Source organism: Nerophis ophidion, linkage group LG14 (assembly GCF_033978795.1).
Source record: "Nerophis ophidion isolate RoL-2023_Sa linkage group LG14, RoL_Noph_v1.0, whole genome shotgun sequence".
NCBI lineage: Eukaryota > Metazoa > Chordata > Actinopteri > Syngnathiformes > Syngnathidae > Nerophis > Nerophis ophidion.
The window spans coordinates 27,620,817-27,692,905 of NC_084624.1; the positions used below are offsets into that span (position 1 = coordinate 27,620,817).

The 72,089-nt window shown below is 39.6% G+C and overlaps 1 long non-coding RNA gene across 1 annotated transcript; it reads right to left on the reverse strand.

Moving 5' to 3' along the window:
- Positions 1-3,364: 3,364 nt before the first annotated feature.
- Positions 3,365-32,133, reverse strand: LOC133568398 (uncharacterized). The gene is made up of 3 exons (XR_009809596.1): positions 32,030-32,133; positions 29,879-29,993; positions 3,365-3,529 (listed from the first exon to the last, which is right to left on the reverse strand). It is a non-coding gene; the product is annotated as an uncharacterized LOC133568398 (long non-coding RNA).
- Positions 32,134-72,089: the final 39,956 nt, after the last annotated feature.

A 72,089-nucleotide genomic window follows, 5' to 3' on the forward strand; every position in this document is an offset into this window, starting at 1 on the left:
TATGCTACAAAGACAACATATTTGATGTTCAAACTGATAAACATTTTTCTTGTTGCAAATAATCATTAACTTTAGAACTTGATGCAAGCAACACGTGACAAAGAAGTTGGGAAAGATGGCAATAAATACTGATAAAGTTGAGGAATGCTCATCAAACACTTATTTGCAACATCCCACAGGTGTGCAGGCTAATTGGAAACAGGTGGGTGCCATGATTGGGTATAAAAGCAGCTTCGATGAAATGCTAAGTAATTCACAAACAAGGATGGGGCGAGGGTCACCAATTTGTAATCAAATTGTTTAACAGTTTTAGAAGAACATTTCTCTACGAGCTATTGCAAGGAATCAAGGGATTTTACCATCTACGGTCCGTGAAATCATCAAAAGGTTCAGAGAATCTGGAGAAATCACTGCACGTAAGGGATGATATTACAGACCTTTGATCCCTCAGGCGATAGTGCATCAAAAACCGATATCAGTGTGTAAAAGATATCACCACATGGGCTCAGGAACACTTCATAAAACCACTGTCAGTAACTACAGTTGGTTGCTATATCTGTAAGTGCAAGTTAAGACTGTACTATGCAAAGCAAAACCCATTTATCAACAACACCAAGGAACGCCGCTGGCTTCGCTGGGCCCGAGCTCACCTAAGATGGACTGATGCAAAGTGGAAAAGTGTTCTGTGGTCTGACGAGTCCACATTTCAAATTATATTTGGAAACTGTGGACGTGGTGTCCTCCGGAACAAAAAGGAAATTAACCATCCGGATTGCTATACGCGCAAATTTCAAAAGCCAGCATTTGTGATGGTATTGGGGTGTATTAGTGCCCAAGGCAGGGGTAACTTACACATCTGTGAAGGCACCATTAATGCTGAATAGTCCATACAGGTTTTGGAGCAACATATGTTGCCATCCAAGCAACGTTATCTGGACGCCCCTGCTTATTTCAGCAAGACAATGCCAAGCCACGTGTTACAACAGCGTGGTTTCATAGTAAAAGAGTGCGGGTACTTTCCTGGCCCGCCTGCAGTCCAGACCTGTCTCCCATCAAAAATGTGTGGCGCACTATGAAGCGTAAAATACGAGAGCGGAGACCCCGGACTGTTGACCGACTGAAGCTTTACATAAAACAAGAATGGGAAAGAATTCCACTTTCAAAGCTTCGACAATTGGTTTCCTCAGTTCCCAAACGTTTATTGAGTGTTGTTAAAAGAAAAGGTGATGTAACACAGTGGTGAACATGCCCTTTCCCAACTACTTTGGCACGTGTTGCAGCCATGAAATTTTAAGTTAATCATTATTTGCAAAAAAAAAATAAAGTTTATGAGTTTGAACATCAAATATCTTGTCTTTGTAGTGCATTCAACTGAATATGGGTTGAAAAGGATTTGCAAATCATTGTATTCCGTTTATATTTACATCCAACACAATTTCCCAACTCATATGGAAACGGGGTATGTATGCAAGCAAATAATAACCTGTGAGTAGTCATGACTAATCACAGGTTTGAAATGTGATTAATCTGATTAAAAAATAATATTGTTTCTTTTAGAGCAAGAATGAAGAAATGGTTCTGCCTGGTAGAGATGTTAGGTTTGTGGACAGGTTGAGTCTTTTGAAAGCAAAGAACCGATTCTCAGTTTCAAGCTGTTTGCAAGCCATTCTTATTCGTGCATCTCTCGGCACTGGAATGTTGAGCAAAAGTAATCTGATTTCAGGAGTTCAGTTAACGTTTTTAAAAAGTTGTGTAATTCATATTTTTGATAAGACTGAAAACCAGTAATTTATAATATTTTTGGTTCATCTGACAGCAGAATTTTCCTCCAGAAGGTCTTATCTTCGTCCATGTGATGTCAGATAAAACAAAAATGTAGTTATTAGGCCACAAAACCCAGCAATGTTTAGAGGAGAAAAAGGGAGGCCTTTAATCCCAAGAACACCACCCCTACCGTCAAGCATGGTGGTGGTTGTATTATGCTCTGGGTCTGTTTTGCTGCCAATGGAACTGGTGCTTTACAGAGAGTAAATGGGACAATGAAAAAGGATTACCTCCAATTATTCAGGACAACTTAAAATCATCAGTCCGGAGGTTGGGTCTTGGGCGCAGTTGGGTGTTCCAACAGGACAATGACCCCAAACACACGTCAAAAGTGGCAAAGGAATGGCTAAATCAGGATAGAACTAAGGTTTTAGAATGGCCTTCTTGACTTAAACATGTGGAAAATGCTGAAGAAACAAGTCCATGTCAGAAAACCACCAAATTTAGCTAAACTGCACCAATGTTGTCAAAAGGAGAGGTCAAAAATTCAACCAGAAGTTTGCCAGAAGCTTGTGGATGGCTACCAAAAGTGCCTTATTGCAGTGAAACTTGCCAAAGGACATGTAACCAAATATTACATTGCTGTATGTATACTTTTGACTCAGCAGATTGTCACATTTTCAGCAGACCCATAATAAATGCATAAAAGAACCAAACTTCATTAATTTTTTCGTGACCAACAAATATGTGCTCCCATCATTCTATCACAAAAAAATAAGAACTTTGGAATTAAATTTGGAAATCCAAGACAGCCATGTCTTTATGTTTATTACAAGTGTGTGATGACTTTCGACCATGATTCTATGTCCTAATTTGGACAACCATTTTAAACAGATGGTTTCATTTATCATAAACACAGAACGTAAAATATGTGATACACAAACACACAACTTGCCCACCAAACTACAAGGATATCATAAACCAAACACAGTAACACAATTCCAAAATACCTATGTAATCTATTCTCTAGGCCTGATGGGTAAAATATGCAAAACACTCTCCAAACATGGTTGGAGATGTTTGATGCATTTTAGTTGCTTGAGGGACAATGGGGACATTGATAGAAAATGGATGGATGGCTATTTCTTATTGATTACAAAACTGAGAATGGGTCAGATACTCTTAATATATATTGGCATGGAATCTTAAAGGCCACGCAACGCAGTCTGATAGTTTATATATCAATGATGAAATATTAACATTGCAACACATGCCAATACGGCCTTTTTAGTTTACTAAATTGCAATTTTAAATTTCCCGCGGAGTTTCTTGTTGAAAACGTCACGGAATGATGACGCGTGCGTGTGACGTCTCGAGTTGGAGGGGACATATTAGCGCAGCACCATTAGCGGCTGAAAGTCGTCTCTTCTCATCGTGCAATTACACAGTATTCTGGACATCTGTGTTGCTGAATCTTTTGCAATTTGTTCAATTAATAATGAAAAAGTCAAAGTAGAAAGATGGAGTTGGGAAGCTTTAGCCGTTAGCCACACAAACACACAGTGATTCCTTGATTAAAATTCCCGGAGGTGAAGCTTTACTATGGATCAGAGTGGTCAAGCGAACATGGTTCCCGACCACTTGTCAACCATCAGGTTTCGGTGAGAAAATTGTGGTAAAAAGTCGCCTCCTACCGGAGATCAGCTGAGCTGGCGCCATCCACGCAGCTGACGTCGACTCCCCTCAGAGACTGGCGTCAACACACCTGTGGACACACCCCTCCGACTATCAGGTACTATTTAACTCACTAAAACACTAGCAACACAATAGAAAGATAAGGGATTTCCCAGAATTATCCTAGTAAATGTGTCTAAAAACATCTGAATCGCTCACAATGCAATCGCCTTTTTTTTTTAACTTTATTTTATTTTTATTTGTTTTTCTAGTCCTTCGCTATTAATATCCTCAGCCACGAATCTTTCATCCTCGCTCAAATTAATGTGGAAATTGTCGATTTCTCGGTCCGAATAGCTCTTTTTGTCGGAGGCTCCAATTATAAACAATGTGAGGATGTGAGGAGCCCTCACACGGGTGACGTCATCGTCTGCGACTTCCGGTAAAGGCAAGTTTTTTTTTTATTAGCGACCAAAGATTGCAAACTTTATCGTGGATGTTCTCTACTAAATCCTTTCAGCAAAAATATGGCAATATCGCGAAAGGATCAAATATGACACATAGAATGGACCTGCTATCCCCGTTTGAATAAGAAAATGTAATTTCAGTCGGCCTTTAATCGTTGGATTTGGCAAGCGGCCATACTTGGGGGAGGGGGGCGATCGTTATTTCGCGCACAGCGGCGCACATGTTGGTGTGCAATCTTCATTGAGGCGCACGTATCCGGGTGTTGGGCATTGATTGATTAATGACGACTGATGATGAAGAGCCAGGTTCATGACATGTGTGGTCCTTCACTGACTTAACGTTAGGTCATTTAGTTACAATATATTTTATTTTTACAAGCGTGTAACTGTGATGTTTACCTTTTGATTGTGATGTGTGTATGCATAGCTTATGTTTTACGCACCATTTTCAAGCCGCTTTCTTTCCGTCTCTTCAGGATGCCCCGTTTTGTGGGCGGTCTTATTTACGTGCCTCCACTTTGTCTGCGTCTTCTTGCCGGCAGCCATGTTGTAGTTTTTAGCGCTCGCGTAGAGAGTCTACACACAGATATAAGTTAGACCTGCAAGTTACTTTGTATTAGAAATGGACAGCGGAGGATTAATTCCCCATAACAAGAAGATAGAAAAAAAGAAGGCGCTAATTGGCTACGGCGCAAACTACAATTTATGCAAATCCAAAATACGTAAGAGCAGGAACCAAAAGGTACGAAAAATAGATTTTGCATATTGCCAAAAAAATGCCAGATAATATGTCTCCTAATAGGTGTCATTTGGGGTGCTTAAACAAACATCAAAATAATGCCCGTATGTCGAAGCACAGTACAGTAGAACTTATGCAGATCCCAAACACACAAGAGCAGGAACCAAAAGGTAAGAAGAGTTGCCTTTGCAAATTATTGCAAAACAAAATGCCAGATAATGTGTCTCTTAATACAGTGGTCCCCAACCACCGGGCCGTATAAAAAAAAAATAAATAAAATAAATTTCTTTTTTTTTTTTTTTTTTTTTTTTATTAAATCAACATAAAAAACACAATATACACTTACAAAAAGTGCACCAACCACAAAAAACTCCCCTTTTCATGACATAAACGTCCCTTTTTCATGACAAAGAATAAAAAAAATAAAAATAAAAAAAAAGGACACCCCCCCCAGGCCGCGGGACAAATTATTAAGCGTTGACAAAAAGGTTGGGGGACCACTGTCTTAATAGATGCCATCTTGGGGTTCTTAAACACTCATCATAATAGTACCCGTGTGTTGAAGCACAGTACGTCTGACTACGGTAGCCGTAATGCTCTGCGCTACATCAAGCAGGGCGGCTTCATAGCTTACCAAAGTGGCACTAAAACATTTTGACGGATTTTTGAGCACCGTGTGTAATGTTCTATATTCTCAATGAAACATCAAAGGTCTGGTGTTGCTTGCTTACGGGCACTTGGTAGCATCATTTATTGAACCGGTGTCAACCTGCAGTCCACGCTTAATTCTTACGTATGTGTGACATTGGTGGTCACATTTATCATTACACCACGTACCACACCAAATTGATTTGAGGCCGGTGAGCCCAACCAGAAATATTCCGTACATCAGGCGCACTGGGTGATAAGGCGCAAAATCGAGAAAATTAAAGGAGAACATTATCACAATTTCAGAAGGGTTAAAACCAATAAAAATCAGTTCCCAGTGGCTTATTTTATTTTTCGAAGTTTTTTTAAAAATTTTACCCATCATGGAATATCCCGAAAAAAGGCTTTAAAGTGCTTGATTTTTGCTATCTTTAATTCCATCGTCCATTTTCCTGTGACGTCATTTAGTGATGCCAACATGGCTGATAGCACAGCAAGATATAGCGACATTAGCTCGGAATCAAACTCGGATTTCAGTGGCTTAAGCGATTCAATAGATTACGCTTGGTTGGAGTATGGAGGCAGATAGCGAAAACGAAATTGAAGAAGAAACTGAAGCTATTGAGCGAATAGCTTTTGACGCTATTCGGCGATCACCTTCGATTGAGTGTTGCAGGATGTCCATACATCTCTGTGCCATGTCTGCCTTAGCATCGCCGGTAAAATGTGCAGACTAAACGATCGGAACTTTCGCATCTTGTGACACTGGGGCAACTCAAATCGGTCGATTGGTAAGTGTTTGTTTGGCTTTAAATGTGGGTGGAGAGAAAGGATGGATGCAAATATAGCTACAAATGTACATACAGCTAGCCTAAATAGCATGTTGGCATCGATTAGCATGCCGTGCTAATCGAAGCACACTCCACGTAAGTCAACTTGAATCCGTCCCTGATCGTGTTGTTACAACACACCGACGAGGAATGATGTCTCCAAGGTACGGAAAACAGTCGAAAAAACGGAAAATAACAGAGCTGATTTGACTCGATGTTTGTAATGTGTTTGAGAAAATGGCGGACGTTGTGACATCATCGCTCTGAGAGCGAATAATAGAAACGCGTTTAATTCGCCAAAATTCTCCCATTTAGAGTTCGGAAATCGGTTAAAAAAATGTATGGTCTTTTTTCTGCTACATCAAGGTATATATTGACTCTTACATAGGTTTGGTGATAATGTTCCCCTGTAAGGGATTTTAAGTGTGCCTTAAAACACCGTAGTTGTGTTAGATAAGACTGGCTTATTGTAACTCAAATTATTCCACTTCATTGTGCGGATAACGTTGTGTTACTAAAATGACCACCTATTGCTATGCGATATGGCGGGGTGTCCTGGCTGGTCCACGAGTATCATACAGGGGAACATTATCACCAAACCTATGTAAGCGTCAATATATACTTGGATGTTGCAGAAAAAAGACCATATATTTTTTTAACCGATTTCCGAACTCTAAATGGGGGAATTTTGGTAAATTAAATGCCTTTCTGTTTATCGGTCTTTTAGCGATGACGTCAGAACGTGACGTCACCGAGGTAGTCAATCCGCCATTTTCATTTTCACATTACAAACACCGGGTCTCAGCTCTGTTATTTTTCGTTTTTTCGACTATTTTTTGGAACCTTGGAGACATCATGCCTCGTCGGTGTGTTGTCGGAGTGTGTAACAACACTAACAGTGAGGGATTCAAGTTGCACCACTGGCAAGAAATCTGCCGCCAGACCCCCATTGAATGTGCCAGAGTGTCTCCACATTTGACCGGCGATGCTAAGACAGACATGGCACACAGATGTATGGATAACCTGCAGATGCATTTGCAACGATTAGGTCAACGAAATCACAAAGGTGAGTTTTGTTGATGTTGTTGACTTATGTGCTAATCACACATATTTGGTCACGGCATGACTGCCAGCTAATCGATGCTAACATGCTACGCTAATCGATGCTAACATGCTATTTATGCTAGCTGTATGTACATTTGAAACTAGATACCCACATTTAATGCGAAACAAACACTTACCAATCGACGGATTTAAGTTGCTCCAGTGTCACAAGATGGGAAAGTCCTGATCGTTTGGTCTGCACATTTTACCGGCGATGCTAATAAGGCAGCCATGCTATGGGCCACTTCATTAGGTACACCCATGCTATGGCCGAATAGCGTCAATAGCTATTCGCTCAATAGCTTCAATTTCTTCTTCAATTTCGTTTTCGCTATCTGCCTACATACTCCGACCATCTGTTTCAATACATGCGTAATCTGTTGAATCGCTTAAGTCGCTGAAATCCGAGTCTGAATCCGAGCTAATGTCGCTATATCTTGCTGTGGTAACCACCATGTTGTTTGTATTGGCAGCACTGTATGACGTCACAGGGAAATGGACAGTCGCATCGCAAATAGCGAAGATCAAGAACTTTAAAGCTTTTTTTAGGGATATTGTGGGAGGTGTAAAATTTAGAAAAAAACTTCGAAAAATAAAACAAGCCACTGGGAACTGATTATTGTTTTTAACCCTTTTGAAATTGTGATAATGTTCCCCTTTAAGTAGACAATCTGCAGTTGCCATAGTGATTGTGTTAAAAAAAAAAGAGATGGTAGTTTAGTCTCAGCATGATTTATCTTATTTTTGGGTGGCAAACAATCACACGTTTCTGCTGTAGCTCGTGGATCTAATCTTGATGTTCAGATTGCTTTCAAGGGGTCAACCCCCACTGAGAAAGCGGCTTTTTTCAATCCCTCGGCAGGTGAGGAAAAATAACTTACATCCCAGAACCGCACTTCAATTTCACAGCGTGGATTATCCCCCAAAGGCAGAGCAGCACAGGACATGAAGGCAGTCGGCAGGCTGGCACGTCCACGGCCACTACTATGCTCAGTTGTTAACATTGACGGAGTGGAGAGGACACGAGAACCTTATGGAATATATTATGTTTCCATTAAAAGGACACTGCACTGAGAGGACTACAATCATTGACATTGACTGGGGGGGAAGAAGAGACGATTGTGCTGTCTTCTTGGCCGTATGCTGCAGGAAGGATGGGGCTGAGATAATTGCTGGAAACAGCATCTCACTTGCACATTTCTGTCCGACTGACAAAATGCATTATTATTGGCGCCGCTAATTAAGTGGAGGACAGATTGACATCGGTTTCATCTGCCGATTTATGCAGAAGTCTTTTGGTTTATAAAACACACATTTAGACAACAACCCGGCAACACAGAGCTATTTTTCGGACTATGAGGCGCACTTAAAGGGGAACATTATCACAATTTCAAAAGGGTTAAAAACAATAAAAATCAGTTCCCAGTGGCTTGTTGTATTTTTTGAAGTTTTTTTCAAAACTTTACCGGTCCCGGAATATCCCTAAATAAAGCTTTAAAGTGCCCTATTTTCGCTATATTCGAAACCACTATCCATTTCCCTGTGACGTCATACAGGGCTGCCAATACAAACAACATGGCGGTTACCACAGCAAGATATAGCGACATTAGCTCGGATTCAGACTCGGATTTCAGCGGCTTAAGCAATTCAACAGATTACGCATGTATTGAAACAGATAATTCTGGTTGTGCGTACCGACCTCGAAGGTAATTTATTTGGTACATGGTGTAATGATAAGTGTGACCAGTAAATGGCAGTCACACATAAGAGATACAGTATGTTTAGACTGCAATATGACACAAGTAAACAACACCAAAACTTTAAATGTTCCATTGAAAATAAAGAACATTACACACGGTGCTCAAAAATCTGTCAAAATGTTTAAGTACGACTTTGAAGTCGCACCGTAGTCAAATGGCAACCATACTATCTGACGTTTTGTTTCACAATATTATGCAAAAGCAACTTTTCTTACCTTCTGATACCTGCTGATCTGTATTTGAGATGTGCAAAAGTCCTGAAAATAAGTGTGCGTCCGCCTTTGTAGTTCGTGCCAACAATGTAGTCAATAAGCTTCTTCTTTTTCTCTGTTTTCTTGTTATGGAAAACCCTCTGTTGTTGCCATTTCTAATATAAAGTAGTGTAAAGTTCTAACTTATATCTCGCTATAGAAGCGCTAAAAACATACCAGTGTAGTGGGTTTAAATAAATCACCAACGGAACTTTAGTTATAAAAGAGTTCTGGTCTGACATTTTTTCTCGGGACACATTTCCGGTGTTGTTGTTGCACTAGTGAGCCACGGATGAGAAGATGCTGCTCCGTTATTGATTGAAGTAAAGTCTGAATGGCATTAAAACAGATAGCTCCATCTTTTGAAACAACACCAAAAATTAATATGATCCATTGAAAATATAGAACATTACACACGCTGCTCAAAAATGTATCAAAATGTTTTAGTACAACTTTGGTAAGCTATGAAGCCGCACCGGTTGATGGATTGTACTGTGCTTCAACATACCAGTATTATTATGGGGTGTGTATAAAGTAAGACATATTATCTGGCGTTTTGTTTCGCAATATTATGCAAAAGCAACTTTTTTTACCCGCTGATCTGTATTTGGGATCTGCATAAGTCCTGAAAATGTGCGTGCTTCCGCCTTTGGAGTCCGTGGTGACTCATAGCATCCAGATTTCCTCAAGCATGTTCGGGAAAACATCAGTTGAAGACAGAGGTGGGTTAGTAATGCGCTACATTTCCTCCGTCACATTCACTTCAGGAACTTTCTGATAAAATTGTACTTAGTAATTTTAATACAACATACTTTTTACTTGTATTAATCATGAAATGCTGTTACTAAAATACAGAAACGCTAATATAAACTGTAATCGTATATTTTAAAGACAGTGTGTTACAGGAATGTAAACTTTAACCCATGCTTTTGTTACAGTTTACATCTCATTGTGCAACATCTGAATGTTTTAAGGGGAACGAAAACGAAATGATTTCAACATCAGGACCCCCACCTGGACATAGATAGCTACTTTCATTATAAGTGGGCCAAATCTGTGACGGTTGGCTGGCATTGTGGCGATGGTTCGTTCTCTCGAATGATGCAGTCGGATATGGACACAGCGTGAAGGTAGGAAATGAAGATTTATTAAAACTAACAAAAACCAAGAACAGAAACACTTGCACAAGGCACTAAAGGCAAAATAAACAGAACTAGCATGGGAGCTAGAAAGAACAAAAAGAGCTAGCATGTGAGCTAGGGAACAAGCAAAGGAGTAGCGTGGAAGCTAATGAGTACAAAAAGTCTTTTACCACAATCGGGAATCAGCGACGTCACCTGTTGCATCGAACAGAAACTAGAATGCGAGATCGAATGAACAAAAAGGGCAGGCTTAAAAAAACGTGATAATCACAAAGCAGGTGCGCGTGAAAAACAGGAGGCAGGTGACACTAAATGCGTAGCTATGGAAACGGAAACAAAAAGGAAGTGCCACAAGAAACAAAGGAAGAAAAATACCAAACAGGATGTGATACAAAACAGAACAATACCAGAATATGACATTATCCAAGTAGCGGATCAGGACAAAATCACCTCGATTAGAAAATAATGGCTGCTGTTATTTGGTTATAATACTAGGACATTTAACGGTTGGGGACAGGTGTGTTGCTGGTGGAGCCACAGTGTTTGTTGTTGCTCTCATGTGGTGCACTGAATGCTTGTAGCCGTTTTGTGCATTTTCTCAGACAAATGAAAAAAATTACAGGGAACGTTGCAAGAGAAAGCCTAAAAAACATTGAAGCTTGCAGCCGTGTTGATGATTTTTGAATAGTTTGAAGAGGTAATGGCATGTTTTGCAATAAGGCTTTACAAACAACAAAACACTTGTCTTTGATAGATGATCTTTGGCTGCATTTCATTTTCGTAGAATGATTCCGCCCAACCCACATATAGAACTTTCACCAGCAACAAAGAATGCAGTAGAACACGTCCACACACTATCCAGAACTTTCCACAATGGCTTTGAAGACGTGTTGCTATCCAACAGTAGATGTTTAAACAATGCATGTCGCTCCCACACTTCCAACGTTGACATTCTCATCTTCTCAAGGCTTGTGAGTCACTATTCATGTTATGCTTTTTAATTCATGCACAAAACATCATGGATATGCTAGATACCGCCACACACGACATGAAATTTGTTGGAACATGAGCCTTCTATGTGGTCTCAATTTGAATTTGTTTAGTAGCTCACCGCCTTAGCATTCTACTGTTATGAAGCTAGCTTTTTTGCAAATTTTGCAGGTATACACCTCAGCGTTCAATATGTTTTTAGTGCACCTGACGAATGATGCTTGTTAGCATGCTAATGTTAGCATATTACCTTTAGTTAGCTAATTTTGTAAGTATACACCTCAGCGTCAAATATGTTGTTAGTGTACCTGATGGATGATACTTGTTAGTATAGGAGCTTTAGTTAGCTAATTTTGCAGGTATAAACCTCAGTGTCCAATATGTTGTTAGCATGCTAACATTGGTATAATTGCTTTAGTTAGCTAATTGTGTAGGTATACACCTCAGCGTCCAATGTTGTTAGTGTACTTAACGAATGATACATGTTAGCATGCTAACGTTAGTAAAGTAGCTTTAGTTAGGTAATTTTGTAGGTATACACTTCAGTGTCAAATATGTAGTTGGTATACTTGACAAATGATACATGTTAGCATGCTACCTATAAAAAAGTAGCTTTAGTTAGCTAATTTTGTAGGTAGTGTCATGCCAAATTTCTTCCCCTCTACAAAAACCTTCCCCCCGGAAGACATTTGGCGTGACAGCCCCTCTAATGCCTGAAGGACCCCAATGAGGGTGGAAGGACCTTAAAGCAGCCCACACAGCTGCCTGTTTTAAAAGCATTACAATTGGCAGATTGTCATTGGTGAAAAATAACGGTGAGGAAAAAATATTAGCATTCCAGCATGCTAACCTTTCAAGCTATTTTTTCTTCGCTAATTTTGCAGCTGTAACCCTTTCGAGTCATATAACTTGGTATTATCACGCCCTCATTGGGGTCCTTCAGGCATTAGAGGGGCTGTCATGCCAAATGTCTTCCAAAGGGAAGATTTTTGTTGGGCGGAACACATTTGGCGTGACAGTATACACCTTAGCATCCAATGTTGTTAGTGTATTTAACAAATGATACATGTAAGCATGCTAACATTAGCATAGTAGCTTTAGTGAGCTAATTTTGTAGGTATAAACCTCAGCGTCAAATATGCTTTTAGTGTCCTTGACGAATGATACTTGTTAGCATACTAACATTAGTATAGTAGCTTTAGTGAGCCAATTTTGTAAGTATACACCTCAGTGTCATATATGTTTTTAGTGTCCTTGACGAATGATACTTGTTAGCATACTAACATTAGTATAGTAGCTTTAGTGAGCCAATTTTGTAAGTATACACCTCAGTGTCATATATGTTTTTAGTGTCCTTGAAGAATGATACTTGTTAGCATACTAACATTAGTATAGTTGCTTTAGTTTGCTAATTTTGTAAGTGTACTTGACGAATTAAATTTGTTAGCATGGTAACGTTAGTAAAGTAGCTAGTTAATTTTGGAGGTATATACCTCAGTGTCAAATATGTAGTTAGTATACTTGACAAATGATACATGTTAGCATGCTACCTTTAGTAAAGTAGCTTTAGTTAGCTAATTTTGTAGGTATACACCTTAGTATCCAATGTTGTTAGTATACTTAACAAATGATACATGTTAGCATGCTAACATTAGTATAGTAGCTTTAGTGAGCTAATTTTGTAGGTATTGACCTCAGCATCAAATATGCTTTTAGTGTACTTGACAAATAATACTTGTTAGCATACTAACATTAGTATAGTAGCTTTAGTGAGCCAATTTTGTAAGTATACACCTCAGTGTCATATATGTTTTTAGTGTCCTTGACGAATGATACTTGTTAGCATACTAACATTAGTATAGTAGCTTTAGTGAGTCAATTTTGTAAGTATACACCTCAGTGTCATATATGTTTTTAGTGTCCTTGAAGAATGATACTTGTTAGCATACTAACATTAGTATAGTTGCTTTAGTTTGCTAATTTTGTAAGTGTACTTGACGAATTAAATTTGTTAGCATGGTAACGTTAGTAAAGTAGCTAGTTAATTTTGGAGGTATATACCTCAGTGTCAAATATGTAGTTAGTATACTTGACAAATGATACATGTTAGCATGCTACCTTTAGTAGAGTAGCTTTAGTTAGCTAATTTTGTAGGTATACACCTTAGTATCCAATGTTGTTAGTATACTTAACAAATGATACATGTTAGCATGCTAACATTAGTATAGTAGCTTTAGTGAGCTAATTTTGTAGGTATTGACCTCAGCGTCAAATATGCTTTTAGTGTACTTGACGAATAATACTTGTTAGCATACTAACATTAGTATAGTTGCTTTAGTTTGCTAATTTTGTAGGTATACACTGCAGCGTACAATGTTGTTAGTGTACTTAACGAATAATACATGTTAGCATACTAACATTAGTACAGTAGCTTTAGTTTGCTAATTTTTTAGATGTACATGACAAATTATATTTGTTCGCATGCTAACATTAGTAAAGTAGCTGGTTAATTTTGTAGGTATATACCTCAGTGTCAAATATGTAGGTAGTATACTTGACAAATGATACATGTTAGTATGCTACCTTTAGTAAAGTAGCTAGTTAATTTTGTAGGTATATACCTCAGTATCAAATATGTAGTTAGTATACTTGACAAATGATACATGTTAGCATACTACCTTTAGTAAAGTAGCTTTAGTTAGCTAATTTTGTAGATATACACCTCAATGTTGTTAGTGTACTTAACAAATGATACATGTTAGTATGCTAACATTAGTATAGTAGCTTTGTGAGCTAATTTTGTAGGTATACACCTCAGCGTCAAATATGTTTTTAGTGTCCTTGACGAATGATACTTGTTAGCATACTAACATTAGTATAGTTGCTTTAGTTTGCAAATTTTGTAAGTGTTCTTGACGAATTATATTTGTTAGCATGGTAACGTTAGTAAAGTAGCTAGTTAATTTTGTAGGTATATACCTCAGTGTTAAATAAGTAGTTAGTATACTTGACAAATGATACATGTTAGCATGCTACCTTTAGTAAAGTAGCTTTAGCTAGCTAATTTTGTAGGTATACACCTTAGTATCCAATGTTGTTAGTGTACTTAACGAATGATACATGTTAGCATGCTAACATTAGTATAGTAGCTTTAGTGAGCTAATTTTGTAGGTATAAACCTCAGCGTCAAATATGCTTTTAGTGTACTTGACTAATGATACTTGTTAGCAAACTAACATTAGTATCGTTGCTTTAGTTTGTTAATTTTCTAGGTATACACTGCAGCGTACAATGTTGTTAGTGTACTTAACGAATAATACATGTTAGCATGCTAACATTAGTACAGTAACTTTAGTTTGCTAATTTTTTAGGTGTACTTGACGAATTATATTTGTTAGCATGGTAACATTAGTAAAGTAGCTAGTTAATTTTGTAAGTATACACCTCAGTGTCAAATATGCTTTTAGTGTACTTGACGAATGATACTTGTGAGCATACTAACTTTAGTACAGTTGCTTTAGTTTGCTAATTGTGTAGGTATACACTTCAGCGTTTAAAATGTTAGTGTACTTGACAAATTATATTTGCTAGCATGGTAACATTAGTAAAGTAGCTTTAGTTAGTTAATTTTGTAGATATATACTTGAGTGTCAAATATGTTGTTAGTATACTTGTCGAATTATACGTACTTGTTAGCATGCCACCTTTAGTAAAGTAGCTTTAGTTAGCTAATTTTGTAGGTATACACCTTAGCGTCAAATATGTTGTTAGTGTATTCGACGATCGATACTTGTTACCATGCTAACACGTTAGTATAGTAGCTTTTGTTAACTAATTCTGTAGGTATACACCTCAGTGTCCAATATGTTGTCAGTGTACCTGATGAATAATAATTGTTTCCATGCTAACGTTAGTATAGTATCTTAACTTAGCAAAACACCTGAGCGTCCAATATGTTGTTATTGTACCTGACGACCGATACTTGCTGGCAAGCTAGCATTCCTATAGTAGCTTTAGTTAAAGGGGAACATTATCACCAGACCTATGTAAGCGTCAATATATACCTTGATGGTGCAGAAAAAAGACCATATATTATTTTAACCAATCTCCGAAGTCTAAATGGGTGAATTTTGGCGAATTAAACACATTTCTGTTTATCGCTCTTTTTGCGATGACGTCAGAACGTGACGTCTCCGAGGTAATACAGCCGCCATTTTTATTTTCAACACATTGCAAACATTGGGTCTCAGCTCTGTTATTTTCCGTTTTTTCAACTATTTTTTTGGAACCTTGGAGACATCATGCCTTGTCGGTGTGTTGTCGGAGGATGCAACAACACTAACAAGGAGGGATTCAAGTTGCACCACTGGCCCGAAGATGCGAAAGTGTCTGCCGCCAGACCCCCATTAAATGTGCCAGAGTGTCTCCACATTTTACCGGCGATGCTAAGGCAGACATGGCACAGAGATGTATGGATAACCTGCAGATGCATTTGCAACGATAAATTCAACAAAATCACAAAGGTGAGTTTTGTTGATGTTGACTTATGTGCTAATCAGACATATTTGGTTGCGGCGTGACTGCCAGCTAATCGATGCTAACATGCTACGCTAATCGACGCTAACATGCTATTTACCGGCGGTGCTAAAGCAGACATGGCACAGAGATGTATGGATAACCTGCAGATGCATTTGCAACTATAAAGTCAACGAATTCACAAAGGTGAGTTTTGTTGATGTTGACTGCCAGCCAATCGATGCTAACATACTATGCTAATCGATGCTAACATGCTATTTAACGGCGGTGCTAAAGCAGACATGGCACAGAGATGTATGGATAACCCGCAGATGCATTTGCAACTATAATTACGTTTCCTTCCACCCACATTTAATGCGAAAAAAACACTTACCAATCGAAGGATTTAAGTTGCTCCAGTGTTAAGAGATGCGAAAGCCCTGATCGTTTGGTCCACACATTTTACCGGCGATGCTAACGCAGCTATTCGGCCATGCTATGGCTATGAATAGCGTCAATAGCTATTCACTCAATACCTTCAATTTCTTCTTCAATACTTTCATACTCCAACCATCCATTTCAATACATGGGTAATCTGTTGAATCGCTTAAACCGCTGAAATCCGAGTCTGAATCTGAGCTAATGTCGCTATATCTTGCTGTGGTATTCGCCATTGTTTGTTTACATTGGCAGCACTGTGTGACGTCACAGGGAAATGGATAGTCGCATCGCAAATAGCGAAAATCAAGCACTTTAAAACTTTTTTTAGGGATATTCGGGGACCGGTAAAATTTTGAAAAAAACTTCAAAAAATACAACAAGCCACTGGGAACTGAATTTTATTGTTTTTAACACTTTTGAAATTGTGATAATGTTCCCCTTTAACTAATTATGTAAGAATACACCTCAGCGTCAAAAACGTTGTTAGTATACTTGACGAATGATACTTTAAGCATGCTAACGTTAGAATAGTAGCTTTAGTTAGCTAATTTAGTAGGTATACACATACTTGCCAACCCTCCCGTTTTTCCCGGGAGACTCCCGAATTTCAGTGCCCCTCCTGAAAATTTACCGGGGCAAACATTCTCCTGATTTTCTCCCGATTTTCACCCGGACAGCAATATTGGCGGCATGCCTTTCAGGCACTGCCTTTACTGTCCTTTACAACCTGTCTTCACGTCAGCTATCCCTCTGTACAAACAGTGTGCCGGCTCAGTCACTTAATATATGTGACACAAATAAGTGAATGCCATCCATACTTGGTCAACAGCCATACAGGTCCCATTTAGGGTGGCCGTACAAGCAACTTTAACACTGTTACAAATATGCGCCACAATGTGAACCCACACCAAAACAGAATGACAAACACATTTTCGGGAGAACATCTGCCCACATATGCGGTCCTCTCCAAGGTTTCTCATAGTCATTGTCACTGACGTCCCACTGGGGTGAGTTTTTCCTTGCCCTTATGTGGGCTCTGTACCGCGGATGTGGTTGTGGCTTGTGCAGCCCTTTGAGACATTTGTGATTTAGGGCTATATAAATAAACACTGATTGATTGACTTGGCGCTATCTGGCCAGCATGCTAACTGTTAGCATTTCGATTTGGCTTAGGCCCTGCAACATTCACACATACAGTGGGGCAAAAAAGTATTTAGTCAGCCACCGATTGTGCAAGTTCTCCCACTTAAAATGATGACAGAGGTCTGTAATTTTCATCATAGGTACACTTCAACTGTGAGAGACAGAATCTGAAAAAAAATATCCAGGAATTCACATTGTAGGAATTTTAAAGAATTTATTTGTAAATTATGGTGGAAAATAAGTATTTGGTCAACCATTCAAAGCTCTCACTGATGAAAGGAGGTTTTGGCTCAAAACCTCACGATACATGGCCCCATTCATTCTTTCCTTAACACGGATCAATCGTCCTGTCCCCTTAGCAGAAAAACAGCCCCAAAGCATGACGTTTCCACCCCCATGCTTCACAGTAGGTATGGTGTTCTTGGGATGCAACTCAGTATTCTTCTTCCTCCAAACACGACGAGTTGAGTTTATACCACAAAGTTCTATTTTGGTTTCATCTGACCACATGACTTTCTCCCAATCCTCTGCTGTATCATCCATGTATCCATTTTGGTATAAACTCAACACGTCGTGTTTGGAGGAAGAAGAATACTGAGTTGCATCCCAAGAACACCATACCTGCTGTGAAGCATGGGGGTGGAAACATCATTTCATATTCTGTCTCTCACAGTTGAAGTGTACCTATGATGAAAATTACAGACCTCTGTCATCATTTTAAGTGGGAGAACTTGCACAATCGGTGGCTGACTAAATACTTTTTTGCCCCACAGTAATTTACAGCGCCCTGTGATGAGGTGGCGACTTGTCCAGGGTGTACCCCGCCTTCCGCCCGATTGTAGCTGAGATAGGCGCCAGCACCCCCCACGATCCCGAAAGGGAATAAGCGGTAGAAAATGGATGGATGGATAATTTACAGCGAAAATGAATTTTCTAGTTCATTGAAAACAATCTATTTAATGCACTAATGGCTTCCTGGTACTGGGTAATTTTAGATTGAGACATAACAAGCCAGAGTTTAGGGGAAAAAAACAAATACGTTGATTGTAATATTGCACACACTGAAAAGGGAGAATGATAGAGCGGATCTGAACAGAGTGACTTTAGGTCCAGACCCAAATGAATTAAAGACCGTGTGCCCAGCGTTTGGGGTCTCTGTCATGCAGACTACTTACTTATTCATTCAGTGGCAGCCTGCAGGGAGCCCACAAAGAAAGATGCCCGCCTTCCCTCGCTGGTTCAGCCCACTAAAGTTCCATCGATAACCCGAGCAGCATCCATCTTCCTAAGGCCCACCAAAGGTCAGCTGCGGCATAACTTAAACTTCTTTTTTTCCTGGCATCAGATTTACCGACAGTTGTCCCATAGCGGCCCACGGTGGCTCCGTGACACTTGCTCACACACACACACACACACACACACACACACACACACACACACACACACACACACACACACACACACACACACACACACACATTTAAACGCAGTGCTGAGCAAGGCCGACTTGTAATTCTGCAATGTGGTGAAAGCGATGTTCGCAGTCGATAAAAGAGACCCTTGGGTGCGTGTAGGAACAGCACTCTGCGGGCCTTCTTCAACAACTCTGTCCCACGTACTCAGAGGCTGCAAATCCACACCTGCATCCTTACCTGGACTAATAAGCACCATAATTAACACAACGCACAAAACCCTAAACCAGTGAAGTTGGCACATTGTGTAAATAGTAAAAAACAAAAGAATACAATTATTTGCAAATGCTTTTCAACTTATATTCAATTGAATAGACTGCAAAGACAAGATATTTACTGCGATGAGTTGGTGACTTGTCCAGGGTGTACACCGCCTTCCACCCGGTTGTAGCTGAGATAGGCACCAGTGCCCCCCGCGACCCCAAAGGGAACAAGCGGTAGGAAATGGATGGATGGATGGACAAGACGGTCGAACTGACAAACTAATTTTTTTTTTTGCAAATAATCATTAACTTAGAATTTCATGGCAGCAACACATTGCAAAAAAGTCGGCACAGGGGCATTTTTACCACTGTGTTACATGGCCTTTCCTTTTAACAACACTCAGTAAACATTTGGGAACTAAGGAGACCAATTTTTGAAGTTTTTCAGGTGGAATTATTTCCCATTCTTGCTTGATGTACAGCTTAAGTTGCTCCGTTGTGGTATTTTAGGCTTCATATTGCACCACACATCTCCAATGGGAGACAGGTTTGGACTACAGGCAGGCGCCAGTCTAGTAACCACACTCTTTGTCTTGCTGAAATAAGCAGGGGTGTCCATGTAAAAGACATTGCTTGATTGGCAACATATGTTGCTCCAAAACCTGTAGGTACCATTCAGCATTAATGGTGCCTTCACATATGTGTAAGTTACCCATGCCTTGCGCACTAATACACTCCCATACCATCACAGATGCTGGCTTTTGAACTTTGCGTCTATAACAATCCGGATGGTTCTTTTCCTCTTTGGTCCGGAGGATACAACGTCCACATTTTCAAAAAAATGAATTGTGGACTTGTCGGGACCACAGAACACTTTCCCAATTTGAATCAGTCCATCGTAAATGAGCTCGAGCCCAGCGAAGCTAGCAGCGTTTCTGGGTGTTGTTGATAAATGGCTTTGGCTTTGCATAGTAGAGTTTTAACTTGCACTTACCAATGTAGCGACCAACTGTAGTTACTGACAGTGGTTTTCTGAAGTATTACTGACCCATGTGGTGATATCCTTTACACACTGATGTTGCTTTAATGCCTGAGGAATCGAAGGTCACGGGCATTCATTGTTGGTTTTCAGCCTTGCTGTTTACATGTAGTGATTTCTCCAGATTCTCTGGGCTTTTTGATGATAATACGGACCATACATGGTGAAATCCCTAAATTCCTTGCAATAGCTCATTGAGAAATGTTCTTAAACTGTTCAACAATTTGCTCACGCATTTGTTCACAAAGTGGTGACCCTCGCCCCATCCTTGTTTGTGATTGACTGAGCATTTCATGGAAGCTCCTTCTATACCCAATCGTGGCACCCACCTTTTCCCAATTAGCCTGTTCACCTGTGGGATGTTCCAAACAAGGGTTTGATGAGCATTCCTCAACTTTCTCAGTCTTTTTTGCTAATTTTGCTAGCTTTTTCTAAACATGTTGCAGGCATCAAATTCCAAATGAGCTAATGTTTGCCAAAAATATAGTTTTCCAAGTTGAACGTTAAGAATCTTGTCTTTGCAGTCTATTCAATTCAATATAAGTTGAAAAGGATTTGCAAATCATTGTATTCTGTTTTTATTTATCTTTTACACAATGTGCCACCTTCACTGGTTTTGGGGTTTGTACTTTGTAAACATTTTCTTGAATTTCTAGTTTCTTGAATTGGATCATATTAGTACATTGTTTGATTTATTTGCTCTTTAGGAATATAAAGCCATCCATGGATCGATCAATGAAAACACTGCTAAATTCTGTGCATGCCAAGCTGCTCATTAGCAATGCCACTCTGTAAACAAACACTACAACAAAGTACACACCTGGGGACTCATGTATTAGGATTGCTTACGCACAAAAAAGTTAAAAAGTTAAAGTACCAATGATTGTCACACACACACTAGGTGTGGCGAAATTATTCTCTGCATTTGACTCATCCCCTTGTTCACCCCCTGGGAGGTGAGGGGAGCAGTGGGCAGCAGCGGTGCCGCGCCCGGGAATCATTTATGGTGATTTAACCCCCAATTCCAAACCTTGATGCTGAGTGCCAAGCAGGGAAGTAATGGGTCCCATTTTTTTTTATAGTCTTTGGGATTTGAACTCACGACCTACCGATTTCAGGGTGGACACTCTAACCCCTAGGCCACTGAGTAGGTTATAAAAACCTGGCGTGCGGCCATTTTGTCAGCGTAACAGGTACTATATATTTCTACAGGATGTGGATTTTGCGATACACAGAGGTGGTTGTTTGGGCTTTGCCAACATTTGATTTAAAAAAATTAAAAAAGATCAAGGCAAGGACACCATTTTTTTTTCTCCAATGTTTTTTGATGCTTCACAATATATTCATATTTGTGATGTTGTCTATAAATGTATGTGGGCGACCATTCAGCCGCCTATTGCTGTCACAGCAGCTGCCAGAGACCGGTGAGGAAGGCCCCGACTTTAGGCCACGTACGGTTGCTACTGCAAGAAGCTTTCCTGGGTTGTAATAATGAATTGAGTAATCAAACACGAGTCAAAGTCATTTGTATCGTTTTTGAGAGCGTTGGGATGTTTAAATGTAAAAGATCGCATTCAACCAAATATTACAACCTTGCTCACGTTTTCTGGATTTGAACGTACGTCTATTTTTACAAAAAATATTATTACATGAGGCCTGCGGTCTTATCTAATGGTATTTTGTCTAACCTACGCCAGATCTGGGCAAAATACGGCCCTCAGGCTACATGCGACCCATTGAGATTTTCAATCCGGCCCACTGGACAGTCTACTTAATTTTTTTAGACCTTTAGCATTGAAACTGTAGCCGCCATTATGATGTGCAGTGCTCTTTTTAAATGACCCTAAGTCGTGGTTATGGTCGAAATCTGCACTTTTGGGTGTTATAGGAGTTATTACGGTTATCTACGTCACAGCAGCTCAGACCAGGAACAAAGCAGAGTGGGCGGGGTTTGTTATCAGAGCAGCCAGCCCTAAACGCATGTGTCAGGAACAGATGCGAAAGAAAATTTTTACAACAAATTTCTGCATAAAAGTGTTAATATATCCTATTGTAGGTGTTTATTACCCTGATTTGTTTGTTACATGTTTGTTGTGTTTTGGTTGATTGTAAAAGATGTCTATCGAGGAGCTGGTCTGAGAAGTAAAAGAGGAATGATGTTCATTTGTTGTTAATATTCAGTGTTTTATTGTTCATATTTAATATTGTCAATCTCACTTTTATTTTAATGTACATTTTGTTGTCCCATTCAGTAAAAAACTGTAAAATTCCATTCTGGTTTTTTGAGGTGGTCTGTCATAACTTTTTAAGAATTCTAAAGGACATTGTGAATTTTGGTATTAGTATTGTCATGCCTGTAATTCAGTTTTAAGTTTGATCATGTTTGTTTTGTTTTTGGACTCTTCTTTCCCGTTTTACACTTCCTGGTTTTGTTTGTTTCCATAGTAACCCATTAGTTTCCACCTGGTCTCCAAGTCACGCCCAGCCCTCAGTCCCACACCTATTTCTAATCATCATAGCTGCTATTTATACCATTCTGTCCCTGTCCTCGTCCTGGGAACTTTGCTATTTGCTTTCTGCCTTCATGCCTGCTATTGCATTGCCTACACAAGCTACTCATTCTCCATGCCCACGATCACCTGCCACGCACCTTGCTATTGTTGCCTCCTGTTTTGTTTTAGTTGTTTATAGTCATGCCATCTTGCTGTTTATGTTCATAGTTCATTCATGCCATCGTGCAAGTGTTTTTGTTTCCTGTTTGTATTTTGTAGTTTAGTAATATACCTCCTTGTGAGCACCCTTTGTTTTGATTATTTTTGTATATAGTGTATTAATAAATTATCATGTACCTGAATTCAGGCTTGGCCAGGAGTAAAACCAATCCATGTCATAGTCCTGACAAGTATTCCCGAAACAAAGGGACCCGAACACACATACTGTACTACAGATTTTTACAGCTAAATGTGTATACATCATTTATGCCCACATACACATTCCCCACCCCCCCCCAATATTTGTCCAGCTCTGACCTACGCTGACGCTTGTAAGTATTGTACGACAAAAAAGTAGTAAACCGCAACAAAAGCGGTGGGGTCTGTCTGCTACTTGACGCAGGGATGCGGTTTTCGTGAACCTAGGATGCAGAGACGGGAGGCAGAAGGAAGATCAAAAGGTGATTTAATTAGGTACCATAAAATAAAGAGCACCGGGCGTGGGACGAGCAGTCCTCCACGGGTGAAAAATACGAAAAAGTCCAGAGGACATGCCCTCGCATTTAGAAAGCATTTTGATAGGCAACCAGGGACAGCTGTGTCCTGATTGCCAATTAGGGATAAGTGTGTCAAATCAGCACTCCTACAGGGAGTGGAAAACAAGAGAAGGGGGACGAAAGCTGAAACAGAAACGAACACAAAACACAGAAAAACAATGACCAAGTACAAAAATGTCAAGTGGGAGTTTTGTTGTTTAGGTTTGAAACTTGGTGACACATTCCTGTTGTATGATGCCTGAGTGGAAATGGAAACTAAGCTTTTTTGCAACAGTTTCTCCAATACTAATGATTTGTGTCTTTATTACGAAAGCTTTTTTTAGACACAGCGTTTATGTAACAACATTTTTTGCATGTGAATTTTGCAAACTGACTTTTTTTTTTTTACATCAAATTACGCTGACAATGTCATTGAAAATAAATTAAAATGTAAAAAAAATTCAGTTCATGAAAAAAATGTGTGTATAAAATTTCAGTGTATGAAAATTTGCTGCATCAAAATGCAAGACTCACTTCCGGAAAATCAAGACAGAAGCAATTGAGCCAATGAGGTGTCAAGTTTGAAGTCATGTGACACGGGTCTTGCAAAAACAGCATTAAAAAAAACCTGTTAATTGGACATAATGCAACATTATTAACATTATAATGGTTTTAAAACTATAGAAAATATTCCAATGGTTAAAATTTGCACTTTGAGTGACATACGAAGCTCTGCTTCACACAGACAAGGCACAAACGGAGTTGGACAGAGTGGGCGGGGCTTGTTTACGGAGCAAAAAAGCATTAGTGAGTTCTACAGCAAACATATGCAAAACTGCGATGAATCCATCCATTTTCTACCGCTTATTCCCTTTGGGGTGGAAGGGGGCTCTGGAGCTAATCTCAGCTACAATGAGGTGGGAGGCGGGGTGCACCCTGGACAAGTCGCCACCTCATCGCAGGGCCAACACAGATAGACAGACAACATTCACACTCACATTCACACACCAGGGACCATTTTGGTGTTGCATATTATATCAAATATGGGGATGTTGTTTTACCCTTTGCGTTTATGTTTCATCTTGTTTGTTGCATCTTTGTTGGTCTTTTACGATTATAAAATATGTTGATCAAGGAGGCGGTCTGCAGGAGCGTGACGTATTTTCTCAATATTCAGTGTTTTATCGTTGACAGTTTATATTGGAGATGCCACATTCTATATTTTTATGTAATTCAGTAAAATAACTAAAGTTCATTCCGTATTTAAGATGGTCTATTTTTTTTCTGAAAAAGACACAGAATGTACATACAAATACAGCATATGGGATTTAAAATATTAAAAATGAACAATAAAACACAGAATATTAAGAATATATGAACGTTGCTCCTCTACCGCAGACCACCTCCTTGATCGACATCTCTTATAAACAAGCAAGAGCAACAAAGATGCAAGAAACACGGCATAAAATAAGGCAAAATTATAAAAAAAAAAGATCCACTCCTTTGATTTTAATATCACCGTAGCACGTTGTTCATCCATTAATGACCAAACTTTGTCTTGTGAACAATGAGTTAAGTTACACCATACTTGACAACCTTGAGACCTCTAATTTCGGGAGGTGGGGGGTTGGGGGCGTGGTCGGGGGTGGAGCGTGGTTGGGGGCTTGGTCAAAAGTCAAATATTTAATATATATATATTAAATTATATATATATATATATATATATATATATATATATATATATATATATATAAAATACTTGACATTCAGTGAATTCTAACTATATATATAAACATAAAATAAATATTTGAATTTCAGTGTTCATTTATTTACACCTATACAAAATGTAACACGGAACGACACAGGAGGTCCTTCATACCGACAGCCATCAGACTGTATAATGCATATGTTCCTTGACTGCACTTAAATGTAGAATATATATAGAATATATTTATATTGTTCATATATTATATATTATATATATATATTATATAATATATTACATGTATAATATATTATATATATTATATTATTTATTATTATCATTGTTTATTGTGAGCGAACTGTGGTGCTGAATTAAATAAAGTACATTCTATTCTACATTCTATTCTATTCTATGTACAGTAGATGGCAGTATTGTCCTGTTTAAGTGTGTCAGAAGTTCACAACATTGGAGCTTACGGCAGATGAACTGCTTTACGGTAGACGAAAATGTGACTGCTGTTGTTGTGTGTTATTACCGGGCTGAGAGGACTTTAATGAAACTGCCTAACAATAAACCCACATAAGAAACCAAGAACTCGCCCTCGATCATTCTACAGTTATAACGTCATTGGGCAGGCTCGCTCTTTATATTGTGGGAAAGCGGACGTGAAAACAGACTGTCGTCACGTCACTCAGGTCCGCTTAGAGTCGGAGGGGGCGTGGCCTCCAGCTCCGCCTGAATTTCGGGAGATTTTCGGGAGAAAATTTGTCCCGGGAGGTTTTCGGGAGAGACGCTAAATTTCGGAAGTCTCCCGGGCAAGTATGAGTTACACTCAAACATTTATTCCTCCCTGTATGAATGCATGATGCAATCAAACATGTCTTCTTGGGTACATTTATCTGATCATCATTATCCAGCACCATTGTGTATCACACATCATGACGTGGAAACCGTATGTCACTCAAAAATGCCGATTCTATCCATTGGAATCATTTCTATAGTTGAAAAACATCAAGCGGGCCGCATTGAAATGTTTCTTATGTTGTATTATGCCCAGTTAACTGCTTTTTTTATTGCTGTTTTGCAAGACCTGTGTCACGTCACTTCAAACTTGACACCTCCTTGGCTGCTTCTGAGACAGGAATGATTGCGTCAGTCTTAATTTACCGGAAGTTGAGTCTTGCTTTTTGAAGCAATACATTTTTCGACACTATGATTTTTTTTACAATTATTTTTTCATACACTGAATTTAATAACACTGGAGTTTTAATTTAATGACAATGTTAGCATAGTTTGATGTAAAAATAAAAAATCAGTTCACAAGATTCAGTTACATAAATCCAAAGTAAAAAAAAAAAAAGTTTTGTAATACACAAATTAACCTCCATACAATACAGCATTTTCATGTGAACTGAATCGTTGAATTTTATACCAGTTTTAAGTCCAAACACATACGGATGCAGCACAGAAAGGGAGTGAAGATGAGAGGGCGTGGGTTCAAACCCCGGGGACAGCGATACTCTCTTTGTATGATGCACGCGGGGCAAGCGGGAGATTTTCAGCGCGTCTATGAAAATTCAATGTCACTTTGGGCTAAGCCAAGCATTTTTTTCGTCTGGCTATGGCTTCCTCATGCATGAATTGTTCACATGGACCCACAAAGGAGAGTAATCATCTCTCACATACAAAAAAAAAAGTTTTTCTGCATCCTATCTAATACACACAAACCCAGTCAGGCACTTACTTGCTTTAAAAACCTTTGTATATTATAGCAAGCCAAACCTATTTTCAGGTAATGTCAACATGTAGAAATCAGTGTATTGTTAAGGAATACTGTACTTGCAAAGCCATGGAACTTAAAGGCCTACTGAAATGAGATTTTCTTATTTAAACGGGGATAGCAGGTCCAGTCTATGTGTCATACTTTATAATTTCGCGATATTGCCATATTTTTGCTGAAAGGATTTAGTAGAGAACATCCACGATAAAGTTCGCAACTTTTGGTCGCTAATAAAAAAGCCTTACCCGTACCGAAAGTAGCAGACGATGTGCGCGTGACGTCACAGGTTGTGGAGCTTCTCACACCCTCACATTGTTTACAATCATAGCCACCAGCAGCTAGAGCGATTCGGACCGAGAAAGTGACAATTTCCCCATTAATTTGAGCGAGGATGAACGATTCGTGGATGAGGATAGTGAGAGTAAAGGACTAAAAGGAAACAAAAAAAAAAAGACGAGGGCAAAGGTAGCGATTCAGAAGTTATTAGACACATTTACTAGGATAATTCTAGAAAATCCCTTCTCTGCTTATTGTGTTACTAGTGTTTTAGTGAGGTTATATAATCATACCTGAAATTCGGAGGGGTGTGGTGAACGCCAGTGTCTCTGACGGAAGCCACGGAGGAGCCAAGAAAGTCGCAGCTGCCTCTTTGACAGCTGCAGGAGGAACGACACAAGCTCCGCTCATGTTTACGGTAAGAGCCAACTTATTACCACAATTTTCTCACCGAAACCTGCCGGTGGACATGTGGTAGAGAACCATGTCCGCTTGACCGCTCTGTTCCATATTAAAGCTTCTGTATTGCTACAGCCGGCTGCAATACACCGCTTTCCACCAACATCTTCCTCCTTCTAGCCTCCATTATTAATTGAACAAATTGCAAAAGATTCAGCAACACAGATGTCCAGAATACTTTGTAATTATGCGATAAAAACAGACTACTTTTAGCCGTGATCGGTGCTGGAAGAACATGTCCGCTACCACCGGTGACGTCACGCGCACGCGTCATCATACCGCGATGTTTTCAACAAGACACTTCGCGGGAAATTTTAGTAAAATTTTAGCCGTATTGTCATGTGTTGCAATATTAATATTTCATCATTGATATATAAACTGTCAGACTGCGTGGTGGGTAGTAGTGGATTTCAGTAGGCCTTTAAAAGATCTATTACCAGATGTGAGGCAGGAGTAACCTTGTAGCCAATGATCACATTTTGCTGAGAGGCTGTAAGACGGAGGAAATGCAGGAGAAGCATCGTGGATGGACAAGGGCAGCTGGTTGTTCCCTCACTCAAAGGTGTCGTCAATGACGACAGAGGGGGGTCGGCAAGAGGGCGATCTATCCCCAGAGGAAAGAGAAGCACCATCTCGTGAAGATTGAGCTCGACAACCTCCACACAGTCCAACCAAATGCGAATGCCTTTGACGTAGCAGTGAGCAGGAAAGCGGTTTAGTGTAAACATAAAGCAAAATGTCCCCGGGAAAGTGCCCTGGGGGACACCAATCGTGGATATAGAACGTATGACAGCATGAGGTGAATCAGTGGCAAGATTTAGGTTGTCAGCTGTGCTTTGGAGAAAAAAAGAATGATGTCATGGATGTTTGCGTGTGGCAAGTGGAACCACATGTAGGGAAGCAAATTTGTGGAATGCAGCTTGACAAAATGGTGTAATTACCAATAAATACTTGGACACACGGTGGTGTCGAATGCAGAGTTGGCAGAACAGACGGCGTGGCGCGGTTGGGAGAGTGGCCGTGCCAGCTATCTGAAGGTTCCTGGTTTGATTCCCACCTTATACCAACTTTGTCACTTTCGTTGTGTCCTTGAGCAAGACACTTCACCCTTGCTCCTGATGGGTCGTGGTTAGCGCCTTGCATGGCAGCTCCTGCCATCAGTGTGTTTATGTGTGTGTAAATGGGTGAATGTGGATATAGGACCCGTCAAAGTTTGTTGTTGACGAACCCCAAGGTGCAGAGATGGAGGCAGGCATGGAGTGAGAAAACATGGTTTTAATACAAAATACTAGAACAAAACCAAACAAAGGGTACAAACAAGAAGCACGCACTTGGGGGGATAACAAACTAAGAGAGCTAGCATGGGAGCTAGAAAACAAAAAGGAACTTTAGCATGGAAAACAGAAGTCGTACTTATACTTAAAAAACTAAATGGAAGCAGGGAACAAAAGACAGTAGGGCTAAAAACCGCTCTCAAACATAGTTTACCGCAACACTGCATTGACACATCAAGATACGACACGACAGGTAGCAAATACAAGTGCAACATGTGACAACCACAATAATCCAGCAACTGACTCAAGACAAAGCAGGTACAAATAGGAGCGGGCTGATTGATAGCAGGTGTGGCCAGGTGCCAAGCAGCCGCAGCTGAGGGAAAACAGCACACAGAGAGACAAACAGGAAGCTGAACCAAAATAAGAGTGCTTACAGGAACTAAGGACAGGAAATACTAAGAACACACAGAGGAAAAACTGAAACCCAAACAAACGGTCAGTGGCAAGCCTGACAGTGTCAAAGCGCTTTGAGTACCTTGAAGGTAGAAAAGCGCTGTACGAGTATGACCCATTTACCATTTACCATTTATGTCATGATCCGTTGCCCGGATAATTTTTGTTTAGTTTTTGACTCCTTCAGTTCCTGTTTTGAGCACCCCTAGGTTTGTGTTTTGGTTACCATGGGTGCAGATTGGTTTCACCCGCCTCTGATTAGTGTTTGGCACGCTCAACTGCTGCCGAGCACAAATCAAAGAGTTATTTATTCCTGTTTTTTGCCACACACGGTCTGGTTTTCTTATTGGCTTTCAAGGCAACAGTTATTGGTTTGATTCCTTGGCCAGTTGATATGCTAAGCTTTCGTGCTAGCCTTTTTCTTAAGCTTCCCGGTCTTCACCTTTGTTTTGTTTGTTGGGACATTGCATGATTGATGGACAAAAAATAATTTCCTTACCTGCACCTTGCCTTCGGAGTTCCGTCAGCATCCTGGGAGAACGATCCACGCAGTAAAATGCGACCCCACCGTGACGGATTGGTTCATTCCAGGCAAGGTTCTATACACATGAGGGCTGTCCAAACAAAGGTAAGAGGTATAACAAAGGCGTGGGGCAATAAGGTAGGTCAAAGGTCAGGCAAGGTTTACTAAATAAAGGCAAGAGTGCAAACGTGGAACTCAAGGACTTGGCATGAACGGCAACCGACTGGCACCTAAACTGAAAGACGGGGGAGTATACAGTGGGGCAAAAAAGTATTTAGTCAGCCAACGATTGTGCAAGTTCTCCCACTTAAAATGATGACAGATGTCTGTAATTTTCATCATAGGTACACTTCAACTGTGAGAGACAGAATGTGAAAAAAAAATCCAGGAATTCACATTGTAGGAATTTTAAAGAATTTATTTGTAAATTATGGTGGAAAATAAGTATTTGGTCAACCATGCAAAGCTCTCACTGATGGAAGGAGGTTTTGGCTCAAAATCTCATGATACATGGCCCCATTCATTTTTTCCTTAACACGGATCAATCGTCCTGTCCCCTTAGCAGAAAAACAGCCCCAAAGCATGATGTTTCCACCCCCATGCTTCACAGTAGGTGTGGTGTTCTTGGGATGCAACCCAGTATTCTTCTTCCTCCAAACACGACGAGTTGAGTTTATACCAAAAAGTCCTATTTTGGTTTCATCTGACCACATGACATTCTCCCAATCTTCTGCTGTATCATCCATGTATCCATTTTACTGAAATGAGATTTTCTTATTTAAATGGGGATAGTAGGTCCATTCTATGTGTCATACTTGATCATTTTGCGATATTGCCATATATTTGCTGGAAGGATTTAGTAGAGAACATCGACGATAAAGTTCGCAACTTTCGGTGTTAAGAGAAAAGCCCTGCCTCTACCGGAAGTCGCAGACGATGACGTCACATGTGTGGGGGCTCCTCACATATTCACATTGTTTTTAATGGGAGCCTCCAACAAAAAGTGCTATTCGGACCGAGAAAACGACAATTTCCCCATTAATTTGAGCGAGGATGAAAGATTCGTGTTTGAGGATATTGATAGCGACAGACTAGGAAAAAAATGATTAAAAAAAATAAGTTAAAAAAAAAATGATATTGCTTTGGGACGGATTCCGATGTTTCTAGACACATTTACTAGGATAATTCTGGGAAATCCCTTATCTTTCTATTGTGTTGATAGTGTTTTAGTGAGTTAAATAGTACCTGATAGTCGGAGGTGTACGTCCACGGGTGTCTTGACGCTAATGTCTCAGGGAAGTCGACGGCAGCTTTATGCACGGCACAAGCTCAGCTTTTCTCCGGTAAGAAGCGACTTTTTACCACAATTTTCTCACCGAAAACTGCTGGTTGACCTTCCGTCGTGATTCATGTTTGCTTGACCGCGCTCTGATCCATAGTACAGTTTTACCTCCATGAATTTTAAACAAGGAATCACCGTGTGTTTGTGTGGCTAAAGGCTAAAGCTTCCCAACTCCATCTTTCTACTGTGACTTCTCCAATATTAATTCAACAAATTGCAAAAGATTCAGCAACACAGATCTCCAAAATACTCTGTAATTATGCCGTTAAAGCAGACGACGTTTAGCTGTGTGTGTGTGCAGCGCTCATATTTCCTTAAAACCCGTGACTTGCGTACACGTCATCATTACAAGACGTTTTCAAGACGAAACTCCCGGGAAATTTAAAATTGTAATTTAGTAAACTAAAAAGGCCGTATTGGCATGTGTTGCAATGTTAATATTTCATCATTGATATATAAACTATCAGACTGCGTGGTGGGTAGTAGTGGGTTTCAGTAGGCCTTTAAAAAGCCACAAATAACTGCAGCTGCGCCTCGCTGGCATTATTTCAGCGTTGTCACTTCGCTAGCAGAGTTAACTAGCTTGTGGGCGAGGCTGCAGTTGACCAACAAAGTATTTACATTTCGGCACGACGCATCGATTGTTTGTATCAATAAAAATTGGGATATAGTTCCATGACTTTTCCAAAACTATTGAGAAAAAAAATCCATAACTTTTCCGAGGTCTGGAAATTGCATTTTAAAAATTCCATGAGATTTTTTCAGGTTTTAGTGTTTGAACCCACCTTGACCAGGCACGGATGGACGGAGAGAGATGATTGGACGGGACACAAAGATCGTGGTAAGACACAGGTGTACCAATGATGAAACCAGGTGTAGACCATCTCACTAGGAGCACAAAGAGTGCAAACCAATTAACACGTCAGAATATAACATCATCAACCTGTTTCATAGGTAAAGTGGTATTTTTTTATAGTGCATAGTACTCTTTTTGCAGATACAATTCCATGTATTTTTGATTAATAAATGTAATTTCATATGTAATGGACATCTGTTTGGCGCCCCCTGAGGGTTGTGTTAAAATGCTTTGGAAAGACATGCAACCCCACATGTAATACAGATGTTATAATCATAAAACCAATGGTGAGTGACTTATGGGCAATTAGACCTGCCTGTGACCCTGCAAAGACATTACACTTGATGTTTTTTGAATCAATCTCGCTCCAATTTTACCGACATAGAATAGACATGTTCTCGTCATTCTCCTAAAGGTGTGTGCAAAACTTTGTGGCGATTCGGCTAAACACTTTTGAGTTGCTGTCGAGCGCATTGGCATTTCAATCAGTCTGACTTATGGGGGTCAATCAAACCTTGGCGTTTCAATACTGTCACCATGTTGGATATAGGTCAGGAAAATAACAGTCAGGGTGCATTTTTTGCAGAAATGTCCTTCCGTATGCAGATGTTCAGAGGTAGCAGAGATACATAAACAAAAAGTGTGTATTAAAGACACACACCTATGGATTAATGTTTTGTCTTCACAGAGCCCAGACTATGGTTGTACGGTATACCGGTATTAGTACAGTACCGCGATACTAATTAATCCTATTTGGTACTATACCACCTCTCAAAAGTACCGGTCCACCAACACCGTCGTCATGTCATGACATTGGTGGTTTTAGGAGCATGTTCGGCAGCGCACAATCACAGAGTACTTACAAGTAGACACAGTGTGTAGACAGAAAAGGGAGAATGGATGAATTTTGTCCTAAAAACTAACGATAAAGGTGGAGATGTAACACTGAAACGCCCTCAGGCAGAGGTCCTTTAAGACATGGTTAAAGTCCAGCCCCAGTCGGCAGTGTTTTAGCTACTTCTAAATCACTAATCCTCATCTCCATGGCGACAAAAAGTACATTTCTTACAAGTATCCTCCCAGCAAGATTAGGAATAGCTAAACATGCTTCACTGCACACCGTAGGGAGGATACAATAGCTCACCGGCTTCACAATGTAAACAAATGCTCTGGGTGGATCTACACCTGACATCCACTGTAATGATACAAAGTACAAGAGCGTACTTAATCGTTTCTATTATGATTACATCAATAGGTTTTATCCTCACATTTTAATTTTTAAAATATTCATATTATATTCATAAACTCAGGAAATACGTCCCTGGACACATGAGGACTTTGAATATGAACAATGTCAGGGACACATGAGGACTTTGAATATGACCAATGTATGATCCTGTAACTACATGGTATTGGATTGATACCCAAATTTGTGATATCATCCATCATCCAAAACTATTGTAAAGTATCCAAACAACAGAAGAATAAGTTATTATTACATTTCAACAGAAGTGTAGATAGAACATGTTAAAAGAGAAAGTAAGCAGATATTAACAGTACATAAACAAGTACATTAATAATTCATTTGCTACCACTTGTCCTTAACAAGGGTTGACAAAATAATAGAATGATAAATGACACAATATGTTACTGCATGTCAGCAGACTAAGAGCCTTTGTTTGCTTACTTACTACTAAAACAAAAGTATCTAGTCTAGTATGTTCACTATTTTATTTACAACTTAAGAACAAACTTGCAATAAGAAACATATGTTTAATGTACCGTAATATTGTTTGTTAAAATAAAGACAATGTAATTTTTTGTGGTGCCCTTTAATTAGAAAAGTATCGACATAATTGTAATAATTAATCATTTTAAATATTGGTATCGGGACAACATTAGCCCAGACTTAACAGATTCTAGTTCAGGGGTAAAGAACCTATGGCTCGCGAGCCAGATGTGGCTCTTTTGATGACTGCATCTGGCTCTCGGATAAATATGAGCTGACAGTGCTTAACATGATAAGTAATGAAATATTCCACTTGTAATAAGTGTTAAAAATAATGTTCAAAACATAAAACATTGTCATGCATTTTTAGTCCATCCATCCGTTTACTACCACACCTGTTCAAGAAGTTGCGTTAAGAAGTTATTTTTTTATTATTGGTTAGTGTGGGACTTGTCCTCTTGGGGGTTCTTCAGACCACCAAGCACCGGCATGAGAGCCCGTTTCAGGGTTACAATATTTTATTTTTCAATAAGTCTCTCAGTTGCTTTCCAGCAATATATTTTTCTCTTTCGTTCTCGCTCGCGCTCTGGCTCCAGCCCCAACCTCATTTCTCCTCCTGGCTGCTGCTTATAACAGAGCGACAGGTGATTAGATAACAAGGCTCAAGTGGGCCATCTACGCAGCTCTCGCTGATTTCGAGGCCGGTCCTGGCACACCCCAGTTCGCTGCAGGCCCGCTGGCCACGCCCCCTCCACAGTTAGCTTCAGAATAACAATGTTATTACAAAGAATAAGAGACCTATTATACTCTAGAAATGTTGGTCTTACTTAAAAATGCACGCGTTTTGTTGTGTTCAGCGTTAATAAAAATATTATATGGCTCTTACGGAAATACATTTTAAAATATTCGGCTTTTTGGCTCTCTCAGCCAAAAAGGTTCTCGACCTCTGTTCTAGTTGAATTAAGATGGACAGAAGAACAATTTTGGCCAGCATTTTCAAAAAAAGCACATTTCATTTCCTTTTTTGTTAGGCTATCAAATCCCCGCAGAGCCTTTAGATTTATTCATGCCTTGCTGCACTTGACATCCCACCACCCTTTTGTCTTTAAGGGCTGCGCTCCCATGGCCACGTTCAGACAATAACTGGATAATGTCTTCCAATGAGAACAAATAATGCCGCCGTGGTCTCAGGCGGTCTGGTGAGCGACTTCACCATCATTGGCTATAAAATGCGCTTACGACCGACCACTGTGAGATCAATGTGGGGTGGTAATTGTGGGGTCCACGTGGAGGAGAAAGGAGGCCACTGGGTGAAGTGGTCTTTCCTGTCTGCTGACTCTTTTGTAGGCGGCCATGGATAGCCGAGGGCGGCGTCAGAAGAACATCTACTCTGACTGACACATTTTCAAAGAATGACTGATAGAACTCCATTTATGCCATGCATTCCTGCTCAGCCCTGGATAATGGATCCAAAAATCATTAGTCAGCTCCAACATTTCCACCACCCATCCGCTGTAAGTAGTGATGAACAGCGATTATAAACTCCCCCATAATCCCTTTTACTCACGAGTGACGGAATTCCCGCTTTATAATAAATTGCTTAACAGCTTTTTCATGCTAATACGAAATGGGGCCCCGGCTAACTCTCAAGGTGTAAAACACATTAAGATTGCAGCTGAATGGCTTCTCCAATTGGACTCCACGCCCTTAATTTCACGCGAGGAGCAGAGATGACGCTCGCTCTCTGTGGCAGAAACATTTGCAGGCGACTTGTAGTCGGAGCCCAGGTTTTTACTCGAGGGAGTATTCAGTGGACATGATTGTTAACCTGAATTCCTTTGGCTCATTTGCATTTCTATTGTGGATGGAAAATATGCAAAAAACGTCTTCTTGTTTATTGCGGTAGAGGATGAAATCTTTACGCTCAAAATTGGATATAACGCGGTGTGGACCCCGAATTTCCATACCGTGTGGTAGACTGGGGAGTAGGACTAGCTAACGATCTAAATCTGGTAAGCCTATTGTACAAACCCTGTTTCCATATGAGTTGGGAAATTGTGTTAGATTTAAATATAAACAGAATACAATGATTTGCAAATCCTTTTCAACCCATATTCAGTTGAATGCACTACAAATACAACATATTTGATGTTCAAACTCATAAACTTTTTTTTTTTTTTTTTGCAAATAATTAATTTAGAATTTGATGGCTGCAACACGTGCCAAAGTAGTTGGGAAAGGGCATGTTCACCACTGTGTTACATCACCTTTCCTTTTAACAAGACTCAATAAACATTGCCCACTTCTGAGGTCCTCGTCAAGGTTTCTCATAGTCAGCATTGTCACTGGCGTCCCACTGGATGTGAATTCTCCCTGCCCACTGGGTGTGAGTTTCCCTTGCCCTTTTGTGGGTTCTTCCGAGGATGTTGTAGTCATAATGGTTTGTACAGTCCTTTGAGACATTTGAGATTTAGGGCTATATTAATAAACATTGATTGCATTGATTGACTTACAAATGTAGCGACAAACTGTATTTAGTGACAGTGGTTTTCTGAAGTGTTCCTGAGCCCATGTGGTGATATCCTTTAGAGATTGATGTCGGTTTTGGATACAGTGCCGTCTGAGGGATCGAAGGTCAAGGTCATTCAATGTTGGTTTCCGGCCATGCTGCTTACATGGAGTGATTTCTCCAGATTCTCTGAACTTTTTGATGATATTATGGACCCTAGATGTTGAAATCCCTAAATGTCTTGCAATTCACTTTGAGAAACTTTGTTCTTAAACTGTTTGCCTATTTGCTCATGGAGTTGTGGACAAAGTGGTGTACCTAGCCCCATCCTTTCTTGTGAAAGACTGAGCATTTTTTGGGAAGCTGTTTTTATACCCAATCATGGCACCCACCTGTTCCCAATTAGCCTGCACACCTGTGGGATGTTCAAAATAAGTGTTTGATGAGCATTCCTCAACTTTATCAGTATTTATTGCCACCTTTCCCAACTTCTTTATCACGTGTAGCTGGCTTCAAATTCAAAAGTTAAGGATTATTTGCCAAAAAAAAAAAATGTTTATCAATTTGAACATCAAATATGTTGTCTTTGTAGCATATTCAACTGAATATGGCTTGAAAATGATTTGCAAATCATTGTATTCCGTTTGTATTCACATCCAACACAATTTCCACACTCATATGGAAACGGGGTTTGTAGGCTGTTTCGGGGCTGCTGCGAACGACAAGAAACATAAACATCTCAGTTTATGAACAAGAGAAATACAGTAATTTCCGGACTATAAGTTAGACTTAAAATCCTTTTATTTTCTCAAAACTCGACTGTGTGCCTTATAACCAGGTGTGCCTAATGTACGGAATAATTTTGGTTGTGCTTACCAACCTCAAAGCTATTTTATTTGGTACATGGTGAAATGATAATTGTGACCAGTAGATGGCAGTCACACAGAAGAGATACGTGTAGACTGCCATATGACTCAAGTAAAAAACACAAAAATTTTATATGTTAGAACATTACACAGTGCTCAAAAATCTATCAACTTGTTTTAGCACAACTTTGGTAAGCTATGAAGCCGCACTGCTTGATGGATTGTACTGTGCTTCAACATAAGATTATTATCATGGTGTGTGTATAAGATAAGACATTATCTGGTGTTTTGTTTCGCAATATTATGCAATAGCATCTTTTACCTTCTGGTACCTGGTGATCTGTATTTGGGATCTGCATAAATCCTGAAAATGTGCACGAGTCCGCCTTTGTAGTCCGTATTGAATATGCTTCTTTTTCCTCTATCCTGTTGTTATGGGACATTCATCCTCCGCTGTTGCCATTTTTACTATAGAGAAGTGTAAAGTTTCTACTTATATCCAACAGTCAACTCGCCATGAAAGCGCAAAATCATACCGGTGTATTGAGTTTAAATTATCTACCCAACGAACTTTAGTTATTAGAGAGTTCTGGTCGGACGTTTTTTCACGGGACACATTTCCGGCGAAGTTATTGCACTAGTGAGCCACAGAGAAGATGCTGCTCTGTTATTGATTGAAGTAAAGTCTGTATGTCCTTAAAACAGTTAGCTCCATCTTTTGACTCTTCTCCCACTTCCGTCCTTGCACGCTACACCGCTACAACAAAGATGACGGGGAGAAGACGCTGCCTAAGGTGAGCCACGTAAATAAGACGGCCCACAATAGGGACTGTCAGAAAGCTTCTTGAAAGATGGTCTGTAAAACAATCTATGCAACATTTTGACCAAAGAACCACCATTACATGTTATGTAGACCACAAGGAAGTGTTTTCCATTTAGAAAAAAAAAATGACCCCTTTAATGCGCCTTAAAATCCAGTGCGCCTTTTGTTTTAAAAACCAGACCTGAATCGACCAGCTCATAGGCAGTGCGCCTTATAATCCGGTCCTGAAAATACGGTAATTATCTTTCGAGCTTTAAAGGCCTACTGAAACCCACTACTACCGACCACGCAGTCTGATAGTTTATATATCATTGATGAAATATTAACATTACAACACATGCCAATACAGCCTTTTCAGTTTACTAAATTACAATTTTAAATTTCCCGCTGAGTTTCTTGTTGAAAACGTCGCGGAATGATGACGTGTGCGCGTGATGTCTCAGGTTGGAGGGGACATATTAGCTTAGCACCATTTGCGGCTAAATGTTGTCTCTTTTCATCGCGCAATTACACAGTATTCTGGACATTTGTGTCGCTGAATCTTTTGCAATTTGTTCAATTAAAAATGGAGGAGTCAAAGTACAAAGATGGAGTTGGGAAGGTTTAGCCTTTAGCCACACAAGCACACCGTGTTTCCTTGTTTAAAATTCCCGGAAGTGAAGCTTTACTGTGGATCAGAGCGGTCAAGCGAACATGGTTCCCGAACACTTGTCAACCGGCAGGTTTCGGTGAGAAAATTGTGGTAAAAAGTCGCCTCTTACCGGAGATCAGCGGAGATCAGCGGAGCTTGCGCCGCCCATGCAGCTGACGTCGACTTCCCTCAGAGACTGGCGTCAAGACACCCGTGGACACACCCCTCCGACTATCAGGTACTACAGGGGTCACCAACGCGGTGCCCGCTGGCACCAGGTTGCCCGTAAGGACCAGATGAGTCGCCCGCTGTTCTGTTCTAAAAATAGCTCAAATAGCAGCACTTACCAGTGAGCTGCTTATATTTTTTAAATTGTATTTATTTACTAGCAAGCTGGTCTCGCTTTGCTCGACATTTTTAATTCTAAGAGAGACAAAACTCAAATAGAATTTGAAAATCCAAGAAAATATTTTAAAAACTTGGTCTTCACTTGTTTAAATAAATTCATTTATATTTTTACTTTGCTTCTTATAACTTTCAGAAAGACAATTTTAGAGAAAAAATACAACCTTAAAAATGATTTTATGATTTTTAAATACATATACCTTTTTACCTTTCAGATTCCTTCCTCTTCTTTCCTGACGATTTAAATCAATGTTAAAGTAAATTTATTTTTTACATTGTAATTTAGTTCTTAATTTTAGCATCTGTTTTTTCGACGAAGAATATTTGTTAAATATTTCTTCAAGCTTATTATGATTAAAATTAAAAAAAAAATATTCTGGCAAATCTAGAAAATCTGTAGAATCAAAAATAAATCTTATTCCAAAGTCTTTTGAATTTCTTTTTAAATTTTTGTTCTGGAAAATCTAGAAGAAATAATGATTTGTCTTTGTTAGAAATATAGCTTGGTCCCATTTGTTATATACGTATTCTAACAAAGTGCAGATTGGATTTTAACCTATTTAAAACATGTCATCAAAATTCTAAAATTAATCTTAATCAGGAAAAATTACTAATGATGATCCATAAATTATTTTTTTGAATTTTTTCAAAAAAATTCGAATTAGCTAGTTTTTCTCTTCATATTTTTTGGTTGATTTTTGAATTTTAAAGAGTCGAAATTGAAGATAAAATTAATTTTCCTGTTTTCTCCTCTTTTAAACCGTTCAATTAAGTGTTTTTTTCATCATTTATTCCGTACAAAAAACCTTCCGTAAAAGGAAAAAAAATGTACGAAGGAATGACAGACAGAAATACCCTTTTTTTTCATATATAAAGATATATTTATTAAAGGTAAATAAAAAAAAACAAAAAAAACAAAAAAAAACGTCGATTGAGCAAATTCTGGCTATTTCTGGCAATTTATTTAAGTGTGTATCAAACTGGTTGGTAGCCCTTCGCATTGATCAGTACCCAAGAAGTAGCTCCTGGTTTCAAAAAGGTTGGTGACCCCTGAGGTACTATTTAATCTCACTAAAACACTAGCAACACAATAGAAAGATAAGGGATTTCCCAGAATTATCGTAGTAAATGTGTCTAAAAACATTTGAATCTGACCCAATGCAGTGGCCTTTTTTTTTAACTTTATTTTTTATTTTAATTTTTTTCCTAGTCCTTTGCTATCAATATCATCATCCATTAATCTTTCATCCTCTCTCAAATTAATGGGGAAATTGTCGTTTCCTCGGTCCGAATAGTTCTTGCTGCTGGAGGCTCCCATTATAAACAATGTGAGGATGTGAGGAGCCCTCACCCTTGTGACGTCATTGTCTGCTACTTCCTGTAAAGGCAAGGCTTTTTTATTAGCGATCAAAAGTTGCGAACTTTATCGTCGATGTTGTCTACTAAATCCACTCAGCAAAAATATGGCAATATCGCGAAATGATCAAGTATGACACATAGAATGGACCTGCTATCCCCGTTTAAATAAGAAAATCTCGTTTCAGTAGGCCTTTAAAGCCCATAGCAAAAAAAAGGCCATTGACAGTACTAACTAATACAACGATAAATATGATGGAAATTAATAATAAGCTCTAGAGGAAAGAAGACATGTCAGCCTTGTCCTCATTTACACTATGTAATACATCGCTAAGTTAGTGAAAGACGTGGCTGCAGACATGCTTTTCCAAGCGCAGCAGCAACACATCAATAACAAGGTGTCCATGGACCGAGACGTCAGTTGCGTATGAGGCCAAGATCGATAGTAAATTTAATAAAACACACCACAGTTTGACACACGTTACTGCCAATTAGTGTCTCAAAGAGGAGCCATGGAGATGCCATTAAGACACATTAGTGAATAACTGACTGTGCAAAGCCAATAATTCTTTGGTTATCGTTGGCTGGGAGCGAGTCATTAAGACGCACAATAGCCTCCTGGAAGACTTCTAAACAACATTGCGAGGCAGTGCAAGGATGCGGGCTTCCGATGTCAAGTCAGTTGGATTGAACATGTTCCAAACAGCGAGGAGGAGGAAGAAAAAGGCACCGCACAAAATAGGTGGAAGTGTGACCTTGTTATATCAGAGTCCGGATGTGAGCTGCAACAGCGTTAATGGCATGATACTGTGATCAATCACACTTTATGATGGGAGAGAGGGGAAGCTAGCTTGTATTCTGCGTATTGTCCCATTCTGTTCTCTTTGGCTCCCGGCCGGTCTCCTTGTTTCATTGTCCCAGAGAGGATTTTTACAAATGAGCTGGTGGCACTGACGCGTTTGCGAGACAGTGACTGTAAAGACCCTTTGATGGTAGGATTAGAACAGACTCCCTTCAAGTGTCCGTCACTTAGATGGGGTAATTAACAAAGAGGTTTGGTAAGAAAACATAATAAAACTTCAGGTCAACCACAATCCATTTGGGGCGGTTATGCAATCCGTCATGCAATCTTAAAAAATAAGAACAGGTGGAAAGTGCAGAGTAACACACCAAGTAGGGTTGTACGGTATACCAATATTAGTATAGTACCGCAATACGAATGAATCATATTCGGTACTATACCACCTCTAAAAAGTACCGATCAATAAACCCCCCGCCCCCGGTCGTCGTCACGTCCTGACATTGCTGGTTTTATGAGCCGACGAGCATGTTCGGCAGCACACAATCACAGAGTACTTACAAGCAGACACAGTGTGTAGACAAAAAAGGGAGAATGGATGCATGTTTGCCTAAAAACTCACAATAAAGTTGAAGTTATAACACTGAAACGCCCTCAGGAAGACGTGCTTTAAGACATGGCTAGCTAGCTAGTGGCTAACGTCCATACGCAGTCTGCAGGGTTTTAGCTACTTCTAAATCACTAATCCTCGCCTCCATTGCGACAAATAAAGTTTTTTTACAAGTATCATCCCTGCAGGACAAGGAATAGCTAAACATGCTTCACTACATATCATAAGAGGATACAATAGCTCACAGTCAACACAATGTAAACAAATGCCATGGGTGGATCTACACTTAACATCCACTGTAATGATACCAACTACAGGAGCGTAGCCAGTCCATACTACTATGATTACATTGATATTTTTTGGCATCACTACATCTTTCATTTTCTGAAATGTATATTATGCTTATAAACACAGGAAATACGTCCTTGGACACATGAGGACTTTGAATATGACTAATGTATGATCCTTTTTAACTACTTGGTATCGGATTGATACCCAAATTTGTGGTATTATCCAAAACTAATGGAAAGTATCCAAACAACAGAAAAATAAGTGATTATTGCATTTTAACAGAAGTGTAGATAGAACATGTTAAACGAGAAAATTAGCAGATATTAACAGTAAATGAACAAGTAGATGAGTAATTCATTTTCTACCACTTGTCCTTCATATAGTTGACAAAATAACAGAATGACAAATGACACAATATGTTACTGCATATGTCAGCAGACTAATTAGGAGCCTTTGTTTGTTTACTTACTACTACAAACGTAAAAGGTAAGTTGTCTTGTATGTTCACCATTTTATTTAAGGACAAACTTGCAATAATAAATATACTGTATGTTTAAAGGCCTACTGAAACCCACTACGACCGACCACACAGTCTGATAGTTTATATATCAATGATGAAATATTAACATTGCAACACATGCCAATACAGCCTTTTTAGTTTACTAAATTGCAATTTTAAATTTCCCGTGAAGTATCCTGTTGAAAACGTCGCGTATAATGACGCGTGCGCATGATGTCACTGGTGGTAGCAGACATGTTTTTCTAGCACCGATCACGGCTAAAAGTAGTCTGTTTTTATCACATAATTACACAGTATTCTGGACTTCTGTGTTGCTGAATCTTTTGCAATTTGTTCAATTAATAATGGAGACTACAAAGAAGAAAGATGTTGGTGGAAAGCGGTGTATTGCAGCCGGCTGTAGCAACACAAACACAGCCGGTGTTTCTTTGTTTAAATTCCTTAAAGATGACGGTGAAGCTTTAATATGGAACAGAGCGGTCAAGCGAACATGGTTCTCTACCACATGTCAACCGGCAAGTTTCGGTAAGAAAATTGCGGTATTAAGTCGGCTCTTACCGTAGACATGAGCGGAGCTTGTTTACTTCCTCCTGCAGCTGTCAAAGAGGCAGGTGCAACTTTCTTGGCTCCTCCGTGGATTCCCTCAGAGACACTGTAATTCGTTACTATAGTAATCTAAGTCACAGCAGCTCAGACGACGCACCAAACAGTGTGGGTGGGGAACGTTGCCACAGAGTGTTTCCAGAGTGTCGGCCTGAATTGCAGGTGTCAGGGACAGACGCAGAAGGAGATTATTACAACTAAATTCTAAAGCTTAGTGATATATCAGATATATCAGATTGTAGGTGTTGTTGTTTTGTTACCCTTGGCGTTCATATTCCTGTGTTTGTTGTATTGGTTTCGCTTGATTGTAAAATATGTCCATCGAGAGTGGTGTGAAATTCATATGTTGTCAATATTCAGTTTTATCCTTCATAGTTAATATTGTAAATCTCACATTCTGTATTTTCATGTACATTCTGGGTGTCTCATTCAGTAAAAAAAAAAAAGTAAAGTTCCATTCATTTTTTAAGGTGGTCTGTCATAATGTTTTTTAGCATTCAATCAGACATTATTGTGAGGTTGTTTATGAGTGTTCCTTAAAACCTGATACACCAGCCCCAGTTACATTTCTTTCTCTAAATTTAACCTCCCCGAGTCAAAATAATTGCCTTGGCCTGTTATATAGTGACGTCACAGCCAGGTTTGGACTTTAGGTAAAGCTTTCAGCCAGAGGGGATGGAGCTCTGTATGATGCCAGCTGAGTTTCAGGAAACACAAGAGAAGGTATACAAATTTATATATTTATTATTTTCAGCTTTTGCATTAACCTAATAAAAGCTGTTTTTTTAATACAGCTCTGTATCAATTGGAGTGTGCAGCATGTGTACCTAATGTGACTGAATTCATCTACATAATGTTTATGAAGGTAAGTATTTTCGCTTATGTCTGAAAAAAAAAAAAAAAAGCTTATGTTGCCATGTTGTATGAAATCTGCCCGGAGACTTCAAAATCAACAAGGCGGGGGTCTGTGCACTGTAAGTGAATGGGCACATACAGTTGATAGATAGTTGAGATATCACTGGTTCATACGGCGTCAAATGGGTACTACAAATTATGAGTTGAAATATTTTATTTATTTATTGTTTCACATTTAATAAGTGTTTTGCTATTTTAAATTTGACAGTACCATATACGATATGTTTTAATTGCTGATGCGGGTTCATTGATTTTTAAATGCGCCAGAAAATATTTTGTACACTGCTGATGAGGTTTAATGCGCAGTAGCACGTAAATGTGTTTCTGTATAGTATTTCTCCAGCAATGGTCATGTGGGGACATCAATTATGGTGTTTTGAGAGGTAATCATTGCATTTGGACATCACTGAAGGCCGAGGTGGAAACGCACAGCCTGCCACAGCATATTATCTAGACCAGCGGTTCTCAACCTTTTTTCAGTGATGTACCCCCTGTGGACATTTTTTTAATTCAAGTACCCCCTAATCAGAGCAAAGCATTTTTGGTTGAAAAAAAGAGATAAAGAAGTAAAATACAGCACTATGTCATCAGTTTCTGATTTATTAAATTGTACCACAGTGCAAAATATTGCTCATTTGTAGTGGTCTTTCTTGAACTATTTGGAAAAAAAGATATAAAAATAACTAAACTAGTTGAAAAACAAACAAGTGATTCAATTATAAATGAAGATTTCTACACATGGAAGTCATCATCAACTTAAAGTGCCCTCTTTGTGGATTGTAAGAGAGATCCATCTGGATTCATGAACTTAATTCTAAACATTTCTCCATAAAAAATACATCTTTAACTTCAATATATATTTTTTTTCAGTTTATAAACTTACATTCATATTTTGTTGAAGTATTATTCAATAACTATATTTATAAAGGATTTTTGAATTGTTTGTTGAGTTTATACCAAAATGGATACATGGATGATACAGTAAAGGATTGGGAGAATGTCATGTGGTCAGATGAAACCAAAATAGAACTTTTTGTATAAACTCAACTTGTCGTGTTTGGAGGAAGAAGAATAATGAGTTGCATCCCAAGAACACCATACCTACTGTGAAGCATGGGGGTGGAAACATCATGCTTTGGGGCTGTTTTTTTGCTAAGGGGACAGGACGATTGATCCCTGTTAAGGAAAGAATGAATGGGGCCATGTATCCTGAGATTTTGAGCCAAAATCTCCTTCCATCAATGAGAGCTTTGAATGGTTGACCAAATACGTATTTTCCACCATCATTTGCAAATAAATTATTTAAAATTCCTACAATGTGAATTCCTGGATTTTTTTCACATTCTGTCTCTCACAGTTGAAGTGTACCTATGATGAAAATTACAGACCTCTGTCATCATTTTAAGTGGGAGAACTTGCACAGTCAGTGGCTGACTGAATACTTTTTTGCCCCACTGTAACTAAAACAATTCATACTTAAAGGCAGCACGGTGGCACAGGGGTTAGTGCATATGCCTCACAATATGAAGGTCCTGGGTTCGATCTTTCTCCGATGCGCCTTTTGTATGAAAATAAACATGAATAAACCCGCTCACCGGCAGTGTGCCTTTTAATCCGGTGTGCCCTATATTCCGGAAAATACGGTATTGTGTAAAATAGTGTTTAATATTCTATTATTATATTGAATTCTCAAGAGTTTGTTGCTGATCTAGTGACGCACGCCGATAATATAATTATAATGGGGGACTTTAATATCCACATGAATACCCCATCGGACCGACCGTGTGTGGCGCTCCAGACTATAATTGATAGCTGTGGCCTGACACAAATAATGAATGAACCGACGCATCGCAGCGGTAATACGATAGACCTAGTGCTTGTCAGAGGTATCACCGTTTCCAAAGTTACGATACTCCCGTATACTAAAGTATTGTCCGATCATTACCTTATAGAATTCAAAGTTCAGACTCATTTTCGGCAAGCTAATAATAATAATAACTGCTATAGCAGCCGCAACATTAATGCTGCCACAACGACGACTCTTGCTGGCCTATTGTCCTCGGTAATGGCACCATTCCCAAAGTATGTGGGCTCTATTGATAACCTCACTAACAACTTAACGACGCCCTGCGCAAAACCATTGATAGTATAGCACCACTGAAGTTAAAAAAGGCTCCAAAAAGGCGTACCCCATGGTTTACAGAAGAAACTAGAGGTCAGAAATTATTATGTAGAAAGCTGGAACGCAAATGGCGCACAACTAAACTTCAGGTGCACCAGCAAGCATGGAGTGATAGTTTAATAACTTATAAACGCATGCTTACCTTAGCTAAAGCTAAATATTACTCAAATCTCATCCGCCTTAATAAAAACGATCCAAAATTTTTGTTTTGTACAGTATCATCGCTAACCCAACAAGGGACTCCTTCCAGTAGCTCCACCCACTCGGCAGATGACTATGAATTTCTTTAATAAGAAAATTTAACTTATTAGAAGGGAGATTAAAGACAATGCGTCCCAGCTACAACTGGGTTCTATTAACACAGATACGACTGTATATACGGCGGATACTGCCCTCCAAAATAGTTTCTCTCGTTTTGATGAAATAACATTATAATTGTTACAATGTGTAAATGGAATAAAACACACATGTTTACTTGACCCACTTCCTGGGAAACTTATCAAGGAGCTCTTTGTATTAATAGGTCCATCAGTGCTAAATATTATAAACTTATCACTTTCCTCGGGCACTGTTTCCCTAGCATTCAAAAAAGCGGTTATTCTTCCTCTTCTTAAAAGACCTAACCTCGATCCTGACCTCATGGTAAACTACCGACCGGTGTCTCACCTTCCCTTTATTTCGAAAATCTTCAAAAAAATTGTTGCAGAGCAGCTAAATGAACACTGAGCGTCTAACAATCTTTGTGAAACCTTTCAATCCGGTTTCAGGGCAAATCACTCTACGGAGACAGCCCTCGCAAAAATGACTAATGATCTATTGCTAACGATGGATTCTGATGCATCATCTATATTGCTGCTCCTCGATCTTAGCGCTGCTTTCGATACCGTCGATCATAATATTTTATTAGACCGTATCAAAACACGAATTGGTATGTCAGACTTAGCCCTGTCTTGGTTTAACTCTTATCTTACTGACAGGGGGCAGTGCGTCTCCCATAACAGTGTGATCTCCGACTATGTTAAGGTAACGTGTGGAGTTCCCCAGGGTTCAGTCCTTGGCCCTGCACTCTTAAGCATCTACATGCTGCCGCTGGGTGACATCATACGCAAATACGGTGTTAGCTTTCACTGTCATGCTGATGACACCCCTAAAGCTGACCAACACGCCTGATTGTAGTCAGCTGGAGGGGTCTCTTAATGAAATCAAACAATGGATGTCCGCTAACTTTTTGCAACTCAACGCCAAAAAAACGGAAATGCTGATTATCGGTCCTGCTAGACACCGACCTCTAATTAATAACACAACTTTAACATTTGACAACCAAACAATTAAACAAGGCGACTCGGTAAAGAATCTGGGTATTATCTTCAAACCAACTCTCTCGTTTGAGTCAAACATTAAAAGCGTCACTAAAACGGCCTTCTTTCATCTCCGTAACATCGCAAAAATTCGCTCCATTTTGTCCACTAAAGACGCTGAGACCATTATTCATGCGTTTGAAATGTCTCGTCTTGATTACTGTAACGTATTATTTTTGGGTCTCCCCATGTCTAGCATTAAAAGATTACAGTTGGTACAAAATGCGGCTGCTAGACTTTTGACAAGAACAAGAAAGTTTGATCATATTACGCCTGTACTGGCTCACCTGCACTGGCTCCCTGTGCACTTAAGATGTGATTTTAAGGTTTTACTACTTACGTATAAAATACTACACGGTCTAGCTCCATCCTATCTTGCCGATTGTATTGTACCATATGTCCCGGCAAGAAATCTGCGTTCAAAGGACTCTTTATTAGTGATTTATAAAGCCTACAGCCGGGCTATAGAGCGTTTTCCGCACGGGCTCCAGTACTCTGGAATGCCCTTCCGGTAACAGTTCGAGATGCCCCCTCAGTAAAAGCATTTAAGTCTCACCTTAAAACTCATTTGTATACTCTAGCCTTTAAATAGACCCCCATTTTAGACCAGTTGATCTGCCGCTTCTTTTCTTTTTCTCCTCTGTCCCCCCCTCCCTTGCGAAGGGGGTCCGGTTCGATGGCCATGGATGAAGTACTGGCTGTCCAGAGTCGGGACCCAGGATGGACCGCTCGCCTGTGTATCGGTTGGGGACATCTCTACTTGGAATGGTTTCCTGTGGACGGGACTCTCGCTGCTGGCTTGGATCCACTTTGAACTGAACTCTCGCGGCTGTGTTGGATCCACTATGGATTGAACTTTCCCCATGTTACACCCGCTGGACATCCATTGCTTTCGGTCCCCTAGGGGGTGGGGGTTGCCCACATTTGTGGTCCTCTCCAAGGTTCTCATAGTCATCATTGTCACCGACGTCCCACTGGGTGTGAGTTTTCCTTGCCCTTAAGTGGGTTCTTCCAAGGATGTCGTAGTCGTAGTGATTTGTGCAGTCCTTTGAGACATTTGTGATTTAGGGCTATAAAAATAAACATTGATTGATTGATTGATTTTATGCTAACATAAGCAACAAACCAATCATCCATCCATCCATTTTCTACCGCTTATTCCCTTTGGGGTCACGGGGGGCGCTTGTGCCTATCTCAGCTACAATCGGGCGGAAGGGGCGTACACCCTGGACAAGTCGTCACCTCATCGCAGGGCCAACACAGACAACATTCACACATTCACACCAAATTACTGCTCAGCGGAAGCAAGGCTTTTTTATTCACTGCAACATCTCCCAAACATTACTGAATGAAGAACCCCACATAAAATAATCTATAATCTCCAAGAGATATAAAATGAACTATAATCTTATGAAGTTTAGTGAGAATCTCTCGAAGCACATTTTTGGAATCCATGGAACAAAGCACATTATATGCTTGAGTACTCTTATTACAAAACAACATCCCACAGCGCGTTTGATTGCATATCTCGTTAAGGTTTTACGACGCATTTTAATTTTTGTGCAGACACACGAGCTAGAGAGGAACGCCATCCAAGTGGTGAATTCATCCCTTTTGGGCCGACGGGCACGATTGTCGGGTGCATCGGCGGCCATCTATCATAATTTCTGGACTAATGGGCACAACCTTATCGAGGATGACATTCATGTTTACACACTGGAAATTACCTTGGCGGAATATCTGACAGGGCGCTCTCTGGTGTGTTACAACATACGCCGCAGGGGTAATAATGTGTTTCGACAAAAGATTGCATCAGAGAAAGCATCTTATTAAGGGTGATTTCATAAAGGCTCTCATTTGTGATTTGCCAAGTATGCATATAAGGTGTGAGTAATGTACAGACGTGGTCAAAAGTTTACATACACTTGTGAAGGACATAATGTCATGGCTGCCTTGAGTTTCCAATAATTTCTACAACTCTTATTTTTTTGTGATAGAGTGATGGGAGCACATACTTGTTGGTCACACAAAATATTAATGATTGGTTCTTATATGAATTTCTTATGGAACTACTGAAAATGTGACTAAATATGCTGGGTCACAAGTATACATACAGCAATGTTAATAATTTGTCCCTAAGAAAAGGCATTAAAGCTTAGGGATGGCTATGCAGAACGAAACTAAAACTGAACTGGCTCCAAAGTAAACAGAAACAGATTGCTGGATGACAGCAAAGACTTACAACGTTTGGAGCAGACGGCGTCCACAAAGTACATCCTAACATGACATGACAATCAACAATGTCCACACAAAAAAAGATAGACACAACTTAAATATCTTAATTGCGAAAACAAAGCAGGTGTGAGGAATTGCGCTCAAAGGAAGACATGAAACTGCAACAGGAAAAGCCAGACAAGATCTAAAACACTACGCACGGGAGCACAACCAAAAAACTCCAAAGACACGGTGTGATGTGACAGGTGGTGACAGTACACCTGTTTTGAGACAAGAGCTATAGTGATGCATGGTTGGTTATGCTTTAAATTCATATCTAACAATTGCGACAACTTTTTACTGTCAACTGAGTTTGTTTTCTTAAAAGGCCTACTGAAACCCACTACTACCGACCACACAGTCTGATAGTTTATATATATATGATGAAATATTAACATTGCAACACATGCCAATACGTCCTTTTTAGTTTACTAAATTACAATTTTAAATTTCCCGCGAGTTTCTTGTTGAAAACGTCGCGGAATGATGACGCGTACGCGTGACGTCACTGACGGTCAGGAAATATTAGCTCAGCACCAGTTACGGCTAAAAGTCGTCTGCTTTAATGGCATAATTACACAGTATTTCGGACATCTGTGTTGCTGAATCTTTTGCAATTTGTTCAATTAATAATGGAGACTATAAAGAAGAATGCTGTTGGTGGAAAGCGGTGGATTGCAGCTGTCTTTAGCATCGAGACACAGCCGGTGTTTCTTTGTTTGTTGTGAAGCTTTAACACAGAGCGGTCAAGCGAATATGTTTTCTCTACATCAACCAGCATGTTTTTGGATGGGGAAATTGTGATATATATCTTACCGGAGAAATCATTGGATTATTCGTCGTCCTGCAGCAGCTGTTTAAAAGGCAGCTGTGAGCTTGGCTCCTTGGCTTCTCTCTGAGACACTGGGTGTTCACCGCAGCCATCTGACCTCGAGGTATGTCTTTACAATCTTTAAAATCTCACTAAAACACTATTAAAACAATAAGCAGATAAGGGATCTTCCAGAATTATCTTAGTAAATGTGTCTAATTACATCTGAAACGCTCACAGTGCCACCGCCCGGATCCGTCGCTTTTTTTTTTTTTTTTTTTTCTAGTCGTTCACTGTCAATATCTTAATTCACGAATCTTTCATCCTCGCTCAAATTAATGGGGAAATTGTCGCTCTTTCGGTCCGAATTGCTCTCACTGCTGGTGGCTCCCATTAAAAACAATGTGAATATGTGTGGAACCCTGCAACTCGTGACGTCACACGCCCATACTTCCGGTATAGGCAGGGCTTTTCTATTAGCGACCAAAAGTTGCGAACTTTATCGTCTATGTTCTCTACTAAATCCTTTCAGCAAAAATATGGCAATTTTGCGAAATTATCAAGTATGACACATAGAATGGACCTGCTATTCCCGTTTAAATAAGACAATCTCATTTCAGTAGGCCTTTAATGATTTCTGCTGGTGGTGGGCCTCCAGATTTTTTCAATGAAAAAAATGTGCCTTGGCTCAAAAAAGGTTGAAAAACACTGCAGTACAGTCCAAACGTTTGGACACACCTTCTCATTTCAATGTGTTTTCTTTATTTTCATTACTATTTATATTGTAGATTGTCACTGAAGGCATCACAAATATGAATGAACACATGTGGAGTTATGTACTTAACAAAAAAATTGTTAAATAACCAAACAAATGTTTTGTATTGTAGTTTATTTAAAATGTCCACCCTTTGCTCTGATTACTGCTTTGCACACTCATGGCATTCTCTCGATGAGCTTCAAACACACCTGTGAAGTGAAGACCATTTCAAGTGACTACATCTTGAAACTCATAATCCGGGTGTGTTAGTCTGGCCTTTCAAAAACTAAACATGATCAGATTAGTGTGTTTTCATGGGTGGTACAATGGGTCTTTTGAGCTGAAATATTTGAGAAGTGACAGCATAGGAACATAGTCAGGAGCTACAGTATGTGCACATGGACACAATTAATTAGATTAAAAGCCTAATTGGAATAAAAAAGCTTAATGTAAAACACGCCATTCATTCGGATCAAAATTTACTTCCGACCGAGACAGATGGTTTATGCCGATAGTCATTCAAAAAGTGCATCACATGAAAAAGCTTCTTCCGAAGTTTGGACCAAAGTTATCCTTACTGCGCATGTCCGTTACGTCAGCTATACTTTGGTGGCGGAGGAGGGACTACATTTAATAGTCACAGAGTGAAGCGATTGTCTAGCTGCTTTCAGCAAGTTTGTAGCTCTGAAACTGAGATGAGCAAAAACAAAAGTATGGAGTGTCATCTGGCAATTCAACAATTGAAGGATGGATCCACGTCTGTCAACGAGCTGTTTTGTCACTGCCTTACAACTACTACGAGTGCTAACTGCTGGTCCTGATGTTACTTCTGTGACTACAGAAACTACGGCAACCATTAAATATTACAACATGGAGGGCACAAAACAGCCGCATCTGATAAAGAATGGTAAAACAAAAGTAGAAAACAGTTGATAAATAACGCAACAACGTCGGACAAGCAAAACTGCACAGAGCCATGTTTGTTTATGTTTGTTTACAGGAAGTTACTGCTTCTTCTTCTACTTCTTTTGTTTTACGATATGTGCTGCACATGTCAGAATAAAATATTACGATTTAAGGTGTGATGCATGAAAACAAATGTCATGATTGATAATTTGTTCAGGGTTCATGTACATAGTAACATTGTAATCTGAATTGTGATCAGATTAAATAAATGTTGCCCATGTACACATGGTTACTGTTTAGCACATGCAGTACAATCAGACCATGTTACCTAAAAAAATGCCAGTTGTTACAGTAAGGTTGATTAGTTGATCTTGATCGGGCATCACCAACGCGGTACCCGCCGGCACCAGGTAGCCCATAAGGACCAGATGAGTAGCCCGATGGCCTGTTCTAAAAATAGCTCAAATAGCAGGACTTGGTACCAGTGAGCTGCTTCTATTTTTTAAATTTTATTCATTTACTAGCAAGCTGGTCTTGCTTTGCTCGACATTTTTAATTCTAAGAGAGACAAAACTAAAATAGAATTTGAAAATCCAAGAAAATATTTTAAAGACACTAGTCTTCACTTGTTTAAATAAACTGATTTATTTTTTTTACTTTGCTTCTTATAACTTTCAGAAAGACAATTTCAGTGAAAAAAATACAACCTTAAAAATGATTTTAGGATTTTTTTACTTAAATTCCTTCCTTTTTCTTTCCTGACAATTTACATCAATGTTTAAGTACATTTTTTTTATTATTGTAAAGGATAATAAATACATTTTAATTTAATTCTTCATTTTAGCTTCTGTTTTTTCGATGAAGAATATTTGTGAGATATTTATTCAAACTTATTATGATTAAAATTAAAAAAAAAATATTCTGGCAAATCTACAAAATCTTTAGAATCAAATTTAAATCTTATTTCAAAGTCTTTTGGAATAAGATTTAAATTTGTTCTGGAAAATCTAGAAGAAACGATTTGTCTTTGTTAAAAATATAGCTTGGTACAATTTGTTATATATTCTAACAAAATGCAGATTGGATTTTAACCTATTTAAAACATGTCATCAAAATTCTAAAATGAGTCTTAATCAGGAAAAATTACTAAAGATGTTCCATAAATTATTTTTTAAATTTTTTCAAAAAGATTCGAATTGGCTAGTTTTTCTCTTCCTTTTTTCGGTTGAATTTTACATTTTAAAGAGTCGAAATTGAAGATAAGCTATGTTTAAAAAATTTTATTTTCTTTTTTTCCCAATGTTTCGTCTTTTAAACCGTTCAATTAAGTGTTTTTTTCATCATTTATTCTCTACAAAAAAACCTTCCGTAAAAGGAAAGAAAATGTACGACGGAATGACGGACAGAAATACCCATTTTATATATATATATATATATATACATATATATATATATATATACATATATATATATATATATGTGACAATTTGACCCCAGACTGTCACTGTTTGAACTTTGGCTTCCTCTCAAACCATGCACATTTTTTTTTAGTCAGTGGAAAGCATGCTCAACAAACAAATTGTAAGCTGTCACTCACCATGGCTCTGCATGTCTGGCTAAAAGAGTCAGGGTGGGGCTGTTGGCTTTATGTAGGTGAGCACACCTGCTTTGACTAATTAGGCCTAATATGGGCCAAACCATGATTGTCAGGAGCTGGGTGTTGCTGTGGGACACTGGACATTTGAAAGTTGTGTTGTCTAAACCTGAATACACTGTGGACAAAAGTGACTGCTTTAAAAATGCAAAAGTACTGTGTGAATACTTTTTAGACATCTGATGGTTATTTATTGTTAAATTTACAAAATAAGTGTTTTCTTAATTCCCCCTGTCAAATTGGTCCCAGATAATGGGCGGAGCTATGGGTTATTTAAGTGGGGAAAATGCCATTTTTCTGCCAGTCTGCTGCCTGTTACTGCCAGAGGAGGTTCTCTGTCCTGACCAAGAGTTTCGCTCTCCATACATCAAACAACTACTGACATTGTTGGTGCTTTGTCTTCCTGTTTTGTTCACCTTTTGGGATTTTAAATAAATGTTTTTAAACTGTTACCACTGCGTGCCTTGCCATCCTTGATTTGAAGTCCAGTTTGCAAAGGTTACATTACCTTCACCCGAGGCGGGGTGTGACAATAAATATATATATATATATATATAGAGAGAGAGAGAAATGTATTTATTAAAGCTAAATTGAGCAAATTGGGTATTTCTGGAAAAAATGGTAAGTGTTTATCAAACTGGTAGCCCTTCGCATTAATCAGTACCCCCCCAGAAGTAGCTCTTGGTTTCAAAAAGGTTGGTGACCCCTGATCTAGATGATGATCTACAGCCTATTTGTCAATGTCAAGGCCCGTGGGCCGGATCTATGTCCCCCGGGATGATATTTGATTAGTCTTAGAACCGGCCCGCAGGCCACAGCCGCCTGCTGCAGGTTTGCACGAATCAATACTCCATCAGTGTTGATATTAAGAACTTACAAAATGGGGTCCCACAGAAAATGTTTGGGGTCCCACTTTTTTGTAAGCGTTTTGAAAACAAATGATGAATGTTTGCATTATTCTGTTATATCTCACATTCTATATTGTGTTTTGGAAAAAGGATGTCATAAATGTTACTTACTTCATTAAAAAAAATAATATAAAGGAAAACAAATGTTTATGCATATGTAAATGTATTCAGTTATAAACATACATTCACTTTCTTCTTTCCTTCATGGATTTAACCGGTATTTTTGAAAAATGTTTTTATTGTAATATTTTCAGAATGTGTTTGTTCTGCTTTTGGCCAAAGTAAAACAAAGATGGCAATCTGAATTCGTCTTAATTTTTTTGTTTTAATGCCACGATTTTAATAGTCAGGCCTGCGTGTGCTCAGATTTTCCTCCACGCATCCCCTGAGCTAAAATGAGTTTGACACCACTGATCTACAGCCTTGATTTTGCATAGCATTAAAATAACCATAGCAACGGGCACCACAAAATACAATATTTAAGCATTCGGTCACAGCACGTTATTTCTGACCAACAATGCACAATTATGTACCTGGATGTCTCATTTGAAGAAGAGCAATGATGGTTTTCGTGTAGGACACTAACTAGTTCTACTAGTATCTACATGAAATGAGCAGTTGCTCAACCCCACATATCCGGCACTCTTTTTTTCCCAGATCATTTATATCCTTTCCTGGTTCTGTTCTCCAACTCGCCTTTATAGGCAACTCCTTCAGAACATCTCCCACCGGAGCCTGTAGGAGTCCTCTCGAGTTAAGACAAGCTCCCTTTTTTGCTCCTCCATCCATCCTACCCACACATGTTCACCACTCTTTTCTCAGCCACTCGGTCCCCACCAATTCTGGCAGCGAACACGGTATTTTCAAACACACACACAAAAAAAAACCAGCCCACCGTAATACCGTCTTAGGGAGATGCGAGTGCAGAAAGGCGCCTCCTCTTGAAAACCCTCCTCCCTCGCTCAGTCCTCCTCTCAGGCTGGATGATCAAGCCTCGGAGGGAGAATCTTTAAGTCAAGAGCCTGATGGGGATTTCTTCTTTGTTGCCAAACCTTGCATGGTTGCTGATGGAATGCAGCCCATAATTTTACGCCAATTACCCCTTTTGGATTCATGGCCGTGCCCAGTTAATAATGCCCAGTCATTTGTTTATGGACCCCCACGTTCTCTGCCCCAATTATTCTCAGTAGCTTGTTTCTTTTGTCGCTTTTAAACGGCTGTAAAACAAGCGTGTGGGTGTTTCCATATGCATACATATACAGTCATGGTCAAAAGTTTACATACACTTGAAAAGGACATATTGTCATGGCTGTCTGGAGTTTCCAATCATTTCTACAATTCTTATTTTTTTGTGATAGAGTGATTGGAGCACAACTTGTTGGTCATAAAAAACTTTAATGGCCTACTGAAACCCACTACTACCCACCACGCAGTCTGGTAGTTTATATATCAATGACGAAATATTAACATTGCAACACATGCCAATACAACCTTTTTAGTTGACTAAATTGCAATTTTAAATTTCCCGGGAGTTTCGTCCTGGAAACGTAGTGTAATGATGACGTGTACGCAAGACGTCACGGGTTTTTAGGAAGTATGAGCGCTGCACACACACACAGCTAAATGTCGTCCGCTTAAACGGCATAATTACACAGTATTTTGGACATCTGTGTTTCTGAATCTTTTGCAATTCGTTCAATTAATATTGGAGGAGTCAAAGTAGAAAGATAGAGTTGGGAAGCTTTAGCCTTTAGCCACACAAACACACGGTGATTCCTTGTTTAAAATTCCTGGAGGTGAAACGTTACTATGGATCAGAGCGGGGTCAAGCGAGCATGAATAAAGACGGAATGTCATCCAGCAGGTTTCGGTGAGAAAATTGTGGTTGAAAAGTCGCTTCCTACCGGAGAAAAGCTGAGCTTGTGTCGACCATGAAGCTGCCGTCGACTCCCCTGAGACACTGCGCGTCAACACACCCGTGGAGACACCCTTCCGAATATCAGGTACTATTTAACTCACTAAAACACTAGCAACACAATACAAAGATAAGGGATTTCCCAGATTTATCCTACTAAATGTGTCTAAAAACATCGGAATACGTCCCAATCGCGTTTTTTTTTTTTTCTAGTCCGTCGCTATCAATATCCCCAAACACGAATCTTTCATCCTCGCTCAAATTAATGGGGAAAGTGTGGTTTTCTCGGTCCGAATAGCTCTTTTTGTTGGAGGCTCCCATTAAAAACAATGTAAATATGCGAGGAGCCCTCACACTTGCGACGTCATCTTCTGCGACTTCCGATAGAGACAGGGCTTTTCTCTTAGCACCGAAAGTTGCGAACTTTATCGTGGATGTTTTTTACTAAATCATTTCAGCAGAAATAGTATGACACATAGAATGGACCTGCTATCCCCGTTTGAATAAGAAAATATCATTTCAGTAGGCCTTTAATGAAGTTTGGTTCTTTTATGAATTTATTATGAGTCTACTGAAAATGTGACCAAATCTGCTGGGTCACAAGTATACATACAGCAATGTTGATATTTGGTTACATGTCCCTTGAGGGGCAGCACGGTGGGGGGTGGTTAGTGTGTCTGCCTCACAATACAAAGGTCCTGAGTAGTCCTGGGTTCAATCCCGGGCTCGGGGTCTTTCTGTGTGGAGTTTGCATGTTTTCCCCGTGACCGTGTGGGTTCCCTCCGGGTATTACGGCTTCCTCCCACTTCCAAAGACATGCACCTGGGGATAGATTGATTGGCAACACTAAATTGGCCCTAGTGTGTGAATGTGAGTGTGAATGTGAGTGTGAATGTTGTCTGTCTATCTGTGTTGGCCCTGCGATGAAGTGGCGACTTGTCCAGGGTGTATCCCGCCTTCCGCCCGATTGTAGCTGAGATAGGCTCCAGCGCCCCTCCCCCGACCCGAAGGGAATAAACGGTAGAAAATGGATGGATGGATGTCCCTTGGCAAGTTTTACTGCAATAAGGCGCTTTTGGTAGCCATCCACAAGCTTCTGGTTGAATTTTTGACCACTCCTCTTGACAAGTCAGGACTTTGGGAAGGCCATTCCAAAACCTTAATTTTAGCCGGATTTAGCCATTCGTTTACCACTTTTGAAGTGTGTTTGGGGTCATTGTCCTGTTGGAACACCTGACTCCGCCCAAGACCCAATCTCCGGGGTGATGATTTTAGGTTATCCTGAAGAATTTGAAGGTAATCTTCCTTTTTTATTGTCCTATTTACTCTCTGTAAAGCATAAGTTCCATTATGTTTATTTTTGATTTAAGCATTAAATACCTTTTTTCCTTCACACTGCCTACCGCTGTCATCTGCATATTGTGATCACGACAAACCATCGTCGTCTCACACGACCTGTTCCCGACATCTACAAAGCAATTAGCTACCAGCTTCCAGCTACTGATATTGAGGAGAATAACATGGTTACTCTACCGAGCTCTAAACAGCACCGACACTCAACAACAGCACATTATATGCGGATTATAATTACTGGTTTGCAAAAAATATTTTTTACCCCAAGTAGGTGAAAATACATAATCTTCCACAGCACACCAGACTAGGGCTGGGCAATATATTGATATCGATATATTGCGGGTTTGTCTCTGTGCGATATAGAAAATGGCAATATCGTAATATTCGAATATACATTCTCACGCAGTTGCTTTTAGCTGCGGGCGTACACTTCAGGCTCTTCTTCTCACGACGCGGAGTCGAACCCGCATTTCCTCGGCGGCAGGCGCCTGCTCTGACAGCAAGCCAAGACGTGCCTCCGCTGACAGCGTGCTCAGACACGCCTCCGCTCGTGCTGAGCGCAGCACGCCCACGCAGCAACGAGCCTGCACAAGATCAATAATCAGCACACCTGGACTTGACGAGAGGGAGCGGCATAAAAAACCAGTGAAGCCAGGAGACCTTCGCCAGAACGTAGCCAATCTCAACTGAGTAAGCATCACGGCTGGCACCTCTCTCGTTCCTTGCTCGCCTTCTTTGTGTTTTCCTTGTTCCCGTCTTGATGTCCTTTGTGTCCTCCACAGTGTCTTCAGTGATCGTGTCCTTGCCCCAATTCCTCCTCCGGGATTGTTGCTTGCCTTCCCCGATCCTTGACCACTGTTTGGACCCTGACATCGTTGCCTCTCTCAAGGCCTTGACTGATTGCCTTCCCGCTGACTTCGCCTCACCCCTTTTGGATTCGACGAACGATACATCCAACACACACCGACAACAACCTCTGGTAAATTCACATTTGTTAATTCCACACATAGTCTGCATTCACTCACTAGTGGTAGCATACACATCCCACACATTCATTAAAGGTTTAAATAAACCTTCAAAACGCAGTTCTGCCTTGCTGTCGCCTCCTTCCCTTTGCCGAGTGCATAACACTTCTCGCTCTTTCCTGTGTCTCCTCAAAGACAAGCAGGCGCACATTCTTACATACGTCACAAAATGTCACGTCATACGTCACATACACGCCCTCGCAGCGCAGAGAGGTAGCGGCGCGGCTGACGTTAGCTGCTAACTTAGCCTTACGAGAGAAAGATGGTGCGGATCTGGTAACAAATAAAGGAAGACTTAATTCCCAATAAAAACAGCAGGGTTTCCATCGTCTGGCGGTGGTTCGGCTTCAAGCGGGAATATGTCGAACAGACAACCGTAATTTGTCAAGTGTGGGGGGAAAAAAGCGTTGCTATAAAAAGTAGCATTACTGCTAGTATGTAGCATCATTTGAAAAGTCACTTGCTAGAGAATTTCATAACCTTAGTAACATACCACATAGTGACGGACGAATACTATTATGCAGCTCATTTTTATTTGACACTTAAAATGTCTCTGACTATCTTGCACTTTATGTTTTGGAAATGACTTGAATATTTGTGCCATTGCTTAATAACTTTAATAAATATACTTTTGGTCAATTGACTTAGTTGTGATTTCCCTCTCTGCATGAAAGTTTAAAAGTAGCATATATTAATGCAGTATGAAGAATGTTTTAATGTAGACACATAGAATCATCATACTGCTGTGATTATATGCATCAAGTGTTCATTCAAGGCCAGGGCAAAATATGGTAATATATATCGTATCTCGCGATATGGCCTAAAAATTTTGCGATATGAAAAAAAAGCCAAGTGTCAATTGGAGCCCTACACCAGACTGTATCTCACGGTACACTAGTGTAGGCAGTATGCAGTTTTGTACTAAAACTGACTTTTGTCGAGGCGAGAACCAATTATTCTTGCTTACAATTATTTTTATGGGAAACTTTGCTTCCCTACAAGAACGTTTTGGTTGGCAAACCATGCTGAAGAACCAGACCAGTTTGTGGCTTGAGGTTCCACTGTACATGGAAAGAAAGACTGAGTAAATGGACTGCACTCTCTAAGCTGCTCGTGCACTCCAAGAGACGCAATCCTCTGCGCTCTCAAGTTTGCACGCATTTTAATAAACACAAACCTTTGTTAGCTCAGGCCCTAACAGTGTTATGATTGCATCGATTTGGCATCGCCGTGATGCTGAAGCGAGATATTAAAGCTGCTGTTTTAAAGTTCAATTACATGTCGTTTCCTAAACATGTAATGCAGTTAAGATTAATGCTGTTGCCATTCGACATTGCTTCACACGGTGAAAAAGAAAATGAGCCTTCATTAAGTTTCATAGCTTTTAATATTGTAGATGATGTAAACATTAATGTATGTTATTGCTCACATCCATAAAGTAGACATCATGTTAGGGGTTGGTTACCAGGGCGGACCGAGACATACAATAACCCTTAGTGCAAGTATAATTGGATATAGATGTGCACAGCCCTGCTTTTTATGGCAGCTCTATCCCACCCCCTACCCTTGTTGTTTTTATTATTATTCTTACAGGGCCTTGTTGTTTTTATTATTATTCTTACAGGAGAGACAGCGCTGACCCACCTCAGTAACAAAGGTTCATTTGGGGTTGGACTGTTCCTCTTGGGAAGTCAGAATTGTATTCAGTGGATAAGGTTGAAGACAATGATTCATTGTTGGTTTTCTCCACACCAAAATGCATCTAGCGTATTTTTCGGACTATAATTCACAGTTTTTTTCATAGTTTTGGCCATGGGTGCGACTTATACTTAGGAGCGACTTATGTGTGAAATTATTAACACATGACCGTAAAATATCAAATAGTATTATTTAACTCATTCACGTAAGAGACTAGACCAGGGGTCGGCAACCCGCATGCAGCTCTTTGGCAACTCTGATGCGGCTCAGCTGCATAATCGCCAACCCCCCAGACTGTTACGGGGGGATTCCGGATTTTGGTGCCTCTCCCGGACATCACCCGGGGTCAAGGTTCTCCGATTTCACTCGGACGACAACATTGAGGGCGTGCCGTGATGGCTTTACTTTTAACGTCCTCTACAATATGTCATCGCACCCACCTTTCACACAATGCTATCTGCGTGCCGACCGGACGCATGCATTTCGCTGCTTCTATCGGCACATGTACAAGATTGCAAGGCATACTGTGTGATACAGGTTACACTGAAGGTTGTGATATAAACAACTTTAACACTATTACTAATATGCTCCACATTGTGAACCCACACCAAACAAGAATGACAAACACATTTCGGGATAACATCCTCACAGTAACACAACATAAACGCAACAAAACAAATACCCAGAATCCTTTGTATCCATGACTCATCCTGACTATTTTACACCCCCGCGCCCCCAACCCCCGCCCACCTCAACTGACGCACGGAAGTGGGGCGGGGGGGAGCGGGGTTTGGTGCTAGCGGGGTATATAATATAGTCAGGAAGAGTCATGGATACAAAGGATTCTGGGTATTTGTTGTGTTGCGTTTATGTTGTGTTACTGTGAGGATGTTCTCCCGAAATGTGTTTGTCATTCTTGTTCGGTGTGGGTTCACAGTGTGGTGCATATTAGTAAGAGTGTTAACGTTGTTTATATCACAACCTTCAGTGTAACCTGTATCACCCAAAATGCCTTGCAGTTGTGTATGTGTATCTGCGGAAGCCACATAAAACATGCTGCTGGACTGGCAAAGTGGTTTGTACATGTTGTAGAAGGCGTCTAAGGCAATGGCTTCATAGCACGCCCTTGTTATTGTTATCTGGGTGACCACCAGCAGATATTCGCGAGAATGATTGTGGCTCCCATGTCTTCTTTATTTTGTGAAACGGGTCAAATGGCTCTTTGAGTGGTAAAGGTTGCCGACCCCTGGACTAGACGTATGAAATGTCATCGGATTTAGCGATTAGGAGTGACAAATTTTTAGGTAAACGTATAGCATGTTCTATATGTTAGTTATTTGAACGACTCTTACCATAATATGTTACGTCAACATACCAGCCACCTTCTCAGTTGGTTATTTATGCCTCATATAACGTACACTTATTCAGCCTGTTGTTCACTATTCTTTATTTATTTTAAATTGCCTTTCAAATGTCTATTCTTGGTGTTGGGTTTTGTCAAATAAATTTCCTCAAAAAATGCGACTTATACTCCAGTGCGACTTATATATGTTTTTTTCCTTCTTCATTATGCATTTTCGGCAGGTGCGACTTATACTCCGGAGACACAAATACGGAATTTTTTCCTCTTTTTCTTATTCTTCTCCACATTTTGGCACGCTCTACATTCCACATTTTTCATCCGACTCAAATCGTTCCAACTTTCTTTGACAAATTCCAAAAATTCCCAAATTTCCAGGAATTCAAGGAATTCAAAATAAATTGGCCATTTTTCAAACTTCCACTATTTTCACATTTTTCAACCGATTCAAACCATTCCACCTTCAACATATTCCACTCATCCTGGACATTCAAACATTCAAACTATTCTTACATTCAAACAATTCCAGGAATTCCCAGAAATCCCGTTTTTTCAAACCCTATTTCCACCATTTTTCTGTGGACTATTCCTTCCACATTTTCCAACCCACTTTAACCGTTCCACCAAAACATTCCTCTTTATCAGGACAAAAAACAAAGCTGTTTTTTGACCCGAAAAAAATTCCCGGTTTTCCCGAAATTCCAAAATACCGTTAATCCATTACAATTTTTACTACTTCAAAATTTCTCGATTGATTTGAAAAAATCCAACACCAACAATTTTTTTCAAGTTTTTTAACATTTTCAAAAATATTCCCTCTTTTCCCGGAATTCCCAAATTTTGATGAAACCCCCAATTGAAATGAAATGGGGCATTTTTCCAAATTGCACAATTCCTACATTTTTCAACCTATTCAAAACTTTTCCAACATTAACACAATCCACTCATCCTGGACATTCAAACTAACATTTTCCCAAATTCTAAACCAAATTCCGTTTTTCTTGGAAATTCAAACTCTTCAACATTCAAACCAATTCAACATTCAAACTATTCTTACATTCATACTACATTTTACAGTTCATCTTCAGCATTGGAGCTTTCACAAACAATTCCCTCAGGAATTGCCTCATCTAGTTTTAGTATAATAATCTTTGTTTAAAAGAAGTTTTTATCTAAAATGGTTGTACAATCTGTTAATACTTTTGCAAGAAAGACAAGGCTGGATGATCAGCGAAATCTCACTGGTCTTTGGAGCTGAAGTATGAATTCTTAATTTCCACTCTAGCCACTAGCATGGAAGAGGTGGTACCAGCCATTCTAGTGTGCCATTAGCAGAGTAGAATACAAAGAAGGGTCAGCTCTCGACCGTAACCAGATTTATGATGGTGGGGGGCCCACGCACCGGTGGCCCTATTCAAGCAGGCCCTTTGTAAGGTTCCAGCAAAGATACATGGTACTGGATGTACACAATGAGCCTGGAAGGATTGATCTCTCCTGCAGGGCTAAGCACGATAATAATTTCAAATGAACCCATAACAGTGCAGAGTGCAGCATTACTGGCAATAACATTCGGAAAAACAGAATCAGGACGCAGCGATCCAGACAAAGTTTAGGGATGTGTATGTATTTATAGTATATATAGTAGTAGTAGGATAGTACAGACTTAAATGATCATTTTACTCATACAATCATCCCTCATTATCCATGTTGGGGATAATGAGGCTAAACCATGGTAAATGAATTTCCGCAAAGTAAGAATAATTAATTTTTAATTGAATATTTTCATAGCGCGGGTATAAAAAACTCTATGACGTTTATTTGAGCCCTTTAGACCAGGGGTCGGGAACCTTTTTGGTGGGGAGAGCCATGAAAACCAAATATTTTAAAATGGATTTCTGTGAGAGCCATATAATATGTTTTAACACTGAATACAATTAAATGCCTGCATTTTTAAGTAGGACCAACATTTTTAGAGTATAATAAGTCTCTTATTATTATTTATTTATTTATTATTTATTATTTTTAATAACATTGTTGTTCTGAAGCTAACCAATAATGAATATAATACTTCTGAATTCGACTTTTTGAACTGGTGGGATAAACAACGGATGGATGGATTAAAATGCATGAGAAGGTTTTATATTTTAAACGTTGTTTTTATCACTTTAACACGTAACATGAATTGATTTACGTGGACCCCAACTTAAACAAGTTGAAAAACTTAATCGGGTGTTACCATTTAGTGGTCAATTATATGGAATATGTACTGTACTGCGCAATCTACTAATAAAAGTTTCAATCAATCAATCAAAACTGTGATTACCAGTGGAATTATTCATTACTTATCGTGTTAAGCAATGTCAGCTAAGATTTATCTGAGAGCCAGATGCAGTCATCAAAAGAGCCACGTCTGGCTCTAGAGCCATAGGTTCCCTACCCCTGCTTTAGACATTAAATAACAACCCTATAGTCACCTAACATTCTTTTAACCCAGAATAGTAGACATAATAATACAAAACAAGACTTTTACTTTACTATCTTTAGAAGCCATGGTCTCATCTAGCTGCCAGTACTAGTGTGGAACTGATATATTTAGTTCAATTAACTTTTTTTTTTTTGCTTGAAAATGCTTATTTTAGACCAAAAAATTCATAAAATACGCCCAAAGAAATTCCTCCCATAAAATCTGTAACAGAGTGAAGCTGCTAATTTATTTTATTTTCTTAGTTTATTGTGAACATGACATACCTACAACATTATACATCAGGCAATTTCATCATTTCACAATTCACAATACATCATGTCCGAAAAAGAGTAAGAAGAAAGAAGCAAAGGTTAATTAATCCTACCCCTTTCCCACGTCAGAGCGCCCACAAATATATACATTCATTCACTGACCTTCTTTACAGCAAAATATCAAAATAGCAAAATGACATCCGTGAATGAGTAACACAACAGTTTTGTAATATGTACTTAATTAATTCAGTCATTATTAACATACTGAGATGAAGATCTTATTTTAAATAAGGTTGAAAGTGTTTCTCATAATTCTTCTTCTTTGTACTTTGTAAACACTATTAATTTGAACAGCCTCTTAAACTGGATCATATCAGTAAAATGTTTAACTTCTTTACCTAATCCATTCCATAATTTAATTCTACATACTGATACACTAAAGGTTTTAAGCGTTGTACGTGCATACAAATATTTTAAATTACATTTTCCTCCAAGGTTATATTTCTCCTCTTTAGTTGAGAAGAATTGTTGTACATTCTTTGGTAGCAGGTTATAATTTGCTTTGTACATCAATTTAGCTGTTTGCAATTTTACCAAATCACCGAACTTTATTATTTTTGACTCAATAATTAAAGGGTTTGTATGTTCTCTATATCCAACATTATGTATTATTGTAATTGATCTTTTTTGTAACACAGTTAACGAATGTAGCGCACATTTGAAGTTATTTCCCCATATTTCTGCACAATAACTCAGATATGGTAACACTAGCGAGCAGTACAGAATATAAAGTGATTTTTGGCCCAGGACGTATTTTGCTTCATTCATTATTTAAATATTTTTTGCAACCTAATGTATGTTTTGTATATGAGATTTCCAGTTCATTTTATCATCTACTAATACTCCCAAAAATCTGCTTTCTTTCACCCTTTCAATATCTACTCCGTCTATTTGTATTCGTGTCTGATGCTCTTTTCTACTGTTACCAAGTAGCATTATTTTAAATTGCAATGTGTGCATATTATTATATTTTTTGGCATGATTTTTAGCGGAACAACTCCTAACTTTATTACCCAACAATAAAAGTGCCAGAGCCCGTAACATTTTTAAATACCGTATATGCGTGGGTTCCCTCCGGGTTCTCCGGCTTCCTCCCACCACCAAAGACATGCATTTGGGGACAGGTTGATTGGCAACACAAAATTGGCCCTAGTGTGTGAATGTGAGTGTGAATGTTGTCTGTCTATCTGTGTTGGCCCTGCGAAGAGGTGGTGACTTGTCCAGGGTGTACAACGCCTTCCGTCCGAACGCACCTGAGATTGGCTCCAGCACCCCCCGCAACCCTGAAAGGGACCAGCGGTAGAAAATGGACGGATGGATGGATGGATTTTCCACACTATAAGCAGCTACTTTTTTCCTACGCTTTGAACCCTGCGGCTTATAAAACGGTGCGATTTAATTTTTATAAAGTTTTCTGTTCCTCAAATAGTTCATAAAATTACTGACAGACACACTGAAAAGGTGTGTTTATTGTTTGTACTATGGTGCCATTATCGCTCTGAGTTGGTTCCAGGCTAAACCATGGTAAATACATTTTCGTGAAGTAAAAATTATTAATTTTAAGTTGAATATTTTCATAGCTCTAGTATAAAAAACTGTTTATGACCTTCTAAATATATATATTTTTTAACATTATTTGAGCCCTTTAGACATAAAATAACACCTATATAGCCACCTAACATCACTTTATTCCAGAATAGTAGACATATTATTAGAAAATAAGACATTTACTTTACTATCTTTAGAAGCCGCGGCTCATCTAGCGGCCAGTACTACTGTGGAACTGATATGTTTAGTTCATTTAGCCTTTTTTGCTTGAAAATGCTTAATGTAGACCAAAACATACATAAAATATGCCTTTTTTTTACACAAAAACTGCAATAGATTGAAGCTGCAAATTTTGAGTTGCGATGTGTGCATTTTTTTTCAGAACAACTCCCATTTTTTTTTGCCAACAATAAGTGCCAGAGCCCGTAAAATGTGTAAGTACCTTATTTTCCACACTATAAGCAGCTACTTTTTTCCTTTGAACATTGCGGCTTATAAAATGTTGCAACTAATTTATGGAATTGTATCGCCAACAGCCACAAAGTTTTGTAATAAATACGTTTCATAAAATACCGACAGACACACTTAAAAATGGCACTATGGTGCTATTTTTTGGCCTGGGTTGCTCACTTCATGTGTGCGGCCGAAAAATGTACTTCTTGTTTTGTGCCTTGAGCCGGAAGTAGATCGTGTTTTGTCTATTATTCATTTATAGCGTTTCTGCTCAAAATGATTCTTCATTCATCACTCCAAGCAATGTTTGAAAGTTTTACAATATCGCTAAAACAATTCATACTTACTAAACCGTCTCATGTGTGATGTTGGTAAGGGTGTTTTAATGCATATTTGTACATGCTGTTTTAATGTTATCAAGTTAAAGTTAAAGTACCAATGGTTGTCTCACACACACACTAGGTGTGGCAAAATTATTCTCTGCATTTAACCCATCACTCTTGATCACCCCCTAGGAGGTGAGGGGAGTAGTAGGCAGCAGCGGTGCCGCGCCCGGGAATCGTTTATGGTGATTTAACCCCCAATTCCAACCCTTACTGCTGAGTGCCAAGCAGGGAGGTAATGGGTCCCATTTTTATAGTCTTTGGTATCAAGCTGGCGTCGTTAGCATCAGTGCACATGCTCACACGTTTGCAGGTGTCTGTGTTCCCCTGGGAAGAGCTAGACAAAGTGGCTGGGGAGAGAGAGGGAAGTCTGGGGTTAACCTGCTTAGGCTGCTGCCCCCGCGACCCCACCTCGGATAAGCGGAAAAAGATGAACGGAAGGATGGACAGACAGTTAAAGGGTGAAGAAAAAACATAGCAGTCCAAGTGTAGCAACGACGGTTTCCATAGTTGCTCGATGGCTAGTGCTTAGGCTTCACTTCATGAAGGTTAGAAGGGCAGTTCTGGTAAGTCAAGATTTCAAGAGATTTATACAAGGCCACTAGTATAGCGGCGGCATAGCTCGATTGGTAGAGCGGCCGTGCCAGTAACTTGAGGGTGGCAAGTTCGATTCCGGCTTCCGTCATCCTAGTCACTGTCGTTGTGTCCTTGGGCAAGACACTTTACCCACCTGCTCCCAGTGCCACCCACACTGGTTTAAATGTAACTTAGATATTGGGTTTCACTATGTAAAGCGCTTTGAGTCACTAGAGAAAAGCGCTATATAAATATAATTCACTTCACTTCACTTTAAGGGACAACATTTTGGTGTCTAAAAAGTACGACCCACGTAAACTGGGCAATTATTTTGCCTCGGGGGGCCAGATTTAGAGAAAAAAAATGTGTCCGGGGGCCAGTATATCTGATTTTTAGGAACGCTACTAACACAAAACCTGACAGACTGCCTTAAAAATCAGAATGGAAGTTTAATTTTTTTTTTACTGACTGACACACACAGAATGTACGAGAAAATAAAGAATGTGGTATATACAATTTTAACTATGAATGATAAAACACTGAATATTGACAACATATGAACGCCACACCCCCTGTCGATTGACATACAATTGACATACAATAAAAAAAATGAAAATAACAACTAAATATTAACACAAAGGGTTAAAAAAATAAATAAAAAAACCCTACAATCTGATATATGTGGTATATCACAAATCTTTAAAACTTTGCTGTAAAAATCTTCCGCATTTTCAGGCTCGCTCTGGAAACACTCTGTGGAAACGCTCCCCACCCACACTGTTTGGCGCCTTGTCTGAGCTGCTGTGACTTAGGTGACCATAGTAACCAATTATAACCACTTAGATTACTATAGTAACTAGTTGTGGAGGGAAATTGGGATTAGCACACTGCAGGTAGAAAGATCAGTGACCCCGTCTGGGTGGCTGGAGACAGCGCACCCTCAGACGGGGGCGTGGCATGGGCAGGACGGCGAGACGCAGCTAGCAGTTGATTAGATGTCGCAGGTGGTACGCGCTGATCTAATCAACTGTTGTCTTTAACAGTAAACGGCCAGCGGAGGAGGGACCGACTGCTGTTGGTGAGACTGAAAAGTCGAGCAGAAAAGCGTCATCTTGAGAAAACTGAATATTAAAACTACTGTCAAACCTGAACCACTGGCGTCCAGCGTGCATCTGTGGGAACTGTGAGTAAGAAGCTTACACTAGTATATCATGCAAAAGCACAGATTACAACCATTGAAATACTTTGTATAGTTCAAGACTTACGGTGATTTGAAAACATCACTGCACATCATAATGGCAGCTACAGTTTCCATCTAAAAGATCTAAAAAAAATATTTGGGAATGTCTGGCGGGCCAGATTGAAAACATACCTGAATTCCAACCCCATAATATTCCATCCAACGGTCGGTCGGACCATGAAAATGCTCCCGGTTTTATTATGTCGTCATCTAAAAAAAAAAAAAAACATACCCTGAATTGGTTTTCAGTGTAAATGACTATCCCTGTGTGTCAGCCTTGTGATTGACGGGCAATCAGTCCAGGCTTGTACCTTGTCTCTCGCCCACAGTCAGCAGGGACAGGCTGGGCTCCCTCTTTGACCCCAGCAGAGATAGTGCTGCCATCTGACAGAAAAATACAATATAGACTCCGACGGGCCACACGGAGAGAGTGCCTCCAGAGCGCAGACGGCCTCCATTTAACTCAACCACTGCAATTATTGCACGTTCTCCTCATCTGAAGCATGCAACCATTAGGCCCAGCCGCAGACGGCGTTCGCTGAACTCTGCCTCCCTTGCATCTAATGACAGTGCTTAGCCGTGTCACACGTTTTTTTTGTGCCTCGGCGGGGGATGCGGCAACGCTCGCTGCGGGGGAGAGATGCGCTAATCATGCAAACGTTGGCGGACTCGGAAAGAGACACAGAATGGAGGTTGTTAGCGCCGCATATTCTTGACCTGTTTTTTTTCCCCTCTCCTTTTGTGTCAGGTACAGTAACAATGGCATCCCTCCACAAAAGGATACATTTTTAAAAAGTTTGATCACATTCGACTGTACAGTGTGCGCTTAAAGGGGAACATTATCACAATTTCAGAAGGGTTAAAACCAATAAAAATCTATTCGCAGTGGCTTATTTTATTTTTCTGAGTTTTTTTCAAAATGTTACCCATCCCGGAATATCCCTAAAAAAAGCTTTAAAGTGCCTGATGTTCGCTATCTGTGAAGCCACCGTCCATTTTCCTGTGACGTCATCCAGTGATGCCAATACAAACAACCGGATAGCACAGCAAGATATAGCGACATTAGCTCGGATTCAGACTCGGATTTCAGCGGCTTAAGCGATTCAACAGATTACGCATGTATTGAAACGGATGGAGAGTATGGAGGCAGATAGCGAAAACGAAATTGAAGAAGAAACTGAAGCTATGAGCGAATAGCTATTGACGCTATTCGGCCATTTTTGCCTTAGCATCGCCGGTAAAATGTGCAGACCAAACGATCGGAAGTTTCGCATCTTGTGACACTGGATCAACTTAAATCTGTCGATTGGTAAGTGTTTGTTTGCATTAAATGTGGGTGGAGGGAAACACTGGATGCAAATATAGCTACAAATGTACATACAGCTAGCCTAAATAGCATGTTAGCATCGATTAGCTAGCAGTCATGCCGCGACCAATATGTCTGATTAGCACAAAAAGTCAATAAAATCAACAAAACTCACCTTTGTGATTTCGTTGACTTTATCGTTGGAAATGCATCTGCAGGTTATCCATACATATCTGTGCCATGTCTGCCTTAGCATCGCCGATAAAATGTGCAGACACTCCGGCACATTCAAGGGGGGTTCTGGGCAGCATATTTCTTTGACTTTATCGTTGGAAATGCATCTGCTTTGAGTGTCGCAGGATATCCACACAATCTTTCCAATCTCTGTAGTAGCATAGCTTTCGTCGGTAAAATGTGCGGAACAAACGACTGACCATTTCGTTGGCTTTCCCCACACCCTCGTTTTTTGAACAAATTTTGTCCAATTTCTGCCACTTTCGCATCTTTGGGCCAGTGGTGCAACTTGATCCCTCCCTGTTAGTGTTGTTACACCCTCCGACAACACACCGACGAGGCATGATGTCACCAAGGGTTCCAGAAAATAGTCGAAAAAACGGAAAATAACACAGCTGAGACCCGGTGTTTGTAATGTGTTTGAGAAAATGGCGGCTTTATTACCTAGGTGACGTCACGTTCTGACGTCATCGCTCCGAGAGCGATTAAATAGAAAGGCGTTTAATTCGCCAAATTCACCCATTTAGAGTTCGGAAATCTGTAAAAAAAATGTTATGGTCTTTTTTCTGCAACATCAAGGTATATATTGACGCTTACGTAGGTCTGGTGATAATGTTCCCCTTTAAAATGAAAGCCGGGTGTCCCTCTTTTTCATGGAGGTGACGGCTTCAACCTCTCCCTGTACGCCGTGTTCTCTTCCACTCAGCCAGCTTTGTCATGCTAAGACTGTTTGCTCACACTTGTCATTTCTCTCCCCCTCTCCCACGGAACAATCGGCTCCACTGCCAACACTGCCTCGCACTCTGGCAAGAAAGAAAGGAAATGAACAATAGGCCTCATTTGCCAGACATGAAACGCAGAGATGTGCACTGGGAGATTTGCTAATAACGGGCCATCTAAAACAATTAAACTGGCAGTCAGCTGCAGCTAATCATTACAAGCATCCTGGCAGCACAAACTGCTATTGGTACACTGCAAGAAGATAATGTTGTACGTTTTTTTCATTTCTTTTGGCCTTGTCTCCATCAATAGAGAAACCACAGTTGTAACGGCTGAGTAGGAATAGCGATGCCGGGTTTGTTCCTTCAGGGATTCGTCAGCAAGAACACAGCAAAAGGTAAGAAATAAAGTATTTATTTAACTGAAAAAGGCATAGAACAAAAACACTGGGTGCTAATAGAAAAAGGTAAACAAA